The sequence below is a fragment of the Apium graveolens genome, chromosome 8 (genome assembly GCF_009905375.1).
Source record: "Apium graveolens cultivar Ventura chromosome 8, ASM990537v1, whole genome shotgun sequence".
Lineage (NCBI taxonomy): Eukaryota > Viridiplantae > Streptophyta > Magnoliopsida > Apiales > Apiaceae > Apium > Apium graveolens.
In genome coordinates, this window is record NC_133654.1 from 138,628,823 (window position 1) to 138,700,911 (window position 72,089).

Sequence of the window (72,089 nt, forward strand, 5' to 3'; positions counted from 1 at the left end):
AAATCAGTTAAACCCCGAAACTTTTTTGAATAATTATTTTAATTGAATATCTTACGTGCTACGTGTTATATGTGATTTGATTGATGTATAATATGATTGTATGTGCATTGTTTGACGGTTTCTATCATAACTTTCAATCCGTACGATGGATTTGGGTGAAACAAAGGGTAGTTAGAAGTTTGTAACGAATAGAATGTGATGAGAAGTAGTATTGATAAAAACATGTGTTGTTTACATAGAAAGGGAAAGCAAGTGATTGACGAGTAAAAACCAATTGACAAGTGCTAGTAAAGTAAAAGCGGATTAATACGGTAAGTACCCTCGAACCTTCTTGTTATATTGCGAGTGTTTCTACTCTTTCTCGTAATGTATTAAAAATATCTTCAAACTCTTTTCATATATGTTACAAGTACTTCGGTTCATTCTTTTTATATTGCAAGTACTTTGAAGTACTTAACCCTAAACCCTAGTTCTTATTGATCTTGAGCCATAAGCCTTATTCTTCATAAACTATTGATTGTTGAATTCTCATATACGAACCACACATATACGATACTACTCTACAAATACATATATATCACCTACTGATTTTTGATATGGAATTGTTCAACATACCAACCCTTAGGCCTTGTATAACTAAAGACCAATCCTTATAACCCTAGAACCCTTGGTTTTCTACTTTCTGATTCTTTCCTTGATTAAAAGGAAATCGTTATGATTTCATTGTTATACCTTCGTGGTATTATGAATCACCCTATGCTTCGAGAAAAATGTTGTTTATATCGATTTACATTATTTATCATATTGTTAATCTAGAATTGGATTGTTTTGAAATGTGGACCAGATTCGTGGTCGGACCATATTCGTGGTCATAATAGGCCAATGTGTGCCTTGGATCAAGTATATAGAGCAAAGCTGGGAGCCTTGCTCGGAGTTAGTGTGTGACTGATCAGCAGCCTAACCTTGGATTTTAAAAATAAAAGTGAATATCCAATTCTAATCATTGCTTATCAGGAAACTTGATTTCTTATATCATTTCAATTGATCATTGTTTCTCAATGACTGTCATTGTGACTTTCTGAGCTAGTTAGCTCACTCTTGTAAATCTGTTTAAATTTTCTTCCAGTGAAAAAAGAAATTGGTGGTAGCGAGGATCCCCAGACAAGCGTGCGAACTAGGTATCCAGGTTGAAATAGGATAAAGTAGCAGATGATGTTTGCATTAGTTTGTGTTGATAGTTTCTAATAAAGTTTACTTCAGTTGTAAGATAAATAAACTGGGATTTGGAACGTTTGTAATATAAATAAGGTTGTGGCTTGTGGGCATACTATAAACTGCTTCGATCCATGGAATATGGTAAGTAGGGTCATTGCATATATATTATTATTTTCATAAACATGTTTAAATATGGTGTGTGTGTGTGTGTGTGTTGTGGACCCCAAACTTCTGACCTGGGTTTAGAGGGAATCACAGATGACATCCTTTACCATAAACCAATTAAAATGATGACATGCCTATTGGAGTCTTGAATGTTGTTTGATATGCCCAAACAGCTTCATCCAGCTTTAAAGACCAATTATTTCTCGATGGACATACAACTTTCTCCTAAATATGCTTGATCTCTCTGTTAGATACCTCAGCTTGACCAGTCGTCTGAAGATGGTAGGTTGTAGCAATGCGATGATTCAGATTATATCTATGCATCATAGCAGTGAACTTGCGATTGCAGAAATGCGATCCCTCGTCACTGATTATAACTCTCGGAGTCCCAAATCTTGTGAATATCTGCATGTGAAGAAAATTGAGCACTACATTCGCATCATTTATCGGCAAAGCTTTAACTTCCACCCATTTTGAGACATAATTTACTTCCAACAAGATATTCTGATTGTTGCACGATGAGATAAATGGCCCCATGAAGTCAGTTCCCCAAACATCGAAGACCTCAACCTCGAGAAGCACATTAAGAGGCATCTCGTCCCTCTTGGACATAATACCAACACGCTGGCAGCGATCACACTTCAAAACGAACTGATGCACATCCTTAAACAATATAGGCCAGAAGAATCCTGCTTGAAGGATACGAGTTGTTGTTATTTCTCCACCATAGCGACCTCCATAAACAGTTGAATGACAGTGTCGTAAGATACCCTTCATCTTGCTGTACGGAATACATCTCTTGATGATTTGGTCAGCTCATTGCCGAAACAAAAATGGCTCATCCCACATGTACCACTTCACCTCATGAAGAAACTTCTTCCTTTGAGCATAAGTCAAGTCTGGAGGCATAATGTTGCTCAAAAGATAGTTCACAATGTCTGTGAAACACGGTTCTTCTGCTTGCACCCCAAACAACTGCTCATCAGGAAAAGACTCATTTATCAATGACTTATCCTGTGAAGCTGTACTTGGATCTTCTAACTGAGAGAGATGATCTGCAACTTGATTCTCAATACCTTTTTTATCCTTAATCTCCAACTCAAATTCCTAAAGTAAAAGAACCCATCGAATCAATCTAGGCTTCGAGTCCTTCTTTGAGACGAGATAGCGAATCGCAGCATGATTAGTCACCTTCGTCCCAAGCAAATAAGATCGAAATTTCTCAAAACCATAGATAATGGCCAATATCTCTTTCTCAATAGTAGTGTAGTTCAGTTGAGCACCATTGAGGGTCTTACTAGCATAGTAGAGCACATGAAATATATTTTTCTTCCTTTGCCCAAGAACTGCTCCAACTGCATAATCATTCGCATCGCACATTATTTCAAAAGGCTCATTCCAATCAGGTGCAGTTATAACAGGTGCCGTGATCAAGCTTTTCATTAAACCCTCAAAAGCTTCTAGGCACTCATCATCAAAATTGAAGAGGACATCTTTCTCTGACAGATAGCACAATGGCTTCAAAATTTTAGAGAAGTCCTTGATGAAACGCCTATAGAAACCCGCATGACCAAAAAAACTACGGATTCCCTTAACAGAAATCAGTGGATGAAGGTTTTCAATGACCCCCACCTTGGATTTATCCACCTCAAGACCTTTATTAGAAACCTTGTGCCCAAGAATGATGCCCTGTTGCACCATAAAGTGACATTTCTCCCAATTGAGAATCAGATTTGTCTCAACGCACCCTTTCAGCGCTAAACCAAGATTGTGCAATCATTCATCATAAGAAGTTATGAAGACAGAGAAGTAATCCATGAACACTTCAACATTATTTCCAATCATATCAGAGAAGATAGCCATCATGCATACCTGAAATGTGGCTGGTGCACCACATAACCCAAAAGAAACTATTCGGAAGGCAAACGTACCAAATGGACAAGTGAAGGTAATCTTTTCTTGATCTTTGGGAGAAATACAAATCTGATTATAACCCGAATAGCCATCCAAAAGACAGTAGTACTCATGCCCAACCAACCTGTCAAGCATCTGATCAATAAAAGGAAGAGGGAAGTAATCTTTTCTCGTGGCTTTGTTCAGCTTCTTGTAATCCGTGCAAACTCTCCACCCCTGTTCAAGTAGGAACAAGCTCATTCTTTTTATTAGCAATCACGATGATGCCTCCTTTCTTCGACACACACTAAACTGGGCTCACCCAAGAACTGTCAGAAATAGGATGAATGATCCCTGCATCTAGCCACTTGAGAATTTCCTTCTTCACAACCTCCTTCATGATCGAATTTAGCCTTCTCTGTTGCTCAACAGTCGGCTTGCTTCATCCTCTAGCAGAATTTTGTGCATGCAATAAGAAGAGTTGATTTCCTTGATATCTACTACAGTTCATCCAATTGCCAATTTGAACTCTCTCAGAATTCTCAAGAGCTTTTCCTCATCACTACCTGAAAGCTCAGAAGCAAGAATAACAGGAAAAGTTGATGCATCACCTAAAAACGCATACCTCAAGTGTTCAGAAAAAGGTTTAAGCTCGAGTGTAGGACCTTCCTCAATAGATGGCTTGGGACGTTTGGAGAATTTGTCAGCTCTTTCAATCCAAGAGATTCAAAGGCATTTCCAGCCTTCGCTTCCAAGAAGAAGCATTCAAATACTGTAACTGCTTATCACTTTCATCATCTTCGCTATCTGAATCCCCCATCAAGACTTTCTCTAAGGCATCAGACTTTAGCATTTGATCAAGCTCTAAAGTAACCACAAATTCGACCAATTCCACCTTAAAGCACTCTTCTTCATCAGTCGAGAATTTCATGACATTAAAAATATTGAAGGTCACATCCTGATCCTGAACTCGCATAGTGAGGTCACCTTTCTACACATCAATCAAGGTTCGGACAGTAGCCAAGAAAGGTCTTGCAAAGATTATGGAAATCTTCTTATCCTCCTCTAAATCAAGAATTACAAAGTCAGCAGGAAAGATGAGTTTGTCCACCTTGACCAAGACATCCTCCACAATGCCTCGTGGGTATGTAATAGAACAATCGGCCAACTGCAAGGACATATATGTAGGCTTTGGATCAGGTAAACCCAACTTCTTGAAGATAGACAAAGGCATCAGATTGATGTTAGCACCCAAATCATGTAAACATTTGTCAAACGATAATTTTCCAATGGTGCATGGAATAGTGAAGCTTCCAGGATCTTTAAGCTTAGGAGGCAATTTTTGTTGCAGCACTACACTGCATTCCTCCGTAAGAGCAACGGTCTCTAAGTCATCGAGCTTTACTTTTCGAGAGAGAATACCTTTCATAAACTTCGCATAGCTTGGAATTTGTTCAAGAGCTTCAGCAAAGAGTATGTTGATATTAAGTTTCTTGAACACCTCCAGAAACTTAGCAAATTACTTATCCAACTTCTGCTTCTGCAACCTCTTAGGAAAAGAAGGTGGATGATAGACCTGTTTCTCCCCAGTATTACCCTCAGGAGGAGTGTGTTCCACAGTTTTCTTCCTTGATTCCACTTCTGCTTCCTTCTGTACATCTTCTTCAGCCACAGCTTCATTTTCTAAAACTTAAGATTTTTCAGGGCTTGCAACCTTTCCAGACTTCAATGTAATTGCTTTAACTTGCTCTTTTGCTTCCCTCTTTCCTGGAACTTCTGTATCACTAGGGAGTGTAGCAAGCTGTTTATTCAATAAAGCATTGTCAATCTACCCAATTTGATTCTTCAGAGTCTTGATACACACTGCTTGGCTCTTGTACATGAGCCTCAACTCCTCCAATTCAGACTTTTCATTAGATTGATTTGCACTTCCATGCGGTAGTTGTTGGAGTTGTTATCTTGGTGCATATTGCGGTTGTTAAAAACCAGGAGGGTTGAATTGCTTTGCTGCATACTGCTGATAAGGCTGTTGCACCGTATTCTGATTGTTGCTCCAACTGAAGTTAGGATGATTGCGGTTGTTGGGATGATAAGTGGCTGGAGCTGGTTGCTGCGACCTCTGAAAGTTGTTTACATACTGAGCTAATTCACTAGAAATAACACATTGCTCAGTCTCATGTGCACCTACACAAAGCTCACAAACACTTGTGATCTGATTAGCCCAATAATTAGGCAAAGAATCCACCTTCATCGTTAAAGCCTGAAGTTGAGCAGTTATAGTAGTAGCTGTATCCAATTCTAGAACTCCTGCTATCTTGCCTGAAGGCATTCTCAGAGTTGGGTTCTCGTATTCATTAGCAACCATCAGTTCAATCAACCAAAAGCTTCATCATAGCTCTTAGCCCATAAGGCTCCACCTAATGGTGCATCGAGCATGGGTCTAGACTATGTTCCCAAACCATTGTAAAAACAATTTTTGATCATCCAATCAGGCATGCCATGATGAGGACACTTCCTAAGAATCTCCTTGTAGCGATCCCAAGCCTCACATAACAATTCTCCCGATTGTTGCGTAAATTGAGTGAGAGCATTTCTGATTGCAGCTGTCTTCGCCATAGGGAAGAATTTAGTTAGAAACTTCTGAGAAAGATCCTCCCATTTGGTGATAGAACCTGCTGATAGAGAATGTAACCAGCACTTAGCTTTATCCCTCAGAGAGAATGGGAAAAGCCTCAGCTTTATAGCATCTTTAGAAACTCCATTAAACTTGAAAGTGTCACAGATCTCGATGAAATCTCTGATGTGCATGTTGGGATCTTCTATTGGAGAACCCCCAAACTGGACTGAATTCTTTATCATCTGAATCGTGTTAGACTTGATTTTTAAGGTGTTAGTCGCAATGGCTGGTCTGATAATGCTCGACTGAATATCATTGATCTTCGGTTGAGAATAATCCATCAAAGCCTTCAGATTCGCTGTTTGATCCCCCATTATAATGATTGCTTCTTCTTCAAATTTATCAACTTCTTCAAAAACTTCAACTCTTTCAACTCATTCTAGTGCTTTTTTACGAGATTGAGAACATTTTGCATACACGCCCTCTAGAGTACCTGAAACACAACAAGTACCCAAGTAAGTAAAATATCCGAGTCAGTGAACTTTAACGACCAGTGATGACAAGCACATAAACTAAAAATTAACACCAAGTCCCCGGCAGTGGCGCCAAAAACTTGTTAGGATGAAAACACGCGCTAAATTTCACGCAAGTATACGTGTTCATAAGTAGTATAAGATGTAAATCAGATTCATATCCACAAAGACTCTTTTGGTTAGCTTAAGAATATGCACTTATGCAACAATGATATTGTTATCGCTCAATGCTAAGACAATAACAATTGAGATATTTTATAACTAAGATTTAACTATCTAAGAGATTAAAAGTGATTGAATTAACTATATGAGACAAACATGAGATTATAACTTCATTAAATACTTCATTCAAAGTCATTGTTCTTAACCTTAGCATGCAATGGTGATGACAACTAATCAGATAACATGAAACTAGTAAAAGCCAACTTTCGTTGTACGAATATCCTACTACCAGACATCCACAAAAGAGATAGAAGCTGAATAGATACCAATTATGTTGAGACCCTATATGTCTATATAATTTGACAAAATAAAGGTTTAATGAGCAAGTTATCTAACGTGATTACATAGGGCAAGTAAGATGGTTAAAACTACCTACGCATTATGCATAACAAATACATGAACCTATGCTAGCATGATAAGTTTTAAATCTCTATATTCACTGTCGCTTCAATAAAGATTAACACGCTATGTTATATGTTCGCTACGCACATATGACGAATAAGCACAACCAATACTAGCATATCATACAATCACCACATACTAAGATATTGAAACAAATTAGCTATAGAAATCCATAAGTAAATCTGTTAGAACCCCACGATAACGATTAGTTCAAAACCGAACTCATCGTTACTATGGGTTCCAATGAAAGCATGGTTAATAAACCGAGATAAACTAAGTCTAAAATAACTGAATTAAAACGAAGTACATTAACAAGAGTATTAGGTTCAACAACAAAGAAAACGAGCATCCAAGATTATAACTTAAGCAAAGAATCACAAGTAAAACACGTTCTTCTTCTTCGTTGAATTTGTGCTATTAGGTCTTCTTGCTGCCTTCTCCTTGTTCTCCATTCTGAAAAACGTCTTCAAAAGGTCTTTAAATACCATCCCAAATCGACCAGAAGTCCAGCGGATCAATATTCTAATAGAAACAGGATTCTGGAAAATCGACCTAGCGCGGCCGCCCCCAAAACCAGCGCGGCCGCTCTGAGTCTGGCGCGGCCACTCCTAAGTGTAGCGCGGCCGCCCTGAGCTTCTGGAAAAAAACTTTATTTTTCTTATTTCTTGACTTCACTTGCTGGTTTCTTCGCGCAATCAACCAAGGCTCCATCCTAACACTCTTCCAAGCATAATTCATGCAATTTCCAATCCTTCTTTCGATTATGCCCTGAAATGCAAAACACTACAAAAACACATCAAATACACAAACAACTTGAGTACAAAACACCAATTCGATCCTTTACGAAGCGTTCTAAGTGGAAATAAATGCCACTTAAAACTTGTCCTTGGCATTATATTCTAGATCACTCTTTCGCTTCTTGCCACCAACGGGGTCGTTATTCACTACCGTTTTCCTCATACTTTCTTCGACTTTGATATACTTTCCAGCCCTGTCTTGGAGCTGTAACATGCTTTCAGGAGGGTGCTTGGATAATGACATCTTGAAGAAATCGTCCCTAGTTCCCTGCTTTAGTGCTATCATAGCTACCTTGTCATCAAGGTCTGGGACCTTCAAAGCTTCTTTGGTGAAACGGTTTAGATAGTCTCTCAAGGACTCCTTTGCTCCCTGTACAATGCTCATGAGGGATGCTGAACTTTTCTCATGCACTCTCCCACTGATGAACTGCTTAATGAAAGCTTGACTAAAATCTCTAAAAGATCCAATGGAATTTGGAGGCAAACGACTGTACCACTTTTGAGCCATTCCCGACAGGGTTTGAGGGAAGGCCCGACACTTAATAACGTCGTTCACGGGCTGTAGCAATAGCACATTAGAGAATGTTTTGACATGATTAGCAGGATCTCTAGTGCCATCATAAGCCTTGATAGTGGGCATCTTAAACTTCCTTGAGATGTGGGCAATCATTATCTCTTCAGTGAATGGTGAAGTTAAATCATCAGGATCTCCTAGAGGCAAAAGATCACTTGGATCAGCCCTTGGGACAACAACCCTTCTTGGTATTGGACCATCCAGGTCAATGATTAGAGGAGGATTTCTCCTCCTCGGAGGTATTGGGGGTCTTAGGTGCGCCTCCAAGTCGCGCTTCAGCCTTTGGATCTCAGCTTCATGAGCCCTGATCCTCTCCTGTACTTCTTGGATATTCGTCCCTCGTGTAGTTCTGGGGAGTTGGTTAGTATCAGGCATTGGTTCTTTACCAGCACACCTCCTCCTTAGAGCCACATCGTCATCCGGAGATTCAGAGTCTCTTTTAGTGTAAGGTCCAGAGAACTCTTGGTCCTCCGGAATAGGAGCCAAGCTGCGTATATGGGGGGGGTGTGTGTAATAACTCGAATTTTTGAGACCTTGTAAAATGTTTAATGAATAGTAACCCTGACGGACGGGGAAAAACTTTTTAGCCCACACTATGTAGTGCTTGAGAAAATGAGTTTCGGAGTTGATATTATAATATTACGTACCAAACGAGTGTATGTAAACGTTATTAGTTTTCGAAGAAAACGAACTTTGAAAAATGACCATATTTACGAATCATCGAGGATTACGGGAATCACAATATAATTAAGAATTTAAAACCCTACGGATTTATATCCAAGTATGATAATTCAAAATATAAGGAATAAATATGAAAGGAATTACATCGCGAACCATTTACGAATAAGTATTATGAAAATGTTTAAGCGACCGAGTGAACGCGTAAACGATTAAATAAACATAACGCACTAACTAACCATGGTAAAAAAGTAACCATGGTTACTTTATCAAATAGTGAGCTAGAGATAGGATGATCAACCAAGGCTAAGCAAATAGTGAGCTAAATGGCTAAACAAGTGGCTTAGCTTGTAAACTAGGAAGCCTAGTTAGATTTGTCCCCAAGATTTGCAACAAGAATAAAATCCTAGGATCTAAAATAGAGAATAACAAATCAATATAAGATATCACAAGCTATCACTTGCATCATTCCAAGAAGCAACCAAGAAACAAACACAAAAACTCTCTCCCCATTCTTCATTAGCTTCATTCGGCCATTTCTTCTAAAGCCAAGAAACCAATTTCAAATCTTCAAGCTCTAGCCATGGATAAATCCTCCCATTAATTCTCAAGCTTCCTAACAACCAAAATAAGGTAAGATAAATCTTTGATCTCTTATAAAGGTTTGATGGGTGAAATAAAATCAAGAAAGTTGAGAATGAATAGTATGAATAGTAACTCTTATATGGTTTCTCGATTTCAATGGTTGTTTTAGGTTCCAAAAACCCTACTAAGCACTCCCAAGACTTCACCATCATCAAGAACATATCTCAAGCTCTCAAGAAAGGTAAAAATCTTTGACCCATTATTTAAGATTTAAGTTCAAGATCCTTTTAGTATGTAGTTGTAAACCTAGTTTTAGTAGTGGTATTGTTGAAATCTTGATGTTTAGCTAAGTAGATTTAAGGTTGATTGTTGTTACCTCAAGAACATTATGTTATTGAGAGGAGTTAGTGTGTTGATGATGATATGTTGATTGTTGGTGGTAGTATAAAGATTTAAGGCGTAAACGAAACTCCGGTCGTAAACGTAATCTCATTAAAACGAACAAAACACAACTTTAAGCTTCTGCAGAAAGTCCCAAGAATTCAAACTGTAGTTTCTTGAAAATTTACGCTTGATTATGATAGAAAATGTTATAAGAATCGTTTAGGCGCTTGAATCGCTTGATTCCGATTTACAGATCAAAAGTTATGACCGTTTTACTAAAGGTGATTTACGCGACAAAAACTGCTACGAATTACGAACTTTGAAAATATAAAGGATCGACTTAAGAATGTTCATAAATCATGAAAATTTTACAGAGAGTAGTATATTGAGTTTCCTAACTTTCTTAAAAATTTTAAGTGGAAATAATGATTTTTCAATTTTATAAAAATATCGGAGCCGACACCGTGTGATTAGAAATCGTAGAATCCATAAGCGGAGCCGACAGCGAAAATGAAAATGGACTTAAGATACTTTGAAAAAGGAAGCGACCATAATGTGAATAAGGACTTAAAGGAATAATAAGGGTAATATAATTTGAGAGGGTGCGTAATAAGTAGCGCATGAGTGTGAGTCGCCGTAAATTAGAACGGGACCTAACGAAATGAATTGTGTTATGATTATAGATTTCCGAGCGGAACCTAGAGCATCCTCCACCTCGAGATACCCAGGCAAGTTTGCGAACCCAACTCCATTTACTGTTGTCTTGTGAAAGGATTGTTTATTATTATTGTATAAATACCATGCTTTCCATGATACGTAGTTATTGAATTTTCGCATAATGTAGCGATATTGTACGATAAGTATATATCGTGAAATATTTTATTCCGCTATAAGCATGGCGTATTATAATAAGACCGAGAGTCGGTCGGGATTTCAAGATAAAAACCCGGGAATCATTCAAGTGATATTATAGGACGATTACAAGTCCATAGTAATACGTTTTAAAGGGATCCAACGTCCACTTATAAAATATTAAACACCTCGAATTTTTATTAAAACGATTTCCAAAGATCGTATTCCCTCAACTACACTTTACCATTTGGACAAGAAATATTTATCTACTATTCATTTACTATGGAGAAGTATTCTCCAGTAAATATTTACTTCGGACTCGAGTAAATTTTAAAAGTCCATTAAATTATTAAACATAAATTATCATTTAATTTATAAAAAGGGTTTATTTATGATTTAAAAATCATAGAATCTGATTTAAAATACTTTCGGATATTCGGGAATCATTCGAATAACTTCAGATCGTCGGAGAATATTATCTTGACTTATTTTAATATTTTGAATATAGTTTCAAGGAGAAACATTCCCCCTTATTTAATTATCTGTTGACAACGGTCAACTTACATCCTTAGTACTTCCCCCTAAAATTTTGGAAGTACATATATATATATATGCCCTAATGCGATAAGTTGTTTCTATCAACAAGCAAAACGCTTGGGGAACTTCGATGTGGTTCGAGTTCTTGAGATATGATAGAATTCTTTTAAAAGGACAATGGAGGGGTAGACTCTGGTACTATGTGTGCTAGATGGACTACCAAAGGTACCGCATGCGAAGGTACTCTGTGTACTCAGGAACTTTTGAAGTATGTGTATACCCAAAATGGGACACGTATCCCGAATGCGGCCAAGGTGATAACTGGGATACGAAGGTGTCGTCCTTCTACTAGTAGAAAAGGTTAATATTATCGTATTACGACTGATCATCGTATGCGGTGGCTCCAAAGAGTGTCCTATTCTTCCAATTGGAATTGTGATGCAATGCCGTAACCCAAGCCTAGGTGCTGGGTTTACTATTAAGGTATTCGCAGGTTAATAAAATCCACTAAAGGATTGCTTTCATAAAAGGTGTGTATCACCATGGGAAACTATTTTCGACTAAAACGTAATTATCATATATGATGTTTTACGTAAGTTTATCATATAGTCATTTTCATACTGTACATTATTATGCTGGGCATTATAGCTCACACTTGTTTTCTTAAATTGACACAACACAATAGTGAATCAAGATGCCTACCATGAGAACCGCAGCCAGGAAACGGGTAGGAAATGTTGGATTTATAACGCAGCGGGGTCATGGCAAAACACTTTTACACATACAAAATCCAAATAAAAGCATATAAATCGTGAATAAAAATTCGAGGGATCGAATCTAACCTTTTAAAATAATTCGGAGACAATGATCAGAGATCCTTAGCAGTTGCTCCTCAAGTGTGAAGCACTCCACCGGTATCCACCAAGGAAACGATGTTAAGGAGGAGGAAGAAGGTGGAGAGAATTGGATTTTCCAAACTTTTTGGGTTTTTGGGTTCTTGGGTTCGATGTGGGTTAGAATAAAATAGGGTCTATAATAGTGTATTTATAGGCAAAATTTTCAGCTGAAATTTTCCATAAATAATATTATTATTATCCCATTTATTATTCTTATTAATAATTAAAACACCTTTTAATTATTAATCCTTTTTCTAAACACTTTAGAAATAATTCTCTCTCTTGATTTAATTTCCAAAAATTAAATCCTTTAATTAATAATATTAAGAACTTTTCTTAATTAATTTATAATCAATTAAATCTCATTTAATCAATTATTAAATTTGCCAATTAATTATTTATTTCATAAATAAATAATTATTAGCCATTATTAATTAATTCCTCCACCATTAAATCATTCTCTTTTTATGGTGTGACCCTGTAGGTTCAATATTAAGCCGGTAGTAGAAATAAATAATAATAAAACTATTTTATCATTATTTATATAAATTCTCTAATTTATTAAATATGATTAATTAATTAATCACATTTATTCTACATCGTGAGGGATACTTCTCAGCATATCGCGACTATCCGGATAATATGAATTCACTGCTTAGAATACCAAGAACCTATTCAGTGAATAGTTACCGTACAATAAACTCCTTCTACCCTACAATGTCCCTATTAAATACAAGGCATGGATCTCGTGTCAAGCCTATCTAATTCAATCACTTTGCTTACCATTTACTATGCGTAGTTCTATGCAAATTAGAAACTCCTTTCTAATTTCATTTACTCTGACCAGAGATTCCTGAACTAGCATAAGTGGATCAGCCTTGAACATTCGCTTCCTTCACTGGAAGGGGTAGATCCTTTATTGATCATACATTATCTTCGTGTACAAATTCCTATACCCAGAAGAGCCCTAATAATTGTCCCTGGAGACTAAGAACTAAACCAAAGTATAGTTCAGTGTACACAAGATGACTATGATGACCTCAAGTCTAAGGATACTTGTACAACTATCACTATGTGAACAACTGCTGACACGTGAGTGAACTCCATCTGTTGTTCAGCTGTGCGAGTCATGTTCAGTGAACTTATTCTATAATAAGCACCTACATACTAGCTATAGTGTCACCACACAAATGTCTATGAGAACAGACATCCTTCATAATGAAGCAAGCATAGTATGTACCGATCTTTGCGGATTATTAATTACAGTTAGTAATCCTATGACCAGGAACTATTTAAGTTTAGAGTTATCATCTTTTTAGGTCTCATTATTATGATCTCATCATAATCCATAAAAAGCTTTACTCTAAACTATGGTATATCTTATTTAAACACTTAAATAGATAAAGCCCGTAATAAAAACAAAACAAGTCTTTATTAATATCAATGAAATCAAAACAGATTACATAAAAGTTATTCCTAAATCCTAATACATGATTGGACTTAGGACATATTCCTTTCAGGAAATGGCCAGTTGTTCCGTAGATTGTTTAGTGCTGTACCGCAGGTAGTCCGAATAAGCTGGATTGGTTTTCAGTTGTTTTTAGTTCGACTTATTTATAAGTATGACTTATGTAAGGTAATAAATAAGAAACGTATATTTGGCCGACGGATTAGCCTTACTTAAAGGTTATTCCCCGGTAAGACTTAATTACTTTTGGGTTGTAATAATTATCACTTTGTGGTTTGATCTTCTCTAGTAATGAATGGTTCGTTTCCAAGACAATAACTTATAAGTGTGTGTGTGTGTGATAAGTATGGGGTCGTAAAGTGTGAGTATTTATATATTGTGATGTGAGGTGTGTGGTTTATAGTGGTTTAGATGGCGTGGCCTCCGAGATTCCTGACCCCGGATTTTGGGGCGCCACAGGGTGTCTTCCCTTGAGCTTCACTCCGATTAGCATGTCCACTTCCTCCAACCTCGGGGTATAGGGGCATCCCGTAAGGGGGGTTAGTAGTCATAAGAGTTGAATACTCATACCCAACGGGTCGAGGATTCGCAGGTGCATGTAGCTGCTGAAGTTGGGAATTCGTTCCTTGAGGAGCCGGGGGATTCGTCATTTGTGGCTGAGGATCAGTGTCACGCCCCCAAATCCGGGGTCAGAAGATTTGGTCGTCACTATGAAACCTCAATCCAAAATAACCTGTTTAATCAAAATTAAATGCCAGCGGAAGATATTTATCATAAATGACCCCAAACTAATCCAAGATCTTTTAAGGTTACAGTTCTAGAAACAAGATATCCAAATTCCACCAATAAATTTTTCACTTTCTTTTAAAACTCTTTTCAATAATTTCCAACTGAAAACTAAACCCACTAGTATAACTTCGAAATGAAGTATACTAGGCCCAAATAAAATATACAACTATATATAATATAATATAAACAACTTTATACAATAAAACTTACACTAGTCCGTAAACCCTGGACCAACCACCTTCCAAAAGCTTCTTCTTTGCTTCCTCGAATTACGCAGCTAAACAGCGCAAGCTAATCCTCACTGGAGGTTAAATTTGAAAACAGGCAAGTATGAGCGAAAGAAATGCTCAGCAAGTTAATTATAACATATATAGGGTCGTCTTGATATAAAACCGACATCTGCATCATCGCAGAACATTTAAAAATCATAATTGCTGAATCATAAAATTATAGTAGTGGAACCCCAGAATTGATTCCTTAATTGTATTCAAAAACCCTTTTATATTTTCCAGCGACGTGCTTCAGCAATACTTTGAATCATAACGAGAATAAAACTCGTAAAACAGTGTTTACGGAAATATCGTAAACCACAATAACATGAAATAATGATTATGGATTGAATCATAAACTTTACTCAAAACTCAACTCTTGATATTAATACTTATTTTGTTGTCATATCAAATTAGATATCAATACGAACTTTGATGCTCACAACACCCATACTGAAGTCAACATCAATCATCTATACTAATACCACCTTTGATATTTAACAACAACATAAGTATCCACAAAATCAGAAACTGAATCAAAGCCACAATTCACTTTTAATCCAAAACAGAATCAGTACTTTTAATCCAAAAAGAATCAGTTGATAAATTATTTATTCTATGAATATCAAAAATGATATGATAATTTAGATTAGGATCATTCTCCGACGGACGTACTATCACATGCTGATCAGCCCGTGTGATAGCACAAGGTCATGATTCATAGAAACGTGACCTCAAAAACACGAGTACCCAAACAAAAAGGCATAACTAGCCTGTGGCAAAATGGTGTCATAATATTTCATATGGCACTTAGAAATAGCCCTCCGCTGGACCGTCCGTCCCGGTCACTTACGCAATTATAATCCAATCTTAAAACCTTTTATTGAAATGGGGTCATGATACTCGACACCCGAAATAATTTTATTTCCCCCAATTCTTGGGTAGGAATATTCGCAACCCAATCACTTTTATCAAAATCCAAAACATTTATAAATCCAATAATTGGATAAGTAAAATCACTTGCCTATTCTGAACATAGAATAGCAGATGAGTATTTGCATAAACATAATTATTTAATTCAGCGATATGTAAAACATTTATCTATTCCGAACAGAGAATAGGGAAAACAATACTTGCATAATATAATTCGAAATAAACGTCACTTGAATGATAAGTGAAGTCAGGGGTACTTGCATAATATGAATCGAAATAAACGTCACTTGAATGATAAGTGAGGTTAGTGTACTTGCCTTTGGGTTTTAGCAGTTAGTCACACTCGCAATGACGCATCTATTCTGACATTCTGTCTTAAGATATCATCGTCCTTCTTTTCAACACTTGACTGATATGCTGCTCCTGCGATTGCTAGAAGCCAGATACCCAATACCATTCCATCTCATTCTTTATCCAACGTCTTGTCCCGATCAACTCGAGAGATCCGCATCTATAATTAAAATATAGAACTTTAATTGTCTAATCGATAATCACTCGACGAACTACGCGTCAAAAGCCTATCGTCTACCCATACGATAACCCGCACATAATTATGACATACAAATACAGAAATCTTGACCCACGTACGCACATAATTCACATAGCACGTAATCACATAATCCACGTATCACATAATTCACATCACATATAACTCGGTTCGTCAAAAGGCTCGACTCGGTAAGTTTAAAACTGAAATCGGGTCAGAAATATGATTTTTCGATCAATAATCGACTCAGAATAACTTGTAAACAAACGACCTTTCGAAACAAAAAGGATTTGGGTCTCGAAAGTATTTTTATTGAAAGCGGAATATTTTTCTGAGTCTGTACGCGTTCGTTTCATATTAAACAGACGAACGGTTGATTTATTATGAATTTTTGAACATTTTTCGGAATAAAAACGATCTCCGAATCATTTAATAATAAAATAATAGGGTTGGAACACCCTAAAATAATTTTATAAGAATTATCGAGCTTGGAAAATAATTTTAAATAATATTTTAAAGCTCGAAACTATTTTTCAGAATTTTTAAATCAATTTTAAATAATTAAATCTAATTAAATAATCAATTAAAATTAATTAATAACTAATTAAATTAATTAATCAACTAATATTTAAATTAATTGACTAATTAAATAATTAATTATCAACTAAAATTAATTAATTAAATAATTTGAATTTATTATTATTTTTTTTTGAATTAAAATAAATTCTCAGAATTTACAATAATAAGAAAATGATATTTGAAAATAAAATAAATGATTTTTAAAACTAAAAACTGAATTTTGATTTATTTTTAAATCAGAAATGCAGAAACATGTTTTTGAAATTAAGTTTGGGGAAACAAGAATCAAAGTCGGGTCTTAACAAAAGAAAACGGGTCGGGTTGGAGGAGAACCGGGTCGAGCAAGAACTCCGGCCACCTTCGCCATTTTTTCCGGCGTCGAGCTCGCAGATTCCGGCGAACAATGAACTTGGTGAATTTCCACTCAAAATTAACGAAATAAATTGCAAAACGAAGCTGGTAACATATGCAATCAATCCCCAGGATCAACTTCAATAAACATATCGTAAATAATCTAGAAAATTAAAATTAAAAACGAATAAACAAAAACAAATAAAACTTCGATTTATATTAATTGTTAATCGTTTGGCCTAAATAAATACACGATTCAATTGCAAATAACATCAGGAAGCTAACCCCATCATCAAAATCGATCAATAACCCTAGGATCAAAAATACCCAAATTCGCATAAACCCTAAGATTACGAATTGAAAAATTACTTATCGTTTGATGATTATGATAAGGAATTATGAAAGAACAGATCGAGGGCTTCATTTTGGTTACTAGAACATCGAAATCTGAAGTCGGCATCACCTTCAAATTCGAGTTTAATTCACAGAACTCTTCAAGAACACCAAGAACACATATTCAAATAATTTCCAGAAAATTCAAACCTTAATTTCTATATGATACTGAGCTCTATTTTTGAAGTATAATATACCAAATCGACCAGAAAAACATGCTCTACAACATGGAAGCATCAAATCACATCAACAACATCAAGAACAAAAATTCATCATTTAATTATCAAATAATTCGAATATAAATAATTAAATAAGAAAATTACGGTGATTTCTGGAAAGAAACTGATGATTGATTCAGATAGAGGATTCCGAGAGCTTCGTTTTGATATGCTGCACGCCCGAATCGGAGTTCGATAACGCCTTCGTTCGTTTGTTTGATTCTCGGGAACGTATTGGTTTCTCGGGTTTTTCTCTGTATTTACGGTGTTTTAACTGGTTGCAAATGAATAAACGGAATAAACGAAATAAGAAATAGGCTATTTATATTTATGGAATATTGGATCGTTCTGGATCGTTTTGGATCATTTTGGATCGTTTTGGATCGTTAAATTAGTTGCTTAGCAGCTAAGTAACTGCAATAACGATCCGATTCAATACCAAAATTGGATAATTATCAAAACCGAGCTTTTTATAAAACATTATATACGAGAATAATATAAAAATATCCCGTCTCTCGAAAATACGGGTTTTATTGATTACCGAAATAACTATCGTATCGAAAATCTTGCGTCGGGCCGCGCACGGGTCAAACCGTAATCCGGATCGAAAAAGTCAAAACACGAAAAATGTCCGGAATTACCAGATTAGGTTAGGAAGGAGTTTTCGGAAGAGTTTCGGGTTGTAAAAACGCAAAAACGGTTGAAGTCGGACGATTCCCGGCTTTATAATATAATTTTGGTAATTATTCAGAAAATAATTAATAATTCATAAATTAATATAAAATCATCTAACAGTCCAAAAATTACCAGAAAATATCACAATTATCTATATTTTATTCTGGACATATAATAATTCAAATATTCAAATAATATCACATATAAACACCCAAACATCAATTCCACTTATCAGATAATTCACTAAAATTCACCTAAAATCACATAAATAATTCCAAATAATTATAATAATAATATTTGAAAATATGGGATATTACAATCTACCCACCTTATAAGGATTCCGTCCTCGGAATCAGCAAAAGAGAGCACTAAGGGTTTTCTAACCAATTTTCCGTCACACTGCCTTACTTTGACTTGAACAGGATACTCAACTTAACTTGATTGGCATACCTTCGAATATTTGAAATGATAAAATCATAGAATTTCAAAGAGAAAAGAATTTGATACCATAATGGAACCAAAATCTGAATTTGAGAAAAAGTATTGTTGAAATGAAATAATAACTGAGAGATCAATATGATCAAACAAACTTGGTATTGCGTGCCCAAATTAAGACACTACTAAAGGTTGTTAACCTTCATGTATTCACAACACACACAAGTGATGGCGTCCCATCCAACTCCTATCACACAGACAGGTATACCTTGCGTCCCTTATATTTAAGGTTGTTCATCTCAGTCAGAATAAAAGAATATGAAAAAAATTGAAAATCAAATGAATAAAGCTGACAAGATTTCAAAGCTGATATTTCTGAAGGAAATGAAATCCAGAGAACAAAATTATGTCACCAAATGAGCAAATGGTGTCACATCATCAAGAAACCATCCACCAAATAAGAAAAGTGGAAGTTAATTATCATAACTTGACAGAGCTATCAAAACCTGAAAAATAGACTTCATGACAGCCTCTGACATATTTAAAACACAGTTATGATTGAAAATGAGTGTTAGGGAATATATCCTCAAACAATTACTTCTTTTGAGAGAGGCCAAAAGAAATTATAGAAAGAAAAGGTATTGCCAAAGTCTTAATGCTTATCTTCTGTTTGAATTCTTCTGTTGACTCGTCATCCGATTCTCGACACTTCTTCATATTCCAGGGATATCGATAATCTTCATCGTCATCAAATCGTAGTAGCCTCGGAAGATTCCACCATAGAAGTTTGCAGCTTCCCGGAGTTCCATCCAGCTCAACACAACCATCTCGAATGAATGCGCCTATCTTAACTTATTCGTTGGTACTATATCCAATAGTCCAACAGGAACTCGATATGAGCTCAAACGTCCTCACATAGCTATACACACTCCTACACACTCTCGTTTCTAGTTTACTATAACCTCAGCTCTGATACCAACCTGTCACGCCCCCAAATCCGGGGTCAGAAGATTTGGTCGTCACTATGAAACCTCAATCCAAAATAACCTGTTTAATCAAAATTAAATGCCAGCGGAAGATATTTATCATAAATGACCCCAAACTAATCCAAGATCTTTTAAGGTTACAGTTCTAGAAACAAGATATCCAAATTCCACCAATAAATTTTTCACTTTCTTTTAAAACTCTTTTCAATAATTTCCAACTGAAAACTAAACCCACTAGTATAACTTCGAAATGAAGTATACTAGGCCCAAATAAAATATACAACTATATATAATATAATATAAACAACTTTATACAATAAAACTTACACTAGTCCGTAAACCCTGGACCAACCACCTTCCAAAAGCTTCTTCTTTGCTTCCTCGAATTACGCAGCTAAACAGCGCAAGCTAATCCTCACTGGAGGTTAAATTTGAAAACAGGCAAGTATGAGCGAAAGAAATGCTCAGCAAGTTAATTATAACATATATAGGGTCGTCTTGATATAAAACCGACATCTGCATCATCGCAGAACATTTAAAAATCATAATTGCTGAATCATAAAATTATAGTAGTGGAACCTCAGAATTGATTCCTTAATTGTATTCAAAAACCCTTTTATATTTTCCAGCGACGTGCTTCAGCAATACTTTGAATCATAACGAGAATAAAACTCGTAAAACAGTGTTTACGGAAATATCGTAAACCACAATAACATGAAATAATGATTATGGATTGAATCATAAACTTTACTCAAAACTCAACTCTTGATATTAATACTTATTTTGTTGTCATATCAAATTAGATATCAATACGAACTTTGATGCTCACAACACCCATACTGAAGTCAACATCAATCATCTATACTAATACCACCTTTGATATTTAACAACAACATAAGTATCCACAAAATCAGAAACTGAATCAAAGCCACAATTCACTTTTAATCCAAAACAGAATCAGTACTTTTAATCCAAAAAGAATCAGTTGATAAATTATTTATTCTATGAATATCAAAAATGATATGATAATTTAGATTAGGATCATTCTCCGACGGACGTACTATCACATGCTGATCAGCCCGTGTGATAGCACAAGGTCATGATTCATAGAAACGTGACCTCAAAAACACGAGTACCCAAACAAAAAGGCATAACTAGCCTGTGGCAAAATGGTGTCATAATATTTCATATGGCACTTAGAAATAGCCCTCCGCTGGACCGTCCGTCCCGGTCACTTACGCAATTATAATCCAATCTTAAAACCTTTTATTGAAATGGGGTCATGATACTCGACACCCAATTCTTGGGTAGGAATATTCGCAACCCAATCACTTTTATCAAAATCCAAAACATTTATAAATCCAATAATTGGATAAGTAAAATCACTTGCCTATTCTGAACATAGAATAGCAGATGAGTATTTGCATAAACATAATTATTTAATTCAGCGATATGTAAAACATTTATCTATTCCGAACAGAGAATAGGGAAAACAATACTTGCATAATATAATTCGAAATAAACGTCACTTGAATGATAAGTGAAGTCAGGGGTACTTGCATAATATGAATCGAAATAAACGTCACTTGAATGATAAGTGAGGTTAGTGTACTTGCCTTTGGGTTTTAGCAGTTAGTCACACTCGCAATGACGCATCTATTCTGACATTCTGTCTTAAGATATCATCGTCCTTCTTTTCAACACTTGACTGATATGCTGCTCCTGCGATTGCTAGAAGCCAGATACCCAATACCATTCCATCTCATTCTTTATCCAACGTCTTGTCCCGATCAACTCGAGAGATCCGCATCTATAATTAAAATATAGAACTTTAATTGTCTAATCGATAATCACTCGACGAACTACGCGTCAAAAGCCTATCGTCTACCCATACGATAACCCGCACATAATTATGACATACAAATACAGAAATCTTGACCCACGTACGCACATAATTCACATAGCACGTAATCACATAATCCACGTATCACATAATTCACATCACATATAACTCGGTTCGTCAAAAGGCTCGACTCGGTAAGTTTAAAACTGAAATCGGGTCAGAAATATGATTTTTCGATCAATAATCGACTCAGAATAACTTGTAAACAAACGACCTTTCGAAACAAAAAGGATTTGGGTCTCGAAAGTATTTTTATTGAAAGCGGAATATTTTTCTGAGTCTGTACGCGTTCGTTTCATATTAAACAGACGAACGGTTGATTTATTATGAATTTTTGAACATTTTTCGGAATAAAAACGATCTCCGAATCATTTAATAATAAAATAATAGGGTTCGAACACCCTAAAATAATTTTATAAGAATTATCGAGCTTGGAAAATAATTTTAAATAATATTTTAAAGCTCGAAACTATTTTTCAGAATTTTTAAATCAATTTTAAATAATTAAATCTAATTAAATAATCAATTAAAATTAATTAATAACTAATTAAATTAATTAATCAACTAATATTTAAATTAATTGACTAATTAAATAATTAATTATCAACTAAAATTAATTAATTAAATAATTTGAATTTATTATTATTTTTTTTTGAATTAAAATAAATTCTCAGAATTTACAATAATAAGAAAATGATATTTGAAAATAAAATAAATGATTTTTAAAACTAAAAACTGAATTTTGATTTATTTTTAAATCAGAAATGCAGAAACATGTTTTTGAAATTAAGTTTGGGGAAACAAGAATCAAAGTCGGGTCTTAACAAAAGAAAACGGGTCGGGTTGGAGGAGAACCGGGTCGAGCAAGAACTCCGGCCACCTTCGCCATTTTTTCCGGCGTCGAGCTCGCAGATTCCGGCGAACAATGAACTTGGTGAATTTCCACTCAAAATTAACGAAATAAATTGCAAAACGAAGCTGGTAACATATGCAATCAATCCCCAGGATCAACTTCAATAAACATATCGTAAATAATCTAGAAAATTAAAATTAAAAACGAATAAACAAAAACAAATAAAACTTCGATTTATATTAATTGTTAATCGTTTGGCCTAAATAAATACACGATTCAATTGCAAATAACATCAGGAAGCTAACCCCATCATCAAAATCGATCAATAACCCTAGGATCAAAAATACCCAAATTCGAGCATAAACCCTAAGATTACGAATTGAAAAATTACTTATCGTTTGATGATTATGATAAGGAATTATGAAAGAACAGATCGAGGGCTTCATTTTGGTTACTAGAACATCGAAATCTGAAGTCGGCATCACCTTCAAATTCGAGTTTAATTCACAGAACTCTTCAAGAACACCAAGAACACATATTCAAATAATTTCCAGAAAATTCAAACCTTAATTTCTATATGATACTGAGCTCTATTTTTGAAGTATAATATACCAAATCGACCAGAAAAACATGCTCTACAACATGGAAGCATCAAATCACATCAACAACATCAAGAACAAAAATTCATCATTTAATTATCAAATAATTCGAATATAAATAATTAAATAAGAAAATTACGGTGATTTCTGGAAAGAAACTGATGATTGATTCAGATAGAGGATTCCGAGAGCTTCGTTTTGATATGCTGCACGCCCGAATCGGAGTTCGATAACGCCTTCGTTCGTTTGTTTGATTCTCGGGAACGTATTGGTTTCTCGGGTTTTTCTCTGTATTTACGGTGTTTTAACTGGTTGCAAATGAATAAACGGAATAAACGAAATAAGAAATAGGCTATTTATATTTATGGAATATTGGATCGTTCTGGATCGTTTTGGATCATTTTGGATCGTTAAATTAGTTGCTTAGCAGCTAAGTAACTGCAATAACGATCCGATTCAATACCAAAATTGGATAATTATCAAAACCGAGCTTTTTATAAAACATTATATACGAGAATAATATAAAAATATCCCGTCTCTCGAAAATACGGGTTTTATTGATTACCGAAATAACTATCGTATCGAAAATCTTGCGCCGGGCCGCGCACGGGTCAAACCGTAATCCGGATCGAAAAAGTCAAAACACGAAAAATGTCCGGAATTACCAGATTAGGTTAGGAAGGAGTTTTCGGAAGAGTTTCGGGTTGTAAAAACGCAAAAACGGTTGAAGTCGGACGATTCCCGGCTTTATAAAATAATTTTGGTAATTATTCAGAAAATAATTAATAATTCATAAATTAATATAAAATCATCTAACAGTCCAAAAATTACCAGAAAATATCACAATTATCTATATTTTATTCTGGACATATAATAATTCAAATATTCAAATAATATCACATATAAACACCCAAACATCAATTCCACTTATCAGATAATTCACTAAAATTCACCTAAAATCACATAAATAATTCCAAATAATTATAATAATAATATTTGAAAATATGGGATATTACAATCAGTTGCTCCTATTAGGGTTCTACCTTGGGTGGAGGCGTAGGATGAGTGTGAGGGTATCTCCACTATTGACGAAATCGTTTGAGTTGTCCTAACGGTGTTTCTTCGGGGGCGTTGTTTCCACTCCGTGTTCTCACCATGGTTGTTGTTATGCTTTCCCACAGACGGCGTCAAATATCGTGGATTGAAAACTAGGTTGTATTTATTGCTTGGGATCGTGAGCTTCGAGGCTCGATTTGACAGCTCTTGTGTTTCGTGACTCAATCTGCCTTAACAAGATACCTACGTACATTAATGTATGTCAAGGATCAAGTCAAAAAAGTAGTTCTGATTTGTGGAGTGAGATCCCTTATATAGGCATGAGATGCCTTTGAATTAGGTTGGGGTTAGGAGACTTGGTGGGCCAGTCTCAGAGTTAGAATGGACTTTGGAGTCCTAGGAATTAGGAAACTGATCCTTTATCCTATGAGGCCTCTTGGAGGCTGATCCACAGGACTTATATCCTTTCGAGGACCGTTAACGATAGCCGATTTCTCCTATTAATATTAATTACGAAAATAATTAATATTAAGGGATTTTGGGCCTTCATAAACGGGCTTTATTGTTGGTCTAATCCGTGCATAATTAATGCGATATTAATTGCGACTTTCATGTCAATTAGATTTATTACACTGTTTATTTTTATTTTTAATAATCAAAATAACGGGATAGCTGTTAAATTAAATTATACCACATTTTGATTATTATATTATAGATAATTTAACAATTTAGTAAATTTATAACATTATTTATTTTTATTTTTAATTAAAAAAATCAAAAAATAACCATTGAACCGAATTTAATTTACTAATATCGTAATAAATAAATAATGCAGTAGTACTCCCTCCGTCCCACCAGGATGTTTACATCTCTGGTGGGCACGGAGACCAATATATATATATATATAAGTAGGTAAAATAATGAAAAGTGATGAAAAGTGGTTAAAGTAGTGGGACCTATTAATATTTAATAATAGATTTGAGAGAGTGGAGGAAGTTAGTGGGTGTAATAGTGTTTTATATTATTAAAAGTTTACTATTTTTGGAATGTAAAGAAATGGATGGGACGACCCAAAATAGTAACTGTAAAGAAATGGATGGGACAGAGGGAGTAGTAAATTAAATATGAAAGTCAATTAATTTAGACTGGCATTCAGTAGTCTGAATTGTACAACTAGTGCTTAATATTCAAAAATACCCTCACTCAGCCGGATGCATATGGCCGTGTTTGGCTGTCCATCAAAAATAGTTTTTTCTCTTATAAGTATGTAATTATTTATTGATTTATTGACGTTCAATTTATAAGTTAAATTTATAATTCATAAATTAATAATTTAAGTGGTAATAATGTCGTATTATTTTAATTTATTTTATTTTTTATTAATTTTAATTTTAAAATATATTTTTTTTGAATATTTTTCAAATTTTAAAATTACAAATTAAACTAATTATATTTAAAAATTATTTATTTTAATTTACTTAAATAAAAAAGTTTCTGAATTTTAATAAAATTATCCGAGGAATTTCCCAAACGGGACAATATCTTCAGCAGACCGATATACATGTATACAGAGTTATAAATCTACACTACACACCAACATCTGACTAATTTTCTTGGTCTTATACACACCGTAAAAGGGTAATTATCTCTCCCCTTTGATTCTATTCAGATACTCGTGATTTATATTATTACATGTATGTATGTATACGTATGAATTTAGGGGGTTTTGTTATCAATTTTGATTGTTACCGTCTTTATTTATTTATTAGGGTTTTTGGTTCATTGTTTTGTGTAATTTCTTTGGGCAGATTTTAATTCTGCAGTGTATAGATTTTATTTATCAAGGTTTTTAACCAATTAAAACTTAATTTAGCCCCTTTTGTTCTCTTTGTTTACTTGCTTCACGATTACTTATGAATTTTAGTTATTAATTGGACCCTCGTGATTTTTCACACAGATGGAACAATCAATATCTTCTCTCGCATTTAAAGGTTCTGTTACTGAAGCTATTTTTGAGGCTAAAAGGCAGAAAAAGCTTTTCGTAGTTTATATATCAGGTATACTATCTTTTCGATGGTTTCAGAATATATTAAACATTCCCATCTTGTACAAGATTTCGTTTGCTTCTTTTGTTATTTTTTATTCTGCATATATCTATGTTTCTACACGTTATCTGTTTTTTAATTTATTTTGACAACCCTAATTACTTGTGCTGCACCAACCTAGTAATTACAAATATTGATTTCGAGATATATTTTAGGCCTCCGGTGATATTAAGGAAAATTTGGAAGCTCTTTGAAAAGAAATACAGAAGCAATATGAGGAATTTTGTTGGAACTTGTGAGATGAGGGAGATTATAGTGATTATGAACTGAAAAGTGAATTTAAATCAGATACTGAGTAATTACAAGGGGTAATTAATAGTCATAATACTACAGCAGACTAGACTTACTGTAGCCAAACCACTTAAATATACCAGGAAACAACTTGCAGAATTTCTAATTAACCAACTCTACTTACCTTCTTACTTTTACGTTTTATAAACTCCTAAAGATAATATATACCAATTTCTTGCAGATATTTTATGTGCTTTCAGGAATGTTCTCTCGTGTGTAAACTATCCAAGTAGCTAGCAGCTGCTCCTACCACCCTCAGAATAAATACTTACTAAAACCTTCCGGGTTGGCTTTGTAGTCCTCAAATCGGTCTTAATTGCTCTTTATTGATGTTTGATCTATTAAATTCGCGTCACTTGCTTAAAACTGTGACCTTGTTTTCTCAAATTTAGTGTCACTTTTTCTTTTTCCGAGAATATTACCAATTCAATATATATATATATATATAGGGTTAAGTTCTATGGAGACCACTTTTTTTGGAGACCTCCTGATCAAATAGAAACTACATTATAATAAACTAGAAACTAGCCTAATCAATTAAAGCCCAACCCAACTTAATGTCAAACCCACTTGCACCAGATACGTGAAATCATCAACATCACCTTCTCAATCTTCCATTATAATCAACCAATCTCCCTTTCAAATTATTGCCACCATCTCTAATTATCCAAACATCTCTGATCTACCTACTCCATCTTCAGTTCTCTTCGCACCATCAATTTGATTATATTAAAAAATTATCAAATTTAACTTTTGATCACTGTTTGTGTTACATAAATCACTAACTGGTATAACATGAAATGATGAAGATGATCAGAGTTAAATGTGCAGAGTGAGAGTGCTGGTGGATGGAGTTTTAAACGATTATTGTGAAATAGGGGGAGATATATGTGAAAGAAATATGAAATCATTAACAATTACAAGTTATCACCAATAAGTCGCCGGTGGAATTTAAACATGAGATATGAATACAAATATCAATTGATATGAAAAAAATCATCAGATCTACCCTTCAATCACTAAATTGTATGATGACAATCACTAAATTGTATGATGACAATCACCAAATTGTATTATAAAAATCACCAAGTAGTGTATACGAGACATATACGTACAAACATATATTTTTTACGGAGATTAATAAAAATTCTTAATCTTATTGGCCGGAGAAGCTACTGATGATTTTCTGCAACTAGGGGTATAATTAATTTATTAAAAATGTGAAGTGATGGAGAAAGTGCTCTGATTAGAGATAGCCAGAAAAATTGGCCGGAAGGAGGTGAGTGATACTGGGCAAAGAGGAAGGATGTTGATGTTGAGAGAAGATCTGCGGTAGTGGACTAAGGGAGGGGTGGTTGTAAATAGGAATGTAAATATGTGATGTATGAATGGTTTCTAGTTTTTATTTTAAGGTTGGTTTTTATTTGATCATGAGCCTATATATATATTACCTTCATACCTTTTTGGGTGCCAACAAAATGTATGAACCAACAATGCTTCTCTTATTCCTTTCGTGGTGAACTTGTATAAATCATAGTCTCCTAGCGACCTTTTTTAAATACTTATGTGAGCTGATCACAAACTACAGTAACATTTTACACTTTAAAAAGACATGATGTCAATATCTATGTTTAGATCTTTACGTATCAAAACAAAAATGTGGATAAAAAGAGACGTTATTAAATAAGAGTTAAACCAGGAGTAAGTATATCCTGAGTGGATCTGAGATGAGAGAGAGATAGATGGATGGAGAGAGCTGAGAGATCAGATCGATAAGATAAATAGTAGATAGATAGAGAAATTCAGAGAGAAGATTTCACTTTAGGTGACAGGACAGCTGAGTATTAGTATAGATAGTATAATAAGTCTAGTATATTGTGTTAGTAAGGGCAGTATGGTCATTTACAGTTGTCTTGTTAGGTATATTACAGTGTAGGCTCTACTCTATAAATACTGGCAGTGTTTTGTAATTTTCATTATGTTGAATATATGTAAATGGCTTTGCCACCACTCTCTTCCTCTCTCTATAACTGCTTTCTATCTTTCTCTCTCTAGGGTTTCTCCTTCCCTATTCTCCCTCTGTTCTAATTTATCTCTCTCTAATTTCTCTTTTCTGGTTCTAATCTCTCCCTAACTGTCTATTTCTCTGTTCTATCTGCTGTCAATTACTTTCATAAACAAAAACATCATAAATAGCATTAAACAGTTCGGAATCAACTAATTACTGACAAGGAATCACCCCTTGGAGCAGGAAGGCTGGAAATCACATAGTTATTATTTTCTTTCAGAATAACTTCACTACATATGAATATATGATGCTCACAAAGTTTGCTAATTTTCTTATCATAAGATTAGGACTTAGCATATGGATTTCGGTTGTCAAATTTTCGGTTAAATTTTTTATAGTCTATCTTGAATAGAATTGTTGCTCCGGTTCAGAATTTTTTTGGTTAACCTTGGTAATGTGATGGCGAGATCCCTGGACTCCTTCCTATCTTTGTTTAGGTATCTTCATTGTTGAAGATCTAAACAATCTATCGTTTACTTTATTTTTAATTTTTACACAACTCAGAACATTTCCGTAATGTAATATATATACAGATAAATATCTGTATTGTTAATGGGTATAAGTTTGTTCTGGAAACTTATGTCCTTAGATTATGTTGTGTAAATCTTTTCTTTTATAATCTTTTTCTTTTTAATCTAATTTTCTATAGAGAAATACTTTAACGATGAAAATTTTACAGGTGAAAATCTAGAATCAAGTAATCTTGAAAAGTCTACATGGACGGACTTGAATGTATGATTTCTTTGTATCCTTGTTCCAGTTTGAATTGATTTTGTGCTGTTGAATTCTTACTTTCTTCCTCCTTTTTCTAATGGTCAAATATATTCAGCTTGCAGAGGTAATATCGAAGTACTGCATTTTGTTGCAAATCTTGGAGGGAAGTGCCGATGCTGCTAATCTATCTGCAATTTGTATCCCTTCTTTTAGTTAAATCCTCTTTATTGCTTTTCTGAACTGTATTAAAGATGGAAAGCATTGCATATAATTAAGTTTAAGTGTGGACATAGATGTTGAAATGTCTGCTTGTTCGTTTGCAACCATTATACAGATTGTCTATACTTTCTTTGCTCATGATATTATCTTGCATTGTTTCCTTTCATCTCTTGATGTTATAGGCCTACAATATATGAAATGCTTCGGTGAACCATATAGCTTCTCAAGTTATTGTATATATAACTTGTATAAGACCACCAGGTCAGGGGTCTGACTGTTACTACTTGTGATATTTTGATACAAAGTATGCGTACAAAAGCAGTCATTACTCATAACTGTTAGAAGAAGATAGTATTTGAAACAGGCAGGCAAAATATTCTCTAGACTTTTTGGTGCAGGACATAATACTAAAACTATGATGAAAAAGAAGAATAGATGAGGGTGTTTCGTCTGCAGAACAATTACTAGACCTAAGGGTAGTTGAGCTTTTACCCAACATGGGGATCTGCTTAAACCAAGAACAGCAGTTGCAGTAACTGTGAGTTTGTGATAGTTCAGTCATGAGCTAATGTGTACAAGCACATAAATTGGGAAACTGAGCGAAGTTACAGGTGAGAATTTAGAGACAGTGCTTATGGCGGATTCATATTTACATGTATTATATATTGTTTGTGATGAGAGATATGAAATCAGTTTCATGAACAGATTAATAGAAAATTTATTAGAACTACAGTAGAGAATATCTCTAAGCAGACTCTGAGTGCTCAGATTTGAAGTTTTAGAAATTTTACGGAAATTTAACTCAACTGAGCGTTGACACCAAATTTCTTCTTATTGTTGCCAATATCTATAAATTTTCATATTTCTGCTGAATTGCTGTTTGTTGTAGCAGTTGCACTTATAAAATCTGATACAAGCTAATTTAAGTGAATGTAAGGTTGACCTATAACGTCCAAGTGAAAATATGAATTTCTGGAGATTTCAGTGAACAGAGGTGGAATTGATGATGTAGATTGGGAGAACTTGCCTGCTTTGATATATGTCAGATGATTTGTAGTAGATGATTAGGGGGCGGGTAGAAATCAGATTTAATGTTATAAAATCATCGGTTGTAGAGAGAGAGTTTGTTATCGTCTCCAATAGAGAGCAGAGACAATGAAACGACGTCTGAGAATTTTATTTCATATCAAGTCTGGTGTTAATATTGTTGACATGCTTTCCCTTATTGAATCAGACTGTGCAGATTAGTGCTGCTACTAATATTATGATGACTATTATGACTGGGAACTACTCAATTCGTGTTAGCAATCATCTTGTTCTCTAGAAGTGTAGAGCTTATCAACATTGTTAAATTTCAGTTGTGACAAATTTCCTCTGCGCATCACTTGCATGCATACACATTCATGTAATATTCTACAAACTGCCAGAAAGTTCGTTGCATCCCATATAAATCTCCTAATTTTTCTCATATTATTACGTTTATTCTCCACAGGTTGTGTTCTGGGGACACTTGTCTGTATACTTTTCTAGTTCTCATTCCATCACATTTCTAGTCCTTTTGTATGAGATGCTACTTCGCAGTGAAACACTAACATTAAGTGTTAACTAGCGGTTTTTAATTTGCCTCTATTTGTATTTAAAGAATTAAACATTCCTGTTATAATTTATCTTATTTCAGGGTTTTCTTATATCATCAGTTTTTTTGGATAGGAAATTCGATTTTCTAATAGATAAATTACTATATAATATTTTTTTGGATACTAATGCTGCTATGTGTAGCTTCAAACATAGAATGATAGTAATATGTCAAGTCTTTAGTCTAAGGCTCTATTTTCGAATTGCGACTAACATTGGAGCCTTACATTAATCGTATAGACGCACAAAAATCTCCCCCATGTATAACAGTTATTGGATACAATGGTCTACAACTGTGGCAAAATGGTATGATATGTTATTTTGACCGAACTCTATCTGTTCATTTTACATCATAGTGAAGCATGCTAATTTTTTAGTTCGTTTGTGCAGAAGGTCTTTTGAGTGCTGAAGTCTTAGCATCCAGTCTTGAGAAGGCATGGTTAAATCTTCATCTTCAGGTATATATATGATCTTTGAAGCTTTTTTTTGTTGTCTTGTTCTTGGACTTAACTTTTTGTAATAGAAACAGTTCTTGATGTGCTTCTACCACAGCGCTCTTCTTGTATATATCTTTGCAATTTTTTTTAATGAAAATATAATACAAGCACGATTTAAATTTAAAGCTAATTTTCACAGTATTGTTTTTCTCAATTACAATTTTTTTTTCATTCTTATAAAATAATTGTTAAAAGATAATCCAACATAAAAATGTTCAAGAAAAACAATTCAATATTATGTAATACATAAAAGTTATCGTCTTGTAGAAGAACATTAGTTGGTCTTGTAATTGATTTTTAAGCAATTGTGGGACTTCCGTCAAGTTTCATAAATCATGCATCTGTATATTATATTTGTTGCTTTTTTTTGGCCCTCTAAACGGAGTCCTGTTATCTTTCTTTACTCCCCTGTCACAATTATCTTGATAACAAAATCAAATGTAAACTGCAGGCAATATCTAATATCGTGTTTCAAACTTAACTCGATTAAATTCATTTTCCTCTTTTCATAACATGTATATATAACTGTAGTTAAATAATAAAGTAGGTTTAGTGTTATCCTCTCTTTTATTAACTAACCGAATTGAGCCGAGCTTTAAACCTGTTTGGCTCAAACTCGGCTCTTTTAGCTCAGTCGGCTTGTTTAACTTAACTTATATTTGTGTATTTTATTAAAATAATGTCCTAAACAATTCAAATATTTTAAATAAAATTTTAATTAAGTTCATTTTTGTCATCAGCAACAGCTGAATAAATTATCATAGTCCATAGTACCATAAAACAAACTCACCACTATGGGGTTTTCTATACACTACCCAATTAGTATAGTTTTAATGAATTTTTTATTTACAAAACAATATATTTCAATATAATATGATAAAAGTTGCAAAGTTTTGATAGTATATTTAAACAAACAACAATGGCTGATTTAACTATTTAATATTAGTAGTTATGTTTAATCAAACCAAAGTCATTTATTAAATTTAGTCTTATTGAATTTCAATAGTATGCATTTGAAATTGTGATGATATTGGTTATCTTTATAACTTGACATGTAACTGTATTAGCAGGGTTACATCGGTCATTATAATAATAATAATAATAGTATCCGTGTTGTAGTCTTAAGGGTTAAGTAAGGGCATAATGGTCTTTTAAGAAGTTAGCTACAAGTACTGGCTATATATACCAGGTGTAATGTTACATTTCCATTATGCTGAAATATATGAAAAGGAACATGGTTTCCATCACTCCCACTCTCTCCTCTAACTGACTCTCTCTATATCTCTCTCTAGTGTTTATCTTTCTCTGCAAGTTATCTCTATTCTCTATCTCAGATATGCTCTTTTCTCTCTGAGCTCACTTTATTTCTGCTTATTATCATCTCTATTTCTCTGTTATTGCTTGTTTACTTATTATATACAAAAACACCAAAAATAGTTGTAAAAACAGCTTGAGATTTCACCAAATCCTGACAAATTGGTATCAGAGCTCACATTTTGATCCAACCAGTGCTTCATCCTTGTTGTGCTAGTCAAAATGAGTCAAACGGTTTTAGAAGTGTTGTAATTGCAGTTATAAATCTCCAATTATGACTAAAATTGTTAAGGTATATTTTTCTCGTATTACTCTCAGATCGGTAGTTGTGTTGAACAAGTCTGTTGATTTGAAGTGTTGTCGCTCGTTTTTATTAGTTACTAGTTTTGTGTTTTGCTCATTAAAAAACCACAAAAATAGTAGTGTATTGAGTTGTTCTGATAGTTATACTGTAGTTGTGATCAAAATCGAGTTATCGGGTTGGCGCTAAAGGTGTTTGAGTAGTTGACTGAGAGAAGTAGTGCTTTAGTATTATTATGTGTTGTAGGTATATTGTTACTGTGAGGTAATTGAGGTTGAAATCTGGTGGTGAATCTAGTATTGTTGAGAGTAAGATGACTTATAATACTAGAAGGGTGAAGCAAGCCGAGAGTTCGCAACAAGGATCCTTGAGGATGATGCAATAGGTGTTTCAAGGTTTTATGGAAGGATGTGATGACAAGTTTGGAGAACTTCAGGGTCAAATTGGAAAATTATTTACTGGAATGAATGGTTTGATGAAGACACAAGAGGAAGTAGATGGAGATTATACTGATGACAGTGACAGGGAAATGATAGATGATTCTCATGTCAATCATGAACAGAGGGGGTTTTTAGGGATCCTATTCATACTGCTAAGATGAGGCAGAAGCATATTGTGACAGGGCGTGGGAGAAGGAATGAAGAGGTAAGGAATGCTAAAATTGGAGGAAGTACTGGTACTTCAGATGTCAACAGCTTGAAACACATGAAGCTTACTTTTCCTTCACTTAAAGAGGGAAGTGATGCAGTGGAATGGCTTAGGGACTGTGAAAAATATTTTTCAATTTTTGAAGTTGACAAATACCAGGAGAGCTGCTATAGCTGCTATGCACAGGCACCCTTAGATCCTGGTATAAGTCATTCGTGGTGGGAAGGGATAGGGTAACCTGGGAGTAGTTCACTCAAGCATTTTTAGCTAGGTTTGGAGAAGTGGAAACTGAATTAGTGTTTGACAGATTCAAGAAGTTACAAGTCACCACTATTGAAGTGTATTTTGATGAGTTTGAAAAAAATGCAGAGGCCAGCTACTAAGCAAGATTCTAAGCTTAACCTTTGAATACTTCCTGGAAAACTTCATTGGAGGACATCAAATTGAAATAATTGGTATGATAAGGCTGCTAGAACCTTCTTCACTGGAACAGGCCTTGAAACTTGCAAGAAATTGAAGGAGTATTTTTACTGGCCAACTATAGGGTAAACTGTGGGAAGGTGGATAAGGGGATGTGTAACCTGCCAGCAAAATAAAGGAGAACATGTCAGGAGTCCAGGGTTGCTACAACCATTGTAGGATTTCAGTGAGCCCCGGAGAGACATAGCCATGGATTTTGTCACTGGCTTGCCCAAGTCATGAAATAATATGGGTCATAGTGGAAAAATTCAGCAAGTACTCTAATTTCTTGGCACTCCCACATCCTATAACTGCTAAAGGATTATCTCTTGTGTTTTTTGAACAATGTTACAACTTACATTTCTTGCTAGAGTCAATTGTTAGTGATACAGACATCCTGTTTCTCATCTTTGTAAGTGAATTCTGGTAGAACCTGTTTAAAGTCTCACGTACTGGGCATAACACGAGTACAACCTACCATCCTCAGTCAAATGGTAGTACCTAAATAGTAAACCAGTGCTTAGAGCAATATCCATGAATATGATTAGTGAAGCACCTAAGAATTGGTCTTCTTGGCTAGTAGCTGCAGAATGGTACTACAATACTACCTTTCACACTGCCCGAAAGGCTACACCCTACCAAATAGTATATGGGATCAAGCCAAGACATCTGGTGTGGCAGGATAGGACTCGGACCAACATTCACAGCTTAGCTTAGAACACTGATGCAAGAGAAGTAACAACATTGGATAGGTTAAAGGAATTGTTGGAGGCTGCACAACTAAAGATGAAGAGGTATGCTGATGCTAAAAGGACTGAAAGGGAGTTTGAAAAGGGGGAATGGATATATCTCAAGCTTCAGCCCTACAGACAAGTCTCAGTTGCCATCAGAAAAAGCCTAAAATTATCAGCAAATTACTATGGACTTTATGAGATTTTAGAGAAGGTGGGAAAGGTGCCTTACAAGCGTGCATTGCCAAATTCTTCAAGGGTTCACCCTATGTTCCATGTATCTCAGCTTATGAAAGCTGTTGGTCAAACTAAAGGTGTAGAAACAGTTGCCACAAGTATCTCAACAAGGAATCTTTGAATTAAAGTCTCCGAGGCAGCTAGATTGCAAGAGCATCTCAAGAGACCACAAAATGGTTTATCAAAAGTTGATCCAGTGGCATGGTTGTAGTGTTGATGAAGCAACATGGGAAGATGAAGACCTACTACAGTGCAACTTTCCTGAATTTGGTCACCACGAGGACATGGTTTAGCTGAAGAGGGAAGGGATGTCAGGAAGTGCAGTGACGTAGTATATTAGCAGGGTTATATCAGTCATTATAATACTAATAGTATTTGTATTGCAGTCTTAAGGGTTAAGGAAGGGCATAGTGGTCTTTTAAGAAGTTAGTTACAAGTACTGGTTATATATACCAGGTGTAATGTTACATTTCCATAATGTTGAAATATATGAATAGGAACGTGGATTCCACCACTTTCTCTCTCTCTCTAACTGACTCTCTAGTTTCCATCTTTCTTTGCAAGTTATTTCTGTTCTCTATCTCAAATTTGCTCTCTTCTCCCTAATCTCACTCTATTTCTTCTTATTATCATCTCTACTTCTATGTTATTGCTTGTTTACTTCTTATTATATTAAAAACACCAAAAACAGTTGTAAAAACAGCTCAGGATCTCACCAAATCCTGATATCCGGAGAAAAAGTAAGTGCATGTAATTCAGATATAGGTTGTGTGAATTCTGGGCATGATATTGTGAGTTACTATATAAATTAGACTTGATCGACTAAAAAAATATACAAACTTTTAGCATACAACTCGGATCGAATTCGGTTCGGCAGGAATTGTTTGCGATCAAACTTGTTTGGCTTGAGTTCGGCTGACTCGCATTGTTCGCGATCATACTCGTGTATGGCTCGTTTATTATCGGGTTAAGTTTAAATATTGTTCTTCGTTTGATTAGAAAATTCTGCTCGGCTTTGTTCGTTTCAAACTCAGGTTGGCTTGGACAAATTTTGCCTCGGTTTGTTTACAGCCCTAGACTTGGGGCAAGGTTTAGCCGTTTAGGGAATCGGGATGATTAATGGGTGGGATGGTAAGGAAGAGAGTACGACGGGTGGGCAGTGGTGGATAATACAAGATGTCGATTGTGTAATATGAGTAAACCTTGCAATTTTGGGTAAATTGTTACTAGTTTTGTAAATTAAAACTTGAGTTCAGTGGAAGATTTATATATATATATATATATCAGGCCGTAGAAACTAACCTTAGGCTAGAAACTAAAAATAGTGATTTGTAATTATCACTGTTCTAAAAGTAGGTCTAGTTGGTCGATTAATCGGCGCATAGGCGGGTAAAAAATGCCTACTTTTGTAAAATCAGATAGTAGACTTTTTTTTTTTGCAAAAAATCAGGGATTAATTAGTCCAGGTGGGATAAATTAGTCAAAAATACGAAAACGGTCAAAGATAAGAAATAAAACATAAAATTGTGGGTATTTGGGTGTTTACATTTATCTGAACAAAAGATGTTTTAATGTTAGAATTTTTTTTGTGAAAAATAATATTTAAATACATTCGATTAATCTTTATGATTGATCTCCATCTGGCTGAGTAGTAGCAACTTGAAGGTGGCCTCATCATATAGACCTGCCAATTGTTTTCTTAGAACATTGGTAGTTACAAATACTGATTGTTCGTAGTACTGTGTACACCTTCAACTCTGTTAAATAACAGTCACTACAGCCTGCTTTAATCAACACAACCATGACTAGTTACTACTATCACAAACAATTAAACTCAAGTTAACCAAATACGACCAAATCATAACCTAATAATAAACACAGACACGGCATTTTGTATATATAAATGTGTGTGTATGTATAAAATACAGCATTACCATCACAACCACGTTCGATTACCTTCACCACTTCAAGTTACCACCGCCATCTTACCAACTATCTCTTTCTCTAACCAATTAATCCTCAAAATTCAGTAAAACAAAGTAAACAAGAATTTCAATTTTAATGGTGGTTGTAATATCTATGTCGTGATTAGATTGGATACAAAACTACCTTGATTGTTTTTGTATTCAAATCTTTTTGCAATTACTGGTGATTAAGGCATTAACAAACAGATTTGGTGGTTGGTGGAAAAACATGGTAATTTGTACATTGTAGCATGTAAAACGGTGATTTGAGTAGGTTCTTCAGTTTCTAGACTAAGATAGGTTACTGTTTGCAGTAGTCCAGAACTAATGGTGTCAGTTGAAATTAACTAAATTTGACGTCCTTCAATTTCTCATAAAAGAATTATACAAGTTTAGTTGATTGCCATAACTTTGTTGTACTTGAAATAAAGTGAAGATGTATTACTTATGCAGGAGACAGCAGCTAGTGTCTTGACTGCAGCGCTTGCCACACAGAAAACTGAACTACTTGCTCAGGGAAACTCTGGCTATAATCTACCTGGTCAAAGAACTTCATCAAGTTCAGATGCTCCATCACCTTTGACAGATAATCACATTCCTAACCAGGGTGCTAATAGTAATACACCCACAGACTTCAAGTCAGTAGATGAAAAGGAGCATCTCCCTGCTAAGGTGATTTCTAGCTATAGAAGTTAAAGTCCTAAATATCTATGCACGTGATGACTAACTTGTTCTTTGTTTATGCGGACAGAAAAGTAATCTTGAAGTGGGTAATGATATATCCCCAGCACCAGAAAATGAACATGGAAGTACTCATGCTGAACAGGCTTCTCCATCAAAAGTAAATGAATTGATTGATCCTGTGAAGATGAATCCAGAAAATATTGTCAATGACAAAGTTGGATGTCCTGTTCAGGAGGCAAACTTGGTTGATCTACGGTCAGAGGCCAAAAAGCTCACTTTGGAAGGAGTTGGTGAATCCAAATCTGCTGGTCAGGCTAAAAGTGCTGATGATTACAAGAATGATGATCGAGATTTCTCTATAAATAAATCTGATGTTCATTTAAATATCCGACTGCCTGATTGTACGAGTCTGCAAGAAAAGTTCTCTTTGACTAGCATTTTAAGAGAGGTCAAAAACTATTTGGATGAAAAACAAGAAATCAGCATGCGTTCTTATGATCTAGCAATACCTTATCCTCGGAAAGTATTCGGGAATGATGGTATGAAAACTCACTCTCTTTCCTATTTTTATGATAATTAGCAAGCAGTCCTGTTTTATTGCATTAGCATTTACACATAAACTTTCTTATCAACCTTAGCTTGGGTAGGACCTCCATTTCTTTGTAAGATTTTACTTTAATGACAATGCATGGACTTCTCAACTCTAATGTGTGGAGGTTCACTTGTGTGGACACCTGCTGGATTATATAATGCCTAAGTTTGGCTTGTTAGTTCTCATTGCATGAGCAGTCAACTGACTTGTTTAAAACAGAGCCTCATGATAACTGTTCGTTTGCATCTGGCACTTTTGACTTTCTATTATATATAATTTTTTTTATGGATCAGCTGATTCCTATTGGTAGAAATTCATGGTTGTCAAGTCCTATTAACACTGAAATTTTATGTTTCTTAAAATTGCTGAACATGAAAACTAAACTTTTTCTATTGGGCTTGTTCTGTTTCACTTGTGTGGACAATTATGGATTTAACTGTGCGGTTATGGTTACGGTATTGCCTATAAGTTGTAAAAATAAATTTTAGGTAACCACTTCAATATTGTTTTACTTTTACAAGATTACATTGACCTTGGATTATTTATTAGTGCAAATGAGTATACAGATAAACCTATAAAACAAAAACAATGTATAAATAAGCAAGCCTATTCTTTAAAAAGACCTGTAGGCCAGTTGTGATTGTTTTAAGAGGAGTTTTGATAAATATTTGGCAGTTGAAATTCCGACAATTGAAGGAATTGAGAGTGTTGATTGGTAAGCTTCGTATCTGTGGACTGTAGTATAGAGTATAGACACTCATAGTCAGGAATGTATATCTACAACTGAAAAATGCCTACTTTTATTGGATATTATTAAGTACAGCCACAGGAATGTCACCTTCCTGCAGCACCATTAGTAATTCAGGCTTGTAACATAACCCGTTCCTTCACAATTGTACAATTATGAGTTGATTTATAATTCTTAATTTCTTGTTCAATGCCAAATGAGTATGCAGATAACTTATCTAGCATAAAAAAAAGTATGTACGTGAAGCCATTCTTTAAGAAGACTTCTCAGCCAGTCAAGAGTTTCTTTAGAGGATTGTTGTTAAGCATATATGAAATTGGGATTCTTACAAGAGTAAAGGCATTGAGATTTTGGGTTGTAAGGTTTATATTATAACTGTGGACTTTGGACAGCGGTAGTTAAAAGTATAATTCTACAGGTAGAATAATGTACTCTTTTGTTGGACATGATGATCTTGGCATTTGATTGAATTTCCTACCATACAATCAGGTCTGGCTTTAATTTTGTTCTTTTACCTAACACAAGATCACGATGTTCATGATAATATTCAGTGTAAATATTATAATACATCTGCGTTTATTCTAATTAGGCAGTGATATTTCTTTCAACGATTATTGGCTATGGTGAGATATACAATGAAAGGCTCATGCTAGGAACCAAGTATGGTGGCGTGATATACATTCATGAATCATGATCAATATTGATACATATTAGTCCTACTTATATTATCACTTAAGGATAAATGTGTTGATTAGTTGTATGGCAGCCTTATTACATTAATTTAGGTATTTATCAGTTGTTGGGAGTGGACCTTGTATATGTTCAGTCAAAATTACCATTGTTCTATTTGAAGCTCTTATTTTTCGCTCATTAATGTTTTATTTCGAGTTTGCTACTAATTTATTTTATTTGTGTACAGATTTGAACAAAACTTTATCAGAATTAGGTCTTTCTGATAGGCAAGCCCTAATATTGGTTCCTCACAGCAAAATTGGTGGTTACCCTAGAGAAGGATCTGTTTCTAGGCACCAGACAAGTGCAAATCAGAATATAGATTCCTCAAATGGAAGCAGTGAAGGATATTTTTCATATGTTAAAAATATTATATCGTACGTGAACCCTTTTTCGTATATTGGAGGTGGGACCAACCCTCCAAGTCCAGTTCATGAATCACAAAGCAGCACTTGGCAATTCAGTAAGTTGCTTTGGTACCATCAATCCAACAAAATTTGCGTTACATTTTATTATTTATTATTATCATTAAGTTACTATAAACGAAAAGAAAGAAGAATGGTGTGTAATGTTAATTTCCCCTTGCAATTGTTGACATTATAGGGCCAACTACGACCCCGGAAAATAGCCTCAGGAATGCTGGACCAAACCAAAGTGCTTCTGCATCTGATGGAAATAGGAAGCGTCCAGCATCCTCTCGATTTGGAAGCAACATTCACACACTAAAACATGATGAAGATGATAAAAGCAAAACCAAGGACAGAAATGCTTTCTGGAATGGTAATTCTACACAATATGGCGGCGACAGCGATGGAAAATGAGATTTGAAGGCACTCTTGCAAGGGCATAGTCATGTATATATTCACAGTCCGGTTTTGTTTCTTTCATTCAACTTTTGACAATCAAAAAGTGAATTGCTAAACAGCCTGGGGGTTGCTGTTGCCACTTCCTTTCGATTTTTGTTTATAAATAAGGGACTAAAAAAAGTTTTAAATTTTTAAGCTTTTCCGTTCACTTGTTCCCATGATCCAAGTAGAATTTATAACTATGGGTGTGGACAAGATGGAGGGAAACAAAGCCTATATATTTCCATGAACTATGAAACATTTTTAAGTCCCTTTTCTGACAGCAAGATTACCATTCATTAAGAAAGGTACCATCAACAAGGAGGTTACAAGAAATAAAAAATGGATCAAGATTATCGTAAGGATAGAAGAGATCCAAGGACAAATTGAAATTTATTACTTAAAATAGAAAGATGTCTAAGACTTATGCTTAAACTAATATAATGAGATCCTATTATAGTAGTCTTTATAGTAGTCTTTGAGGAAATCTTACGAGCCAATCAGGTTTAAATATATGGAAGGATATCTTATTTTTGTGAGATAATAATTTTTATTTTTATTTAATACACACCTCACCTTTAATTTTACAAGTACATCGCACACTTTAATTTAATACATATCACACACTTTATTTTATACACACCACACTTTCTTTTACAAGCATAATAATTAATTTATATTTTTTTTATAGACATAAACGGTTAAACCGTACTCAAAGATTATGGAGATTATGGTCAACAGAACATTCACCCGTCCCCTTCCAGTAACACCAATATTGATTAAACTATGCTAAAAAATTATGGTCAACAGAACATTCACTCATCCCATTTCAGAAACACCAATATTGATAATGAAATACCAAGGTTCTAATATCTGGTTATCTAAAACTCGGATTACTCGGAGTACGAGAACGAGTACTCAAACTCATCCACATATCCAATCTGATTTCGATTTACTCATTCATGACTCCATCTTTTACTTGACTCGGGTCAAACTCGGTTAATATTTGAATCTCTTGAAAAAACCTTGATTTTTGAATAAAAAATTTGAAAAAATGAGTTACGTCAAGCAATACGTGGAGTAACTCCCGATATAGCAGTAAAAGCAAGACGTGGAAGTGAGTATTAGTTTCCAATAAAGACATACTACATTAAGCAATTTTAGTTAGGGATGTTCATGGGTTCGTCAATCCGACAAACCGACCCAACCCAACCCTCTTTTAGGCCGACTAAGTCGTTTTAAAAAAACCCGATTCGTGGTTTGGTTTAAAAAATTTCAGACCGCATTAAATGGGTTGGGTACGGGTTCAAGATTTTTTCGGCCAACCCAACTCAACCCGATTTAACTTAAGCGCCGTTCGATAATTTAAATATAATTTATATATTATATGCAACTGTACATTATACAACATAAATATTTTCATTTATAGTTACATTTCGTGTATATGTATATGATTTACGACATGATGTACATTACTAAAATTTCAATTTAATCAAATTAAAAAAATAGTACTATAATCGTAAGTTCTACTATTCGAAATTAGCAGTTATATATAGTATTGAATTTTTTTTTAATATAATCATTCAATCCGTTCAAACCAACCCAACCCGACCCAAATCGATGTACGACCGATTGGGTTGGGTTACGATTTTATATTTTACGGGTTGGGTCGAAAAATTTTAAACCGATTTAATTCGGTTGGGTCATAAAAACGCCTACAACCCGGCCAACCCAACCCATGAACACCCCTAAAGTATTAAAATCATGTTAAAAGGCTAGCCAAAATTAAAAATAAATAAATAATTTTACATGTTAATTATAAAAAATTACAAGTTAAATATATGCAAAATTTAAAGAATAGTAATTTAAATTTTTGAGTTTTATATCAGGTAGATTTTCGAGTACTTGGACTCGGATTTTTAAAATACTTTAAATTAAATAAATATTAAAATATTATCTTATCCGAGTTTTTACATGAACATGAAAATAGCGCATACCGATCTCGGGAACAAGCTCTAATCTACATGTAAAAATTCTATATTTTATTTTATTTATATTACTATTTTTTAATAACACAAACAAATAATAGTTAAATTATTCAAAAAGTTACTGACTTGAATTTTTATTTCTCAATTTTAATTTTAAATATTTGTAAGTCATAAGCGCATTTTTTGTTCATACCATGCTTCAATTTTTAAATCATGCTCATCAATAGGAATGAGAATCATTTTTTTCAAATCGACAGATAGATATCAGATCGATTCGACCCGAACAATTTTTACTGAATCATATTTTTACGGTTTGGTTACGGGTTTGATTTTTATATTCAAAAAACCAATTGAATTTTGGCTATTTGTTTTTAAGCCAATTGAACCAAAACGACCCGAATACCTGAAACCCGATTTGAATAAAACCAAATCAAATCGAAACTCGACCAAAATCCATGTATTGAACTTAATATACTTTCATTATATGTTTATATAATATCTTTATATAACTGAAAAATGATCATATGATTGTTTATTTTAATTGAGTAAATGAATATAAATTAAATGGATTTGAGTTAGTTAGATATTTGATAAATGAGATTTACTTATTTGAAATGAAACATAGATAAAATGAGAAAGATAAATGAGTAAAGTAATTAAATATGAATAATAATCAACTGAGTATTGCTAAAGTAATTACTAAAGTAATTGCTAAATTAATCATAAATATTTTATCGTGTTTGAAATAATCTGGGGACATTTTAATTTTTGGTAAAAGATTTGGTAATGACTTTCTTTTTTTAAATACTTATTTGATATTTCCTACTTAATTTTGGGGTTTCGGTTAAACCTAATTGAACTGAAAAATCGGCGGTTCGGTTTGGATTTGAATATTGTGATTCAATTCGATTCGGCTTAGGTTTGGATTTGATAAAAAATTGGTACGATTTTGGTTTTTCCAATCCGAACCAAACATACCTATTGCCATCCATACTCATTATATTTTCTTAATATATAATATACATAAGAGAATCTTATCCACATTTTTAGGAGTCCTGGTCCCTGATATCAACATGATAAGGACCATTAGATTTTTAAATTAAAAGATTATGCCCGTTGGATCTAAAATAAAAACACATTCTATAACCGACGATAAATAGATATTTTAAATTGAATAAAATATTCTACCTTGATTTAAACCAAAAATAAGTATACATCCTAAACTGAATAAAATATTAATGCAAAATTCATAACTATCCTTTTTCTTCAATTTATGTATAATATTTATATGACAAAATTTTTAAACCATAATTACTCGTTCGTGAGTGTAATAGCATTAAAATCAAAGGAAAAAATCCACACTATTTACTCTAGCTAAAATAAAATTATACTATTGGTTGAGGTTAAAATAAAATTAAAAGAAAACTAAGTATAATTAGTTAGAGTTGATCGGTATAATGAATTTGAGCTAAAACAAAATAATAAGTGCTATAGATTCAACTAAAATAATTATATTATTGAACTAGTAATTCGTCAATTAGTATAATTGTTAGTGTTTGTGTCTTTGAGACAACACTATTATGTTTTGTTTATGACATTTATATTATTAACGTTTAGGTTCTATCGATTATTCTCTTTATAATTTATTATGTCTTAATTTACTACGATATAAATGTTAGATTAATAAATGTTCTTGGAATATGAAATGCATTCGATATATCTAAGTAAGCGACTTAGAAATGAGATTATAAGAAGAGTATTAATATTCGTAAAGATCCCTGGTCGAGTATAAATATTAATGGCCGATAATAATGTATTAAGATTAGTGTGTTTGTTGACTGATGATCACATCTCATTGATCATAAGTATAGTGATACTAAATCGAAAATACAGACACATGTAAATATACATGTGCTGGATAGACCCAATGTGCGATTTTACATATTTTTTGTGTCATAAATAATTCTCAAAGTGATAATGATGTAATGATCTTTATAATTAAAATCATTATATTTCTATATGAGAACTAATGTACTTTAATTAAATTAAAAGTTATCTTTGACCGGGTAATGATAACAGTGTACTTAGGTTATATTATGAATCATATAAGAAATATGAATGATAGAAATGATTTAACCCTCTTATTTTAAGTAATTATATTATTGATCTCTTGTGTGAGCTAGACTTTGAAATATGTGGCCGCGCTCAAATGTTGATTTGATAAGATAGTCTATGATCATTATCAATGAAACATGGATTAAACTATAATAAGGATGATAGATTACATACCTCTACTTTAATCTATAATATATGGTTAAAGAGATTATATTACACTGTATGTTATTCACGAAAGGTTTAATCGACCATGATAGGAATCAAACTGAATCTTGATGATAAGCAAATCACATTGCATAATTAGTCATATTGTAGCTTTCAACGGATAGCCATCCAAAGGGATACCAGTTGTAGGAGTAGCCCATCAACTGATGAGGTTTTTGTAACACTTTCTTTTAGATTCTTAGTATAGATAGCAATGTTATTATTCATTCAGAAGTCATGTTGACTCGGTGGATAATCAAAAATATGATAGTTAAATACTCGATGCCATGTAATTCTAATTAAGTGAAGTCAGCTACCAACTGCTAAGTGAAGCTACATCATCAATGGTTAACTACATCAACCCATAACCGACTAATCAAGTGACTATCAACGACCAAGGGAATTCCCATAGCTGGTGATAGTGACTTAATATTGGTCAAGTCCTGAGTCTAACACAACATATGGACTGATGGAAATCTCAGTAAAGAAAATGGAAGCCAATACACACATTGCACGTGATCTTGGATTCTGAAGAAGAAGAAACATTCTATATCCATGTATGACAAATTGGAGGGATCTTCATAGAAATATATCAAGATAAAATATAGCTTCATTTGTCAAGCCTCATGGGAAAGAATGAAGAAGAAACATTACTGGAACTCGAAGACTGTGTTATGTATTGTCTAGCAAGCATTGTAACTTGGTGGTATATAAACCAAGGTGTAGCAGACGTTTCACTTAAGAATAGGTTTACATTTTTCAGTGCCAAAGATAGATAGATTGAGAGATAGATAGATAGATAGAGAGAGAGAGAGAGAGATATCCTCCTCTAAGTGAAAAATATAAACTGCAGCAGTGAGATTACTTTGTAATCGTAATAAATTATTTCTTCAATTAAAACCCCAGGTGGCAATTCGAAAAAAAAACACCTGAAAATTTTGAATATCTGTGTTCAATTTTTATTTTCCAGATACGAATTATTATGTATACTTTAATTTGTATTCAACTGTTATGCAAGACATGCTTGTACTATAATAATACTAAGTCAAATTGAAATCCCTAAGTAAGCTATATGATAATCTAAGTTTGCATTGTGTATTGTGTTACTTGAGTCTATAAAAGTGTCAATAGATTAGACTAGAGTATTTTTCTATAAACAGTCTCAACCCTAAGAATAAACTCTGGAAGAAGATCATGAAGATCATGCCTCAGAGACATTGTGAAGAAGCTTGGACTTGAATAAATATATTTTGGGAAAAACATTTTAAGTCAAGAAATCTACAAGTTACAGATCAAGTGATATAGAGAAGTCATTCGAGAACTCCCGAATGACTTATCGAGAAGTCAAGACTAGCTTATCGACAAGTCTCAGAGATATTGGCAAGTCAAATGAGAATATGAAGATTAGAGATATCGAGAAGTCATTCCTGCATTCGAGAACTCAGAGTATCGGCAAGTCAAAATGAAGATATGAAGATTGGAGATATCGATAAGTCAATTTTATCATTAGAGATGTCAGAGATATCGACAAGTCAAAATGCTTATATAATCTCAGAGATATCGACAAGTCAATTCTACATGCAGAAGTTTGGAGACCTCGACAAGCCAAGTTCACTTATAGAGAACCCAGAGACCTCTACTAGCCACTTGTAGAGAACTAAGAGATCTTGATAAGTCATTATACTTATCGAGATGTCGAGTTCTCTATATAACAAACTGGAGATCTCGATATAAAACTCAAAGTACAAAATGCAGACCAGTTAAATATCCAAGATTGTCAATCAACAAACAAATCAATCACTGATTTGAAAAGTCTACAAAAGCAGTTTGAAGAGTTCAAGATCAAAGACCAAGATTAACTGACAAAGTACAAAATGGATTGAATCTATTAATAATGCATGCCCCACTCAGAATACTTATTTGATCAACTCAAGTATTTGGAAAGAAGCCAACATGAAAAATTCTTGATGACTTTGGCTGGAGATCCTTTATTCCAGGAAATCAAGGAGAATTTATCGATAAGTTTGAAGTTAAAGTAGTAAAACAAATCTTTATTTGATGTTCAGTAGGAGAAAGCTACATGATCTATAATCAGAGAATCAACAGGAACGTTACAGAATCATTCCATGATCTATCTGATGAAAAGAAGACTCAAGAATTGAATGATCACACCTTTGAAGATGCTTTCAAAATAGATTTTATGGAGAATGACGGGAAAGCAGCTGATGATGCTCTCAGAGGAATCATCAAGGATATTGCTAATCCAAGACATGTTGAAATAACAGTTGAACAACAAAATGGAGTAGCCATTGCTAAATTCAACAAAACAACCATGATCAAGATGTGCTAGACATTGATGAGTTATCAGTCGATAGAAAAACTGAAAAATGACATCAACTGCTAATGGAGTTGAAGTCTCACACTCAGGGGGAGTGTCAAAGAACTCGAGTTCAAAAAATATGCAGCTCATTGAGGTTTCATCATCAAGACTAAGCTTGCCCTCTCAAAGAAACTGGATAAAAGGTCATCCAGTCAATCAATCTTTTGGAGACACATCTGTCAAAGTGGAAACTAGAAGGTCACTCAAGAGGAATGCTTGTACAACAACTTCCTTTCCAAGAAAAAACCCAAGAAAGTGGAAGAAGATCTTCTAGATGAAATTGGATTATATCCAAGAAACAAGTGCTAAACCAATTTGCAACGAACAAAGTCAGGATGCTGGTACCTAGACCAAAAGAGACATTTCATTCATTGAAACTAAGTAGGTACTTAGGGTAGATGGAAATGGAACGATTATAAGAAATAGTTCTAGTACATCTGTTGAAGGCTATCTGTAGGAAGTGAAGATTGACAGTGATGGTACATCTGCAAAAATCACTCATGTCAACTTTTGCCATACTTGAAATTAAAACTAAGGTAGAGAGAGTGGACATTTCAAGAGATAAGATTTTAGTTGGTTCTCCTTTATATTTAACTAATAGTAGACCAAATATTATGTTTATCATAAGTCTTTGTGCTAAATCTCAGTCTAGTCAGAAAATCTTACTCATTCTATAAAGAAGTTATTCAGATATCTTAAGAGATCAACAACTCTGGGAAATTCGTACCCTAGAGATTCTGAGTCTAATCTAACGGGCTATTCAGATGCAAATTATGCAGTTTGCAGATTTGACAGGAAAATAAATACAGGGAGCTATCAACTTCTAGGAGGAAAACTGATATCTTGAGTTAGCAGGAAGCATTACCCTGTTTCAACCTCTATTGAAGACATTTCAGCTGGAAGCTGTTGTGCTCAACTCTTATGGACAAAGAATCAACTTGTTGGTTATGGCTTGCAGTTGGAAAGAACTCCAACCTTCTGTGACAACACTATTTCTATAATATCCGGAAAAATTATGTGAATATTTTATATAAATAAATAAATAAATATTATGTGTTTATATAGTAAAATGTTCAGTTGCCATGATATTACATGTTATAACTGTTATTTGTGTTCCCGTGTGGACCAGAAAGTTTTTTGAGTGATTATTATGTGTTTAAAATGCATTTATATGAATCGATCTACAATCTGGACGCGTATTTATTGGCGTCTTTATCGAGGTACTCATTTTATCTCTTTTTATGTGCATTTGAATGTATTATAAGTGTTTTATGGGGTACTCTGTTAATTTAGGAATCGTTTCGTTTTTTCAAAAATCAACGGACCGGGACCCCACCGGGATGTCAAAGCCCACAAAATTTGTTTATTTATTTCTATTAAATCAAAGATCTTTCTAATAATACGTGCTTTCGTATTTTTGAAATGTACGTAATTTTCAGGGAATTTTGGTATAAATCTTGTTTTTATTTACAAATAATATTTTAATAATACTATCCCGTAAAATTATTATGTCCGGGCTTGTTATCTTAATTACGAAATAAAATAGTACCAATTTATGATTTATCGGGATTATTGTTACAGATGTCAATAAGCCTTTGTAATTATCTATATCTTTTAGTAAACTCAAAAAAAAAAATCAGATAAATATAAATACCTTATCTTCCTTTCGTTTATCTGATAAGAAGAGTTTGGAAATTCAGTTATCAAAGATCAATTTATAGCAGGAGATTTATCAATTCGTTTGCAGCAATCAACATATCAAATTAAAGCCCTGATCGAGACGATCATTTTGATATCGAGTTCATCAATTAAGGTCGAGTATTTCGCATAGTCGACTGTTCTTCAATTTCTTAAAATTTGGAACTTTCATGTTCTTTAATTTTGAGATGATTTTGATTCCCAACTAAGTTTACCGATAGTCCCTAGAATCGGATCATGTATTTGTTGGTATCATTTGACTGCAAAACCTACTAAGTCGAGTTAATTTTATAAAGTTTCAGTTTGTTCTTCAATTTCTGAATTATGATTGATTGATTGTTTGTAAGTTTAGATGCTTCTATTGGATTGTATTCGTCTCGAACATCAGTTTGATAGGTGATTTGTAGAGATTTGGGTGTGTTGTAAAAATCAGAAATTGCCCTATTTTTCAAATCGATTTTATGTTCTTATCAGTGATTGTTAGGAGATATGGATGTGGGAAATAGATTATACATAACGTAAGCTTCATTTTCGTATATACTTGTTGAGGATCAAGGAATGAATATGTTAATTTGGATTTGGTTATGTGTACTTGTGGTGATGCTCAATTGGAGAGGATGCAAAGATGGGTTATGAAGCTTACTTGGACAACAAGGAATAAAGGAGCGGTGCATGAAGTTGGACAAGTAGCTGATTATTATATAATTATTAATTCGAATTTTGCTTGCAATTTTTTACCTTTCACTTGAAAGGGTTTTTCTTGTTTTAAGCACTTAGGATTTTATTTTCCTATTTGGATTTGGTTTTTGTCTTTATTCTATTCGAATTTGGTTCTTGGAATCCTATTGGGTTTGGGTTATTGTCTAAGCCTATAAATACCCTTCTCATGTAATCTTTTAAGGGAAACAATGAATGATATAAAACTTGTGTTTTGAGATTAACTATGAGTAGTTTTTCTTTTCTCTAAACTTCAATTACTGGATTGTTTTGAAGGTTAGATTCGAATTACTTAGTTTCTGGATTGATCTAAACAATTTGAGATTCAAAGTTCACGTTTCTGGATTGATCGTGTTCTTTTGAAATATCCTTTTCTTCTCTTATCCCTTTTCTTCTTCTTCTTTTCTTTATCTGTGGAGCGATCCACATCAATACTGCGCTGAATTTGGTGTTGAATCGGAAGAAATTATTGTTGGCCAGAAATCCGAGCTCGTCATCGGCTTTAATGGTGATGGTAGCCGGATTTTAGGTCCCTGTTGTTGTTTAATGCTGTTGATGGTTTAACTAAACTAGATAAACGATTGTGAAATGGCTGGGTGGAAGAATTGAACCAAAGGGAGCCGTTTTGGTTCTCGATCGAGGCTGCCGGAATCGGGAAGAATCGCCGGATTCTGGGCTTCTTTCCCAGTTTCCGATGAGTTCTTCACCGACCCGTTTGCCCGACCTTTGACCCGGTTTCATAACCCGGGTTTAATCCCCCTTACCCCCATTTTAATTCCTAAAAATTGTTTGTGGAGTTTTCTATTTATAAAAAAATTCAAAATTCTTTCTTTTATTTTCAAAATCATTTCTTTTAATCTCAAAAACCATTTAGTTATTATATTAAAATTCTAAATAAATTATTTACTTAATTATTTTAAATTTCAAAAATTATTTTCTTATATTATTCTTTAAAAATCAAAATTTGATTTAATTATTTATAATTTATTTTAAGTAATTATTTATAGATTTATTTAATTGGTTAATTTAATTAATTATATTTATAAATAGTTAGATAATATATAATTATTTATAATTATTTCGAATAATTCCTAAAAATTACTTTTAAACTTTTAAAATTTATATTTAGGTATTTAAAATCAATTAATATTATTATTAATTGATTTATTTATGTTTTATTTCTTATTTTATTTCTTAATTTATTTATAATAAATAAACCATTCGTCCATTTAATACGAAACGAACGCGTATAGACTCAAAAAAATATTCCTCTTTCAATAAAAATACTTTCGAGACCTAATTTCTTTTGCATTGAAAGGTCATTTGATTTATGAGTCATTCTGAGTTCCATATCTGATCGAAAAATATTGTTATATACCTGTTTTCAATTCTAAACGTACTGAGACCTGTATGTTGACAATGTGACTTATGTGTTACATGAATTATGTGATTACGTGTTATACGAATAACATGGTTACGTGTTACATGATATGCATGCAATTTGTTTATCATTCTAAATGCCATGATTAATTACAAATGATCTAGTAGATGTCGAGATGTATAGTTACGTCAATTGAGCTTGGTTTTGTCAATTAAGATAGTCCTTTACGTTTATAGAATCGAGTAGCAAGGAGTACAGTCAAGTGATAGACGGAGTTGGTAGCCAACAGGTATAGACCATGGTTATAGTAAAAAGTTATCAAGCATACCAGGAAAGTTTTCTGTACTATTCTAAATTCAGAATAGTTTATCATTATACTATCAGATTGTTAATTATATCATGCCAGTAATTCTCGAACCTCCTTGTGTTATATTGTAAGTACTGTTTCCCCTATTCTAAGTTCAGAATAGCTAAACGTTTACATATTTCGTTAAAATTACTCTATACAGTAGAACTTTGAGATGAGATTAGCGAATAATTAATTGTTCTAGTTATTTCGCCATTAGTTGTTGAGATGACTCCAGACCATGTGAAATGGGGAGTTATATTGTTAAGGATGTCATTTGATTCGGCTCCTTTGATTAAAAATGTTTTATGGATTTGATGAATGCGTAAGTGACCGAAGCGGATGGTCCAGCGGAGGGCTACGTATAATATAAAATATTATGATACAACTTGTGCCATAGGTAAATATATTGTCTTTTATTTGAGTACTCATGTTTTGGGACATGTTTCTACGAATCATGATCCAGTGCTATCACACGGGTTGATCAGCATGTGATAGTACGTCCGTCGGTGAAAGATTACAATCTAAAAATTATCGTTTATTGTTTATAGCTTGTTTAACTTCTATTGTTGATCAAATATCACTGTTTATATCCTGTTATTCAGTTATTATCAAAATATGGTTATAATTTCAAGCATATACTTTATACTGCTTGCTGGCCATTTCTTTTGCTCATACTTATTATTATTCTAATCTTTCAGTTATGCCAGAGCAGACCTGAGTTCCAGGTTTCACCAAGAGTTGTGTGCTGGTAAATAGTTGGTGTGTTTTCTAGGTAGACTGTTTTGGGACGCTTGAATAGTCTAGAGGTTTGTAATAAAATTTGAATAGTTTGTAAAACTAAATAGACTTATGGCTTGTAATAACATTTGTTTTGTATTAGTGCCTGTTTCATACTATAACCTGTGATCGATCCCGTTGCAGGCAAGATGTCATATTTATTATTTTATTATGCTGTGCCTATTTTAGTTTTGTTTATCGGTTAGTGACCCCCAAATCTAGACCCCGGATTTGGAGGGCGTCATAATATCTCTTGCAATAATTGAGAATTCGGTTCAACACTAAAAAATCAAGCACATTGACAAGAAAATATCTATACCAAGCCACTCATGAATCTACTATTACCAGATTGGTAAGTGGGCTATTTATGTGAAAATTAATCTCAATCTCTATTAGATATGTGCTAAAAGTAGCCAGTTTATATGTTATAAATTTTGATGAAAAGTTATTTTCTAACAAATTGGTAATTTTGCATGCCAAAATTACTCTATCAATTGCCTTGTTGGCAATTGACAATTATAACATACAAACTGGATATATGTTCAGTAGATGTTCATTAATATTTATTGTATTATTTGAGCGGAAATTACTAAATTATCTTACTTTATACTTAGTAACCAAGTGATTAAATATGACTCCTATTTTAGTTATATTTTCGGGACCAGGATGGTTAAGGGATTGATCAAATCAACTTTAACTGTATCAACAGATATTTTTAGCCGTTGATAGTCAAAATAAACACTTGGAGTCCAAATGTACAATCTTGCAATTGATAAACAAATTACATGTCAACTACTAAGTACTAACCATTACTACAAGTAACAGAGTAATAGACATCGGTCATGAACCGATGTTTAAAAAATTTACAAGCGATGTCTTCGCATGTGTAGAGAAATATCCAGTTTATTAGACATCGGTTCACAACCGATGTTTACGATTAATCTAGACATCAGTTATAACTTAGAAACTGATGTCTCTGTTTTAAAATCTCATATTTTAATACAAGATCATGATTTAAATATTAGTTTATCTTGTAATTTTTCTCAATTTAAGCATGGGACACACAAGGGAAAAAAAGACAAAGACAATGTTTATTCAAATCAGGACTTTGTCAATTAGTACTTTTGACATCAATTATTTTTTGCACTGATGTAAACTGTATTGTTAGACAATGGTTCTGTAGGCCTGTATTCGTGATCACTTTTGAACTATTGTTAAAGATGTAACTTAACATCAGTTTTCTTAAACTAAAATTATGTTTTGTCCATATGAGACATTAGTTCCTCTATAATCACCTAATGTCAGACCTCTACGAGACATCAATTTTTGTTTTAATAATGATTTGTTTTGGGCATTTAAACATTATAATTTTTATAAATGATTTGAACCAAAATAAACTAAAACCATATATAATATAGCAAACTAAACCAAAAGGCCTACTATTCATTACCAAATAGCCAGTTTTTACACCAACTATTCAAGTATCCAACAAAATTCTAGAAACCGATACATACCAAAAGTACAAAATCCTAACAAGGGACATCAGTGACTAGAAAATAAACAAAATATAATTATAATAAATAACAATAAATGATAATTTTGTAGGAAACTGATAATTACTTTCTTTTGCCGGTAAGTTCGTATACCAGTGTCATGTTAGCCAAAGTCGTTTAAAGTAGTCGACTTCTCAAGGAGACATTCTCCTCATCTTTTGAACATTGGAGAGACTCTTTATTTTTCACTGCACATAATTATAAACAACACATACACACACACACATATATATATATATCAATAAGGATATACCTTTATGTCAAACTAAAATAAGCAACGTGGAAGGTTTAAAAGGTAAAAGAATTACCTGGAATCTTAAATACTTTTATAATAGACTTCATAGATGTCATAGAATTGGGACCTGTTAGTGAAAAGAAAATTATAAAAATGTCAACTCAATAGCAACCAATTTTAACATAAATCTCTTTTCTTTTTTATATATTATCCTTGTAATAAGAGATGCTTTCTTCTTACCTAGTATATTTATATTTTTCTATGAGCAAAACTAGGCTACAGTAGAGAAGTTCAATGTTAATTAAATAAAAAATTAGAGAAGTGGCAATGAATACAACTAAGTATATGTGTATAACGTAATGATGGGAAAGTAAATAAGGTAGACAAACCCAAAAGCAAATCATTTAACATTAGTGTATCTATAATTCCAGTTTGCATTGGTGTAAAGGATAATGAGATACCATGATTTTGAAAATCAAGTAATCTTGACATCAAAGATATCATCCCCTTAATAACCTGAAAATGGGACACTTTGTTATATTAGGTGTAGATATAACCTAGATTGGTGATGGGAAGCAAGCTTGCTAACCATTTGTTGGTGAGTTATGAGTGGCCAAATCCTAATCTATTCCCCTTATCACAAATATAACATATTGGTTGTACATTTACCCTAAAAACTATTATAAATGATCCATACAAAAGGAAATACAGATCAACCAAAGAGAAGACAAGAAGTAAGTAAATGCATAATGATTTCAAAAAATATAAAGAAATAAATAACATGCATCACAAACAAGGGGACATCTGATTAGATATTGAATGCAACACGGGGGGGGGGGGGTAAATGTGTTTCTGTGAACTTTAGCCTTTTTAAACTTGTTTGGATCTTAGGTGAACAAAACAATTTAGATTTTGCAGAGATATTATGTTTATAGAAATAAATCAACAAGAACATTATTTCAAAACTTACTTAATTTATATTAATTAAATTTGTCTTGCTACAAATTTCGTGTTCTTAAGAAAATAAGAACTCAGCTTCTATCTTGAGAGAATACAAGAAAGTTTGATCTGTTTTGTTACTTTTAAACTAAGGACTAGTGCATGCTTTATAGACTAGCAACACGGGTGTACAAGACTTGCACTAAAATGTACTGAAGTAATTTCTAAAACAATCTTTTTCTATTTCTGTTTTTAGCTTAGCAAATATGTGCAGAATCTTGCAGGTCTGTGACCACCCTTTGTCCTCTTAATCTTGGCCCTTGATCTTGTACTCTCCCAGTTACTTTGTAGACTTGTTAATCTAGTGAATACATTTGTTGACTGATAATATTGAATCTTGAACTTGTCTACATTCTGTATTTGAGAAGTATGTCGAGATCTCCAGTTTGTTCTATAGAGAAGTAACATCTCGATAAGTATAATGACTTATCATATTTCTGAGTTCTCTATAGGGATACTTGACTTGTCTAGGTATCTAGATTCTTGCATGTGAAATGACTCGTTGACATGTCTGAGATCTCTACATGTAGAAATGACTTATCGATATCTCTGATTCTTCACATTTTTATTTGACTTGTCAATATCTCAGAGTTCTAAATATGCAAAAATGGCTTGTCGATGTCTCCAGTTTTCTACATCTTCATTTGACTTGTCGATATCTCTGAGACTTCTCTATAAGTCATTTTGGACTTCTCGAGTGACTTCTCTATATGAATTAATCTGTGACTTGTCGATATCTTGACTTAGCATATTTTTCATAGAACAGTTTATTCAACTCCAAGCTTCTACACTTTTCTCTGAGGCATGATCATGGCTTGATCTTCTTCCAGAGTTTATTCCTTAGCTTGAATCCGTTACAGAAAAATCCTCCAGTATAATCTTTTAACATTTTTACAGACTCAAGAAATACAATACATGATACAAAATTGATTATCAAACAACTAAATCTTAGGGTTGTCACTGTGTCTTAGTCTTGTTATTATACAGGCATGTCTTGCACACAATCTCCCCCAATTTGTGAGAAGATTTCTTAACATAAATTCATACCTGATTACAAGACTAACCCCAAGCTAAAATCAATTACATAAAAACTGACAGATTGACAATACAAACTTTTATACATTTGATAATTACATAAGTTCAATAATTACAGCCATCAAGTGAATTTTTCATAGTCTGATTCTTTCCTAACTAGTTCCTTGAGATTTACTAGTACTTGAAGTTCTTCAATTATTTCTGTCCCTCTTAAGGCTTCTACCAGCTTAATCCATTCATTCAATGAGTAACTGTTGAGGTAACCAACTCTGAATCTTGAGAATCTGCCAACTTGAATGTTTAGAAAATGTCCATCTTTAGATTCTACTCATCCCCTTGCCTTGAGTTCATTTGATCTTTGCTCAAACCTCTCTATTTTCCTGGCATACTGTCTGTCCATTTCCTCCTTTTCAGCCTTTATCCTAGCATGTCTTTCATTTCTTTCTCTCAGTCTTTCAAACATCACAACCTTCCACATCCTTGTACTCGTATCCTTTTCCTTCATCAAGCTAATCACCCTCTTTAATTATGTGGTTGAGAATGTTTCCATTACTTCTCTGCTAAGAAAAATGAAGGAGCCATCCAAATAGTAGATTCTTACTTCAGACAAAGAAACAACCCAAACTTTGACTATTTCTTCAGATAGTTGTTGAAAGTAGTCATCATTTGTTATGCTCATGTTTAGAGGTAGAAAATCATCTTGATTGAAGCAGTTCCAGATGACAATAACATCAACTTGCATTTTCTTAGGTTTTCTCCCAACAGTCTTGAACTGAGTTTTGGTTAGAGGCTTGAATGAAGGTAGGTTTTTGATTTTCTTTAGTGTGAATTGGATGGATCTGATTGGTATTTTGAGTAAGGTGTTTGCAGTTTGTTTATAACACCCTCCAAATCTGGGGTATAGATTTGGGGCATTATTAACACTAACTACTCACTAAACCTGTACAAGCATAATATAAATAAAATAATTACCCCGAACTACTACTACTCAGGATCTTTTCAAGGTTAAGGATTGAAAATAAGAATGACAAACTAACTTTATTATAAACCAAACTAAACAACTGTCTCAAGAACTCTCTTTATTACAAAACATTATTCTATTCACATTTTAAACTAGACAACTTTTATTCAAACTATCACTATTACTTATCCTGTTACATCTGATCTGGAAACTCAAAGCTCTCTTCTGGGATAGGGACAAACACCCTTGGTATAAGAGGGTCCCGCTACTTGACTCGCTTCTTGACTACTCGGGTTCTGATGGGTTTCATTCTCTACCTTAACTGAAAAACAAGATGAACAACAATAAAAGGGGGTGAGCCAAAATTGCTCAACAAGCCTGCAACAATGTATATAGTATAAAAACAGAAGAATAAATGAACCATAATCTGCTGGTTTGAACAACCATCTATTTCTGTATAGAATAATAACTTGCCATTACTGGCGAGTTTCAAATGAACGAGATTGAAAACAAGAACCAATATATACACTATAACCTACTGATCAGTCAGGATACAGTGCAGATCTATACCCAACTGCATAGACCCCACCAACATAAGGGGTACCCAGGAAACTATGGCCTAATAATCAAGGGTCCGGTTAATACCCGACCCGTATCGTAACCATCCAGTCCATAGCTTAGCATCCAGAACAATCGGTATGCTTTTGATGTATCCCAACGTCAGGATATATCAGAGTATATATAAGTAAGGGTATCAATATTGGAATATGAATAGAAAATTCAATAAATTGGGAGAAATCAAGAATCGAAATGAAATAAAAACAAGAATCAATAATTGTGTATCAGTGTATGTGAACAATAATTATCAAGGTATAATTGATATGGACAGTGGAATATATTTCACTATTCTGAACTTAGAATAGGGGAAAAAATTGCCTGGTATGCACTTCACCTCGTGTGATTCACTGCCTTCTGCCTCTTGCTTGATCCGCTTTGAGGTTAAGGAATCTATCAAGGAAAGATATTCGTTTATATAACTTATCACTTACGCGTATCTCGAACTGATACCACGTAGCCCTAATCGTCTACGCATACGATTCTATCTGACTCGCATGTAATTATATAACACATAAAGATCACATAATCACGTAAAACACATAGCACATAAGACACATAGCACATAAGGCACATAATTAATTTTAGACTCATAATTATTTTTTTTAGAATCGGTACTAGACTTGAACTCGCATTAACAAACACTATCTGATTCGATTTATAATTTTAGGGATTTATTAGACTCGATTCTACCTCTAATAGGGCCTAAAAGCAATTAACTACCACAAGACGACTCGCTTCCGACATAAATTATGATTTATAATTATTTTTAATGGAATCGGTTCATTTTTCTGAGTCTAAGGGTCTTCGTTTCACTTAAATCGGACTAACGGTTTAATTACTATGCATTAAACTAGATTTAATTAATTATAAATCAATTATATTTAATTAATCATAATTAATTAAACCTTAATTATATTTTGAAATAATTATTTAAGAATTATTGTATTTTAAAATAATTAATCCCTAATTTTTAGAATTAATTACAAATTATTACAATTAATTACAAAATATTCGATTAAATCGACTATTTACAAATAATTATTCGATACGAATAACTATTACAACTCTTCGTGTATAAATAAACAACACTCGAATAGTAATTCCAACTTATCGAACTACTACTCGTATAGATACGAGTTACTCGTATTATTCGATCAATTATCGAATTATTAGTCATATTATTCGATATATTTTTAATCTTATTTATTTATTAATTACTTAATTATTAAATAATCGATAAATAAATAAATAATTAAATAAATAATTAAATAATTAAATAATTAAATAAATAATTAAATAAATAATTAAATTTCAAATATCTAAATTAATAAAATAATTCAAAAATTATTTATAATAAATTTTCAGATTTTAAAACTAATTTTTATTTGATTTTTAGAATTATTAAAAACTTATTTTTATTTTTATAAAATATAAATATATAATTAAAAATACACAAACAGAAAACAGGGAATCAAATTCGGTTTTCTTGGATCAAACCTGGGTCGTTTCCCGGGTCGAAACCGGGTCGACCTCGGGTCGATCAAGAACAACGCTGGCCACCATCGCCGGTGAACTTCCCGGCGAAAAAAACACGGCTGAAACACGGCGATTCCGGTGATATCAACCTCGTTTCTTCTGCAGCTTCACCTCCCGTCGTTCCCAGGTCCCTCTCTCGTCCTCCTTTCGCCAAAACGCAGCCGGAAACTCAAGAACAACCGCTGGTAACGGCGGTTTCCGGCGACACCGAAAACAACACCAATTTCAACGAGACTGGTACGAATCGATTACAAATTCAACGATCTACAAGCTTCTAATATCAGAATCTTCTAACAACTAACAATAATCATAACCTGAATTCATGAATTAAACCCGAAAATTATGAAATCAAAATCAACTAATCAATCACTAAAAACGATTACAGAAACTGATAGAGAATCAAAAGAGCTTCAAAACGACTACTTACGTGATCGATTTGGTTAACATAATCACCTTCAAAATCTGGTTTGATTCCAAGAACTCCAAACCCTAATTTCAGAGAATTGGGGATTTTCTTGAATTTTCTGATTTTTTATGATTAATTAACTAATTAATTATTAATAATCAACTATTTATATTTATGAAAATAATACCTCTAAGTAAAATTAAGGGGCTAATAACACATTTAATAAAAATATTTGGCCCCAATTTTTATAATTTTTGGGTATCAATTATGAATTTTTAAATATCCAATAAATACAAAATAAATGCCAAAAATTTCCAAAAATTATGAATATTACAAAAATGCAAAGAAAAATAATATTTTATAATTTCATGATCATATAAAACATAAAAATGTGATTTTTGTGGGGTTTTTGATTCCCGAAGGGGTCTGGAAATGTCATTTTCGCGAAAAAGGTAAATTTGTAATACGTCTAGATGTTCAGAATAGCGATATGGTATAGGTCGTTTTTGGCAAAATAGGGCCAATGATTTTGTTTGAAATAGGGGCTTTTAAAACACTGTTTGAGCTGTACGAGTTTTGATATAAAACCTATAGCTTATAATAAAACAATCAATAAACACCCGAAACACATTCCGATAAAACAGACAACACGCAACACATAGCAGTTAGGGTTTTACGACTCAACACATTTAATTACATAATAATACACATAAATTATCTTTATTAGAATATAATACAAGCGTAATTTTCTCGGTCGTTACATCCCCCCCCTAATAGGATTCTGTCCTCAGAATCACGCTATGAAAATAATTGAGGATACTTTTCTAACATATCACTCTCAAGCTCCCAGGTCGACTCTTCAGCCACAGGATTTCTCCATAAAACTCTCACTAATGGTACAGACTTATTCCTTAATACTCTCTCTTGCCGATCTACAATTCTTACCGGCTGTTCTATATACGACAAATATGCCTGAAGCTCTATCGGCACATACTCTATTACATGCCTTGTATCAAGGTTATACTTCTTAAGCATTGACACATGGAATATATTATGAATATGATGCATATGGGGTGGTAAAGCTAGCTCGTATGCAACTTTTCCGACTCTCTTCAGAATTTCAAATGGACCAACATAACGAGGCTTCAGCTTGCCCTTATTGCCAAACCTAGTCAATCCCTTCCATGGTGACACCTTTAACAATACATGCTCTTCTTCTTGATAATCCCCCTTCCTTCTAGCTGGATCTGCATATTTACGATGTTGATTTTGCGCTGCTTCGAGTCACTTTCGAATAAGTTCTACTTTTTCTTTGGTCTGCTGTATCAATTCTGGACCTAGAATCTTGCGCTCTCCAACTTCATCCTAACATGTAGGTGATCTGCATTTTCTTCTATATAAAGCTTCATAAGGTGGCATTCCAATACTCGCATGATAGCTGTTGTTGTAAGAGAATTCCACTAGCGGTAAGTACTCGTCCCAATTGCCTTCAAAATCTATTGCGCAAACACGTAACATATCCTCAATTGTCTGAATAGTCCTTTCACTTTGCCTGTCCGTCTGTGGATGATAAGCGGTGCTCATATTTAGCTTGGTCCCTAGACATTCCTGGAATTGACTCCAAAAACCTTGAATTAAAATGGGGATCTCGATCCGATACAATGGACACAGGTACTCCATGACGCATCACAATTTCCTTGAGATATAAATGTATTAACTTGTCAAGCGAAAACCTTTCGTTGATTGGAAGGAAATGTGCTGACTTCGTTAATCTATCTATGATAACCCAAATCGCATCGTGATTTGCTTTAGTCCTTGGTAGTCCCACTACGAAATTCATAGCTAAGTGCTCCCATTTCCATTCTGGAATACCTAGTGGTTGTAGTAACCCGCTCGGGTGTTGATGTTCAGCTTTGACTCTTTGGCACATATAACACTTACTGGCCATTCCGCTATCTCTTTCTTCATATCTGGCCACAAAAATTTTCCTTCAGATCTCTATACATCTTGGTGCTTCCGGGATGAATTGAATATCTTGAGCTATGAGCGTCTTGTAAAATTTCCGCTTTCAATTCCAGTATATTAGGTATCCAGATTCTTGAAGCAACTCAAAAAATTCCCTTGTCATCTTTCTCTCTGGTAATTTCTTCTCCTGACAAATTGTCGATTTCATGATTCATTACTTCTTCTTGATACCTTCTTATCATCTCCAATAATTCTGGCTGAAAAGTTATTGCATAAATGATTTCAGTGGAGTTTTCTGGCACACGAACTTCAGTTTCCAATTTATCAAATTCTTTAATCAAGTCCTCTGAAGATGTTAACAAGTTTAATCTTTCTTTCCGACTCAGTGCATCTGCCACAACATTCGCTTTTCCTGGATGATAATTGATTGATACGTCATAGTCTTTGATTAGTTCTAGCCAACGTCGTTGTCGCATGTTGAGTTCTTTCTGTGTGAAAATATACTTCAGACTTTTATGATCCATGTAAATCTCACATCTTTCGCCATAAAGATAATGTCTCCAGAGTTTCAGTGCGAATACAATTGCTGCTAATTCCAGATCATGTGTCGAATATGTTTGCTCATGAGGCTTTAATTGTCTAGAAGCGTAAGCGGTTACGTTGCCATGTTGCATCAAAACACATCCAAGTCCTCGATAAGAAGCATCACTGTAAATGACAAAGTCTCCTTGATCATCAAGTAAAACAAGTACATGCACGGTTACCAATCGATTCTTCAATTCTTGGAAACTTTCTTCGTATTTCTCATTCCATTCAAACTTTTCATTCTTCCGGGTCAACTTGGTCAATGGCGTGGCTGTCTTTGCAAAATCTTTAACAAATCTTCTGTAATAACCTGCTAATCCTAAGAAACTTCTGACTTCCATCGGAGTCTTTGGTCTTTCCCAATTTAGAATAGCTTCAATCTTTGCTGGATCGACTTGAATTCTTTCAACACTGATAAATATGCCCTAGAAATTGCACTTCCTTTAACCAAAATTTGCATTTCAAAAACTTTGCATAGAGTTGTTTCTTCCTCAATGTTTCCAACGTCATTCTCAGGTGCTCTGCATGTTCTTCTTCAGTCTTCAAATAGATCAAGATGTCATCAATAAATATAATGATAAACTTATCCAAGTACTTCTTGAATACTCGGTTCATCAAATCCATAAATAATGCTGGTGCATTGGTTAGTCCAAACGCCATCACAAGAAATTCGTAGTGTCCATATCTCGTTCGGAATGTAGTCTTCGGAATATCTTCTGCCTTGATCTTCAATTGATGATAGCTTGATCATAAATCAATTTTCGAAAACCATGTCGCTCTTTTCAGTTGATCAAATAAGTCATCAATTCGGGGTAAAGGATATTTGTTCTTTATAGTTAACTTGTTCAGCTCATGATAATCGATACATAGTCGCATGCTACCGTCCTTCTTCTTTACGAACAACACTGGTGCACCCCATGAGGATACACTGGGCCTTATGATTCCTTTGTTGAGAAAATCCTACAATTACTTTGCTAACATTACTGCATCTACCCTTATGTTCCCATATCGAACTTTCGTCACTGATCCGGTTATGGGTATTAAATTCACCATAACTTATTTATTCAAGTTAGGGAGCCTCACAATTTCTCGAAGAACACATTCGAAATTTGGTTTCAATAAAGATTTCCTTCTATTTTGAATCTTCACAACAAATATCTTTCCGTGAAGAAGGGATGCTTCACATATTAATTTCCTGTCTGAGTCATTGTTCAGAATTCCCTTGATCTTCGATTGTCGTCCCGACACTCATTCGCTTTGTCTGATGCACACAGCTTTACTTCCTTATTTTATAACTAATTCCTTTATTATAGTTCACTAATTATTTATTTCACATCAAAATCTTCTGATTTGAAGCGCATCGTGTCAACGCAACCTACTGTACTACTGAAGTTCTCATAACAAGAACACCCACCTGATTTGATGTCTTTGTAACGACCACGATATTGGTGAATTCATTCTTCCTTGCCCGCAAATATCCATCATTTATCGACTTGCGATCATATCCACCTTCGACATGTAATTCTACCTGTCATACGGGACTATTCCATTTCTTTTGTAATCGTCAAAGAACAGACTCTATGCGAGAGGAGAGTTTGTGAATATGATTTTGATTGAAAAGAATCGGATAAAGAATAACAATGCAACAGATAGTTGGGAGAATCTGTAAATCAATAAATTGAAGGAAGAAGAATGAGTGAAGATTTGGATGTGAATGAGACAACCATATTTTATACACAAGATGACCAGTCTTTCATACTATATGGCATACATCACATGATTAGGTGGCGTCCCACAAAACTCTTCATCATTCTGACAAAGCGTCACATCATAACACTGTTTATCTTAATCAAGAAATAATATTTTGAGAAGAGAAATAATTTTGAAGGAGTATAATAAATTTCCTTTCGTTCTCGCCTCATATAATTTATCGATAAAAAAAAGCTCATACGTATCCAAGGATCAAGAAGAAGATATGCTATCGTATTTGAAAAAGAATAACATTGTTGGTCACCGTCCACGCTTCACTTACGTATGCCTTCAGGAATCATTTGAATGAGAGATTCACAACTTAGATCACATTATAACTTCAAAATATCATCTGGAAATTCCTCCACATTAAATACTTTAATGATTTGATCATAATCGCGTCCTTACGGAATTTATAATCACTGCTTTCAATTTCATCTACGTCATGTAGAATAACCATCGATCACACAACGCTTCAACTTTGTCGATAGGAATATTATTTTTTGCCAATAATCTAGAAAAGTCTTCTATTTCCTTCAGTCGTCCTCTGTTGTTGCATGAGGTGAAACATTTGGTCCATGGGATTATTATTGTTCTGACCCTCGGTATTGCCATTAGACGAGTCAGGTCTTGCTTTTCTTTTAGGTGCCATAGTTCTGGTAATAAAATAATTGGTTCTTTTAATAACAATTTATTAAACAGGTGATATAAATAAAGAAACAATTTGTATGGGGTATTAAAACAAAATTTAAACAGTTAATCTTTGGAAAGAAAACAATTTAGAAAATATCTAAAGCGAGTTATTAAAAATAGTTTAATGTTTAAATAACTCATTTTGAAATAATTGAAAATTTTGGAAAAATAAATGGTACAACATGGTTGTAAATGAAAACAACATTTTAAAATATGCCACGGTAAAATAATAAAATAAATGTAAATGCTTAAAAGACTGGAAAATAAAAGAAAACGTGAAAAGGTTCATTATATATATATATATATATATGTATAACACCAGCTACAGGTGTCAGTGCTTGATACAAAAAGGTCTACATCTAATCAGTCATCCTGCTACTACTGCCAGTCAACACTAGCGGCTACACGCATACAAACTAGTCATACTATACTATGCTGCATCTATCTACATATAATACACAGGGTACAACACTCTACTATCATCTGAAGTCAAAATCCGGGTGGCACTCGACTCAACTCCTGCTGTAGCGCCTCTAGTATGGCCTTGGTCAGTCTCATCGCCCGGTGATATACGACATCGGTGCGCACGTCCTTCTGTCTCAAATCAACCATCTCCTGAGATCCTGCCCTAAGTATCTGACGAAGTCTCTCCCTTAGTATATAATATGGCTGGAGTGCTCTGACCGGTCCATCCTGTCTAGTCTCGAACAATCCAAGCATCTCCCGAAACTGGTCTTGCCATCTCAACCTCTCCTCCCCCTCACTCTGGAACTGCTGGTAAGATACTATAGGGGATCACGAAGATCAGTCCGGGAACCTCGAGTAGGTAATGGCTGGTCAACAACTACCTCATCCATGAACTCCTTCTGTGGAAACTGGTATATCCCAGGTACAGGTGCATAAATAGCCAATGATGCGGGAAATAATACAGGCTGCTCTGGGGGTGCAAACATAGGTGGCTCTGGCTGAAATTGTGGAATCTCTAGCTGTGGTGCTGGAATCTGCCGCTTCAACTCCTCCCACTGTGGGATGTCAACCATATCAGGAATGTCAAATATCGGAAACTCTAACGGCGGAAAATCAGGTATCTCCGGCTCAAAATGAGGAAAATAATCAACAAAGTCAGGTACCTCTGGTGTAGGGGGTACCGACAACTGCTCTGGTGTGGGTCCCTATGGCAATGGTGGTGATGGTAATGGTGGAAATGCCTGAAATGATGCTGGTGCTACCACTGGGTCTGAAGCTGTCCGCTCCGAGGATGACGCTGAGGAAACCATCTAATATAATAACCATAACACAAGAGAAAATCAAATCACATGCCTAAAACTCACAAACTCCTAATCTAATAAACAACAACCCTAATACCATTATTCCTATCTTATGTGATCTCCCTATCTTATCTTAACTCCAATGTTCTTGTTTTCAAGGGCCAAAACCTAAGCTCTAATGCCAACTATAACACCCTCCAAATCTGGGGTATAGATTTGGGGCATTATTAATACTAACTACTCACTAAACCTGTACAAGCAAAATATAAATAAAATAATTACCCCGAACTACTACTACTCAGGATCTTTTCAAGGTTAAAGATTGAAAGCAAGAACGATAAACTAACTTTATTACAAACCAAACTAAACAACTGTCTCAAGAACTCTCTTTGTTACAAAACATTATTCTATTCACATTTTAAACTAAATAACTTTTATTCAAACTATCACTATTACTTATCCTGTTACACCTGATCAAGAAACTCAAAGCTCTCTTCTGGGATAGGGACAAACACCCTTGGTATAAGAGGGTCCCGCTGCTTGACTCACTTCTTGACTACTTGGGTTCTGATGGGTTTCATTCTCTACCTTAACTGAAAAACAAGATGAATAACAATAAAAGAGGGTGAGCTAAAATTGCTCAACAAGCCTGCAATAATGTATATAGTATAAGGGGAGAAGAATAAATGAACCATTATCTGCTGGTTTGAACAACCATTTGTTTTCGTATAGAATAATAACTTGCCATTACTGGCGAGTGCCAAATGAACGAGACTGGAAACAAGAACCAACATATGCACTATAACCTACTGATCAGTCAGGATATAGTGCGGATCTATACCCAACTACATAGACCCAACCAACATAAGGGGTACCTAGGCAACCATGGCCTAATAATCAAGGGTCCGGTTAATACACGACCCGTATCGTAACCATCCAGTCCATAGCTTAGCATCCAGAACAATCGGTATGCTTTTGATGTATCCCAACCTCAGGATATATCAGAGTATATATAAGTAAGGGTATCAATATTGGAATATGAATAGAGAATTCAATAAATTGGGAGAAATCAAGAATCGAAATGAAATAGAAACAAGAATGAATAATTGTGTATCAGTGTATGTGAACAAGAATTATCAAGGTGTAATTGATATGGAAAGTGGAATATATTTCACTATTTAGAACTTAAAATTGGGGAAAAACTTGCCTGGTATGCACTTCACCTCGTGCGATTCACTGCCTTCTGCCTCTTGCTTGATCCGCTTTGAGGATAAGGAATCTATCAAGGAAAGATATTCGTTTAGATAACTTACGCCATACACGTATCTCGAACTGATACCACGTAGCCCTAATCGTCTACCCATACGATTCTATCTGACTCGCATGTAATTACATAACACATAAGGATCACATAATCATGTAAAGCACATATCACATAAGGCACATAATTAATTTTAGACTCATACTTATTTTTTTTAGAATCGGTACTAGACTTGAACTCGCATTAACAAACACTAATTGGTTCGATTTATAATTTTTCGGGATTTATTAGACTCGATTCTACCCCTAATAGGGCCTACAAGCAATTAACTACCACAAGACGACTCGCTTCCGACAGAAATTATGATTTATAATTATTTTTAATGGAATCAGTTCATTTTTCTAAGTCTAAGGGTCTTCGTTTCACTTAAATCAGACTAACGATTTAAATACTATACATTAAACTAGATTTAATTAATTATAAATAAATTATATTTAACTAATCATAATTAATTAAACCTTAATTATATTTTTAAAAAATTATTTAAGAATTAGTGTATTTTAAAATATTTAATCCTTAATTTTTAGAATTAATTACAAATTATTACAATTAATTACAAATTATTCGATTAAATCGACTATTTATAAATAATTATTCGATACGAATAACTATTATAACTCTTCGCGTATAAATAAATAACACTCGAATAGTAATTCCAACTTATCGAACTACTACTCGTATATATTCGAGTTACTCGAATTATTCGATCAATTATCGAATTATTAATCATATTATTCGATATATTTTTAATCTTATTTATTAATTAATTAATTAATTATTAAATAATCGATAAATAAATAAATAATTAAATAATTAAATAAATAATTAAATTTGGAATTTTTAAATAAATAAAATAATTCAGAAATTATTTATAATAAATTTTTAGATTTTAAAACTAATTTTTATTTTATTTTTAAAATTATTAAAAACTGATTTTGATTTTTATAAAATATAAATAAATAATTAAAAATACACAAACTGAAAACAGGGAATCAAATTGGGTTTTCTTGGATTAAACCTGGGTCGTTTCCCGGGTCGACCTCGGGTCGATAAAGAACAACGCCGACAACCATCGCCGGTGAACTTCCCGGCGAACAAAACACGGCTGAAACACGGCGATTCCGGCGATATCAACCTCGTTTCTTCTGCAGCTTCACCTCCCGTCATTCCCAGGTCCCCCTCTCGTCCTCCTTTCGCCAAAACGCAGCCGGAAACTCAAGAACAACCGCCGTTAACGGCGGTTTCCGGCGACACCGAAAACAACACCAAATTCAACGAGACTGGTACGAGTCGATTGCAAATTCAACGATCTACAAGCTTCTAACATCAGAATCTTTTAACAACTAACAATAATCAAAACCCGAATTCATGAATTAAACCCGAAAATTATGAAATCAAAATCGACTAATCAATCATTAAAAACGATTACAGAAACTGATAGAGAATCAAAAGAGCTTCAAAACGACTACTTACGTGATCGATTTGGTTAACAGAATCACCTTCAAAATCTGGTTTGATTCCAAGAACTCCAAACCCTGATTTCAGAGAATTGGGGATTTACTTGAATTTTCTGATTTTTTTAATGATTAATTAACTAATTAATTATTAATAATCAACTATTTATATTTATGAAAATAATACCCCTAAGGAAAATTAAGGGGCTAATAACACATCTAATAAAAATATTTGGCCCCAATTTTTATAATTTTTGGGTATCAATTATGAATTTTTAAATATCCAATAAATACAAAATAAATGCCAAAAATTCCCAAAAATTATGAATATTACAAAAATGCAAAGAAAAATAATGTCTGATAATGTCATGATCATATAAAAAATAAAAATGTGATTTTTGTGGGATTTTTGACTCCCGAAGGGGTCCGGAAAAGTCATTTTTCGCAAAAATGGTAAATTTGTAAAACGTCTAGATGTTTAGAATAGCGATATGGTATAGGTCGTTTTTGGAAAAATAGGGCCAATGATTTTATTTAAAATACGGGATTTTAAAATACTGTTTGACCTGTACGGGTTTTGATATTATACCTATAGCTTATAATAAAACAATCAATAAACACCCGAAACACATTCCGATCAAAACAGACAACACGCAATACATAGCAGTTAGGGTTTTACGACTCATCACATTTAATTACATAATAATACACATAAATTATTTTTATTAGAATATAATACGAGCATAATTTTCTCGGTCGTTACATTGTTTGACTAGGAATTTTGACTTTTGAGATAAGATTGTGTTTGGCTTGGCTTGGTGGTTTGAGTAGGTTTGATTGGTAACGCTTTTGCTTCCTGGACATTCTGTTTCTTTCACTCCCCTTCACCACTTCTTCTACTCTTCTTTCCATCTTCTTTTCTCTCTTCTTCCCCCTTTCTTTTCTCATACACCTTGCTGCCTGTTGCTTTATAAGATTGACTTGGATTTCAGCCAAATGATTTGTGTTCATCCTTCTTCTGGTCATCATTATCCAAATCATTTTTGGTGTTGAATTGAGTCTTTGGCAACAAGTTATCAGAATTTCCTAAGTATATTCCCAATATCCTTATCATCTCCTCATCTTCTACAGTCTTGATCCTTTTGTGCTTTAGGTTAGCTTCTATTTTCATGATCAACCTCAAATTCCCCATGACACAGTGCTTTGGAATCATGAAATGTTTGCACCTTTTGGTTGATGAACAAATGTGGTTACTCCCTTGCTAGGTTGGAGATATTGGTGATATGCTTATGGAAAAACATTTATTTTAGCTTTTTTAAGTTCATTTAGTAAGAGAGTGTCCTTTGGAATCACCCTGTTGACTTTGTTGATTAGAGATCAGATGCTCTTTTAGATATAAGATAGTAGAGAGACACCTACATACATATGCCCACACCAGATTAATTTATATTGTCCACAATCCACCTTTCCTGAAAGCTGTCCACAGTCACCATTATCACCCTTAAAAAATTTATAATTCTGTCCAAAGCCTTTTTGTAGGTGAAAAGGTTGTTAGTTAGAGAAACTCTTAGAGCCTTGAGCAATTCATAAAACTCTTTGTCCAAACAGGGCCCCTCAACTGCTTTCTTTTGTCTTTCTTTCCCAACATCAACTTGACTTGTTTGAACATGTGGCTGTGGCTTGGCTGGATGATTTTAGCAATCTGTCTTCTATCTCCCCCTTAGTCTTGGTAACAGGATATATTAGAGGAGTAAGAATTTCAGTTCTAACTACTTCAGGCAATACAGGAAGAGGAATGTTCAAAGCACCCATAATAGCTCCTAGAGAGACATAATTTTGCATTTGGAGATGTTTGTGGGAGTCTACTAGGTCTTAATATCTTGCCGTTGACTCTGCACCAAAGCTATCAACTGAGAAACTTGATTTGTCAAAGAAGCATTGGAAGACTGTAGTGATGAGAGTTGAGCTTGAAAATTTTGGATTTGTAGGGGTGTTGATGTAGACAAGGGTTGTACTGAGCTTGATGCTGCTAAAGGACCAACAGAATTATACACATCATTTTTCATCTCCTCTATGACCAAGGCTGAAGGTTCAAATCTAGCTTTATAAAGTTGATCCACTTTGACCTTGATGTCATTATTTTGATTAATTTGGTTCTGGATCACTTCATGCAGAGCTTTGAAATATTCCCTTAGCTTGGACACATTTTCCTCTACAAGAGTGAGAGAGAGAGAGTTTGGGGTCTGTCTGAGAATCTATTAAACTTGGTCTTGATGTCTTGAAATGTTAGAATCAGCTCATCAATCCTGTCATTGACCAACTTCTTTACTTCATTTTGATGCTTGACCAGAGTACTTTCCATGTCTCTTTCAACATGATGAAAGGCCTTCAATTGTGCTTTGTAAACCTCTGTCACAACATCATACACTTCCCGAGGAGTGAGAACCTTAACATTACTACTCAAAATTGTGACATAGTCTTTGAATTTTTTGAGAGCCATGCATTCACATTACCATTTGATTCATCTACAATTTTCTCCTGCTGCTCTTCAACATCGTCCTTATATGAGAGTAAAATTGCTTGATAGTCTTGGTTTGACATATATGTGGTAAGGAGTTGTTGGGAGATATTGGCTAGGCCTGCAAGTTGCTCAACCAAAAGATCTTCAACTGTTGTAGGTTGGGCTTGAGCATCCAACAACCATTGAGATATAAGGCGGGAAGGTTGTGGTGTAATGTTTGAGGTGGATGGGATATTTTTTTGGTTTGAGGTGAAGGGTATAGAGGTAGTAGGTAACCCTATGACTGGAGTCACAGTTGAACTCATAGTTGGAACCGTGGTTATGATAGTGTGTTGTTCACCAATAATGGGAACCTCCATTTGAATTGGAGGGTATTTGACCAGGTTACTCTCA

General features: G+C 33.9%; 1 protein-coding gene and 1 non-coding gene across 4 annotated transcripts; both read left to right on the forward strand.

The window, feature by feature from the left end:
- The first annotated feature begins 5,767 nt into the window (after positions 1-5,767).
- Positions 5,768-5,874, forward strand: LOC141682222 (small nucleolar RNA R71). The gene has a single exon (XR_012559624.1). It is a non-coding gene; the product is annotated as a small nucleolar RNA R71 (small nucleolar RNA).
- A 20,046-nt stretch (positions 5,875-25,920) lies between these two features.
- On the forward strand, positions 25,921-41,337 carry LOC141678912 (plant UBX domain-containing protein 11). 3 transcript variants are annotated; one of them, XM_074485338.1, is made up of 10 exons: positions 25,921-26,042; positions 26,362-26,461; positions 29,548-29,600; positions 29,698-29,779; positions 31,677-31,742; positions 31,827-31,894; positions 38,041-38,259; positions 38,339-38,810; positions 40,531-40,806; positions 40,947-41,337. In XM_074485338.1, the coding sequence occupies exons 2-10, from the start codon at positions 26,362-26,364 to the stop codon at positions 41,162-41,164; spliced, it is 1,554 nt and encodes a 517-aa protein (XP_074341439.1). In that variant the 5' UTR covers positions 25,921-26,042; the 3' UTR covers positions 41,165-41,337. The 3 variants fall into 3 exon arrangements, with proteins under 3 accessions (XP_074341439.1, XP_074341441.1, XP_074341440.1); XM_074485340.1 differs by having other exon boundaries at positions 31,830-31,894; XM_074485339.1 differs by lacking the exon at positions 25,921-26,042 and adding an exon at positions 26,205-26,249.
- The last annotated feature ends 30,752 nt before the right edge of the window (positions 41,338-72,089 follow it).

What these genes read in the sequence shown, in the direction of transcription:
- LOC141678912 (XM_074485338.1), top strand. Translation starts at nt 26,362, where the DNA reads ATGGAACAATCAATATCTTCTCTCGCATTTAAAGGTTCTGTTACTGAA. An exon ending in TTTCGTAGTTTATATATCAG is followed by an intron (nt 26,462 to 29,547) that starts GTATACTATCTT and finishes AAAATTTTACAG; the next exon opens with GTGAAAATCTAGAATCAAGT. An exon ending in TCTACAACTGTGGCAAAATG is followed by an intron (nt 31,743 to 31,826) that starts GTATGATATGTT and finishes TCGTTTGTGCAG; the next exon opens with AAGGTCTTTTGAGTGCTGAA.